This window comes from Populus euphratica, unplaced genomic scaffold (assembly GCF_000495115.2).
Source record: "Populus euphratica unplaced genomic scaffold, PopEup_1.0 scaffold53.1, whole genome shotgun sequence".
Taxonomy (NCBI): domain Eukaryota; kingdom Viridiplantae; phylum Streptophyta; class Magnoliopsida; order Malpighiales; family Salicaceae; genus Populus; species Populus euphratica.
In genome coordinates this window covers 644,098-705,543 of record NW_011499934.1, presented here as the reverse complement: position 1 = coordinate 705,543, position 61,446 = coordinate 644,098, and the positions used below count along the sequence as shown (strand labels likewise).

The following is a 61,446-nucleotide window of genomic DNA, read 5'->3' as shown; positions in this document are numbered from 1 at the left end:
TCTTTCCCTACCAGTTCTAGGTTTATAACAAACATAGCTACATGTTCTGTACTCGGTCAACTCTGTATTTTCAAGATAGTACAACATGTAGAAATTTCAACACATGTCAATTTTTTAGTATCATATGCCAAGGGGTTTCAATATAGATTTAGCAACATAAGAGTTCTTTTTCAGCTTATTCCCTTCAGATAAAATGTTTTTCTCGCATTTAATAAGTTTGTTATAACCGACCTCACTTAGCCTATGATTTCACTTGATGGTGAACATATGTATAACGATCGATAATTTATTATGATTTGTACACCCATCCTATAATGGTTCATCAAAGTCTTTCAAGAGATCAAAAAACTTAGTCATATCTACATTAAGTTCTTCATATACTATTGGACATTAAATGATATAACTCTAATTCATTGTAATTGCATTCATAACCATATTCTTATAAGGATTATGATTTTCATCTATAACTTCATGCACATTGCTAGAACTGTAAGTTGGCCCACTTATCCTTTTTGCTATGATCTTGTAAGGAACATATGGTTCTTCATGTGCAAACTAACATAGGTATCTCTTTATGAACTCTTTTTATAGAAGATGTATTATTTTAATATTTGGATCTAGAAACTTTTTATTTTTACATCTTTTATATGGACATCTAATACCACATCCACTAATATTTTTTGGATTAGATAAGGCATAATTAATAAAAACTTGAACTTCATTATAATAATTCATCTTACACAATCTTTTAGGTGAATATTGATATATTCATTACTTATGTCAAACCTATATAGAATATGATGACAACATATATTAATTAATAACATAAGTTAAATAAACAACAGAACATTAGTTTAACTCAACTTATTCAAACTATTTTAATAGTATACCTAATTCATTATCAATTATCAATATAAATTCAAATTTCCATACATTTACCAAAAATCTCAACTCAATAATAAAATTGACAAAATATAAAACAAACTCATTAAATAAGCTATTATTTATTTCATCAAAAAACACTTAAGTCACAAATTCAAATTAAATTTTATTAATTTATAAACAAATACAATTTTATAAAATCTCAAACAAACCCTAACACATACAAATCATGCATTCATACAACAAATTTCTATAAAAAAAAAAAGCTATAAAACAAGTAAACAAAATACATATACTACAAAAATAAAATTAACACTTTAAAATTGAGTTCAAATAAAAAATAGATAATTTTGCTTACTTAAAATAGGGAGTCTTTAATAAAATTTGAATCAGAATAGGAATACTGGCAAACTAAGTGTTAGGGTGACTGGATTTTATAGTGGAAGGTTGATTTATGATAAAATTGAGAAAGTTGTGGTGTTTGTTGCTGAGAAAAATGAAGGAAGAAGAAGAAATGAAGAAGGAGAGAGAAAGGTCACTTATCAGGTCATAATTTAAATATTACAGATGGATTTACTGATGGATTTAATTGACGGATTTAAATCTGTCAATAATTATATCTGTAAAAATGACATATCATTGTACTTTTTGATTTTTTTTATTCTTTTTATTCCCACTTTAATTATATTAGTATATACAGAAAGAATACTTATATCGGTGTTTACTGATAAATTCACTGCAATTTACCGATAAAAATATTTTATCGGTATGTTTATTTGTATTTGTTTTTTTTTTGTAGAGGCACAATAAAAAAAAATATAATTCTATTCAGAGTAAAAGTTCTTAATAAAATAACTATCAAAAGTTAAATATTATTAGGTTAAGATTCATATATAGATAGAATAAGAATTTAGCCTTTATTAGGATTTAATAAATTTTTTATCTGATACTAATATTTATATATTATTAAAATTACTTATATAAATAGGGTGTATTATGTGTATTATAAATGATGGTGAGTCCCACATTTTTCTGGCAAATTTGTTTATCGTCTCTTTCCCCTGAAGGGTTTAATTGCTCTTTTTATTTATTTTATCTTTATTGCTTTCTTTACTTAAAAGTCTTTTTGCAAACTTATTCTTCCTTGAAAATTGCTTGACACGGTGGCTCTTGTATAATATTTTACTCTTATGATAACTCTCTCTCTACTCGCCGGTCTTTTTCAACAGGCGGCCTGTTAGGGACATGTGGCAAATGAAGAGAGGGGAAGTGTGTTTATCTGTTAGCTTTGAGAATGAGATTACAACCCTAGCATAAAAGGTCTTAAGGATGTTTTACGTGAAAGCGATATATTCTTTAGTGAAATAAGAATTTCTTCAGATAAAAATTGATTTTTATAGACTAAACAATGTTAAAAAAAATTTATTATATCCAATCCATCTTTATCTTTCTAAGCACTTCCTTAATGGACTGCTCCCTCTTTAGGAACCATGAAGATCAATTTTGGTGGCGCTTACTCCTCTTGCGAATCTGGTGCAGCCGGCATTGAGGCTAGAGATCATTACGGTGCTGTTTGTGTAGCTAAGAGCAGGTACTTCCCCTTCGCTTTAGATGCCCAAAATGTGGAAGCTTTTGCTTTAAAGGATGCTAGTTGTCACCTTGGCCAGTAAATTTCAACAGCCGGTTCTCATTGAAGGTGATGCTAAATTCCTCGTTGAAGCTGTGAGACTGGTTCAGAAACATTTCATGTGCACAATGGAAGATCCAGACTCCATATACTCCTCCTTGGATATCCACATCTGCAATGGAACCCACCATGAGAAGTTAAACATGAAATTACACCATGCATTTATAAGACCAATGAACTTCGCAGCAGAAGATTAACGCTACATCTCTGCTCTAATATGGAGATGAGGAGATTCATATGGACCTTAGTAATGGTGTCTAATAACTCAGATTGATTTGTCAGAAGGTACCTGCTGAAAGGTGCTTAAGGAACCCAAGATGGAGCCACCAATCCAAACACTGTACTTCCTTTCTGGTGGAGCAACCACTCGTACCCTCACACCAGGCGGCGCCAATGAGCTGACCTCTTTGGCCAACCTTTCAGCGAGGCCTGGTATCACAGTGGTACCCCCACTAAGCACCACATTCCCAAACATCTCTCTTCTGATGTCTACATCACACCTGCTGATTGACCTCACCACAATCTCATGCACACCACCTGAATCCATTCCTACTATACTCGGATCAAACAGAACTTCCGGGCACTTGAACTGCGCAGCTCCAATGGTTATGACTTGTCCATCCGGCAATTCATATTGTTTGTCTAGTGCTGCACTTTTCCTTGATGTTTTAAGCTCTCTTTCAAAATCCATTGCCACGTAGGAAATTCGCTCTTTGATGTCTCTAGCAATTTCTTTCTCAGCTGTAGAGGTGAAAATGTAGCCGTCTTCAGCTAGGATTTTGGTGAGGTAGTCCGTAATGTCCTTTCCTGCCAAGTCAAGTCTATGGATGGCGTGTGGCAGCGCATAGCCCTCGTATATCGGAACTACATGCGTCACACCTTCTCCAGAGTCCATAACAATACCTGAAACACATTTTGCAAGACAGCAATGAATCCCTCTCCACATGCATTTAAAATGTCATAGCATTTCATTGTATCTCTCTTGAGAGTTGAGAGCATTGCTTCCATCGTACCTGTAGTTCGGCCACTGGCATACAAGGATAAAACCGCCTGGATGGCTATATAGGTTGCAGGAATGTTAAAACCTTCAAACATGATCTCCACCATCTTTTCTCTGTTAATTTTGGGATTGAGTGGAGCCTCTGTTAAGAGAACAGGATGCTCCTCTATGGAGACTCGGAGCTCCTGAAAGGTATGCTCCCAAACGCTTTCAATTCCTTCCCAGCATCTCACAATTCCATGATGTATGGGGTAGCTTAAACTAAGAACTCCACGCCTTGCTTCTGCTTCGTCTCCAAAATACATATCCTTTTGTCCCATGCTGACCATTGCATGCTTGTTTCGTGGTCGGCCTATTAAATTGGGGAATACCACACATGGAACATCATCACCGGCAAAACCAGCCTGAAACGGAAAACTTTGATCAACAAACTTTATAATTTTGGAGGAAAAGAACACGGCATTTCTGATTCAATTACCTTCATTAAGCCTGATCCATTGTCGCAGACAATTGGCCTGCTTTCTAAGAAATCCATGCCTCTGCTATGAAAACTCGATCTAGATGATTGACAGAGAATATCTGTAGAAGGTAGAGAGTACACGGACATGAGTGATATTTAAGAAGAGGAAGCGGTGGAAGAGAACGGCGGTAAACTCTTTAACTTCAGGATGAATCTTAGAATCACCCACTTCCGGTTGCTTCCAGTGAATGTCAGCATATTTACAAGACGAGGTTGAAAGGCACCTTTTACGTACCCTTCGTCTCACATCGGAGGTGATTTTGCTTGATTTATGCTCACATCATCTTATTTTTTGGGCCATGGATAGATTGTGGACACGGTACAGAATATGTCAGGAAAGGGCGCTCCAAGAGTTAACTTGCTAAAATGTTTAATATTCAGTTGTAAGTATTAAGCCTTGACCGTATCATTCACCTCCTCGCCACATGCATGACCAAACCCAAAATAAAATAAACAAGAACTCTCGATCTCCTGAAAAGTAAGAGAAATCGAAGTCTGAACTGCGTTTTATTTCTGATTGATTTACTAATAATAGTTGCTTGAACAGCGAGCTTATAGTTTACTACCGTGTCTGTTGACTTCTTGGTTTCTCCAGCGGAGTTTCGTTAAATGCTGAGAGTACTGGAGATTTTGAGAGACTTCGCATTCCCAGGATAGTAAAGGGTTCTATGAACAGAGGTTCCAACATGATGAAGGGCCGAAACTTGTGAATAATGTGAGCTGATTTCTAATTTGTTGCTAAATTGTTCTGGCTCGAGGTTGGCTTAGATCTTCAAGAACATACGGTGTTCAAGTGCTAAATGCGGCAAGGATAGTGTGAGAAATTGGATCCGTAGACTACTGAGACCAAATGTTGAGGAGAAGACAGGTTTGACTTTGGGAAAAAGCAGAAAGCAGAAGGGAGCTTCTTCTTCTTCTTTTCCTTTTCCCCCCAAATCCATAATAGCCCATTCTTATATAACTGCAATGCCAATGTCAGAAGACTCAGAACCCTTCAGGAAGCGGTACACATACCGTAACTGTCTGACCTCAATCACATTCCAAACAGTCAGCTAATCAGATTGAACAAACTATCATCAGGATAAGTAAATTTCCAAGGTGCAATGTAAATATAAACGCGTGTCATTATCAATGAACAAAAATCATTGCTGCGAGGTAGTTGCTTATGAAGATGGAGAGAATTTATTTTCTGTAAGATCATTTTGATCTTTAACTTCTTATTGTTGAAAGGATAAATAATCAAATTCCTACAGGGCTGGAAATTCGCTACATGGTTGAGCTCGGACAGCAACCTCAGATATTAAGAGTAAAAATTGCAAAACCACTAAAGGTACTTCAACATCAAGACATCTTCTCCTAGTTTGAATCTCTCATCATAGGCGATAACATTACAAAGGGTAAGAAAGTGAAAAGGTGTGACATTGATACATTGTTCACCTCTGAAAAACTCTCCTCACAAATCCTTGGAAAGAATTCCCCATTCCAGCACCAACAGCTTCTGCCATATACATTGCCTGCAGTAAAGCAACCACATTACCTTACCCTCCCAAGAAAGGCCAAAATTCCCAAAATAACTTGATATAGAACACCATAGAAAACTAAAAGAGACTACCTCCTGAATGGTTTTCTTGAGATCAAAAGCATCTTTCACTCGATCATCTAGGAATGCCCATGTATCGCGAAAATCTGTCAGAAAAATTAAGGAAACCAAATAAACTATTATATATAAATCCATTTTGATATAAATAGCTGGAGTATCTTCCTCGATCAAAAACTCTTCTGATGGAAGGTAGATGAAGTGAGGGCTTCTAAAATGGAAAAGAAATGAAAGAGAGCAGTGCTATTTCTTCTACCTTCGGGCCAGGATTCTCACTAGCTTATTCTTAATTTGATCCGGGAAGAAAATTTCATCTCATATGAAGAAATATTACAGGACTCAACTAAAAAGCTATACCACTGCTCGTCACAGTTCTTTTGCAGAAAACATTCATAATGATCACAGTAGAATATACTTTACAAGCCCACTGGAAGAAGAAAGTCATTTTTATTTCAATTAATGCTAACAAAACAGGAAGAGGTGCACCCAAAGAACAAAACAAAAATGAAAATCTATTTCACAACGACATGTTAAGTGAGAGAAGTAAACCTGGTGAGCTATCAGTCAGCATGTAGATCTCTGTTGTTGAGTATATTCCTCCAAGGACAGTGCGCTTCACATACCAATCTATATCAGAGCCCTCATCACCAACAGCATGCCAGATCTCATCAACCAGCATTGCACGCTGCTTAAAACTTGTCGGAGCATTTGATGGGTATGCCTGCAAGCCATAAAATAGAGGTATTTCTGAATTAAGCTCCAACAAGTCATCTTAGCAGTACAGCAAGAAAGGGAAATTTTTTCATACTTGGATGCTAAGGACTTGGGGCCATTTCGATATATACGGAGATTGCATTTCAAGACGAATCTTGAGGAGCTTAGAGATGCGCTCACTAGGTACCAAGTTTTGTAACTCCTCTCCAGAGTCGATTCTATCAATAAGCTTTTGTAAGCACTCATCCATGAAAAACTGAACAGGGAAAAGTAAATACAAGTCAGCATCCCAATCTAATGCCTACAGTTGAGGAGTGACCATTAATTTAATTTCGAAACATAAATGCTATGCAACATATACCTAAAATTGAATAGGAAAAGAAGAAAAAAAATTACTAATCATCAAGTATAAGAAAAGGACCTCAACTAGAGCAGCCTCTTTTCTAGGAAATGATCCAACAATTGAAGGAGAAACGCCCACATCTCTTGCTCCAGCAATCATAGCTTCTTCACTCCATCCCAACCTTAACTGCATTGCCCATTTTTAAAAAAATTTGTTATACCAAAAAAAAATAAGTCACATTAATTAATTTTAAGGATCCGTACCACGTGGTGAAGGGAGGCTTCAAGAACTCGAGCTTGCTGTTCTTGGTACTCAATCCTCGGTCTCTGTCTCTCCTGCCGTTGTCGACCATCCTCAGCCGTTGATGATGTTGACCAGTTGGATGACGACGTTGATTCTGATTGATTAGGGAATTCTAGATTAGCACGTGGGGTTTGGTTTTGGTTGAAGATTGATTGAGGAAAACTATGATTGTTATTGACCGCTGTGCAATAGCGAGAGCCGATAACTGTAGTTCGGTGATTAAGATATCTGATACGGCTGTTGCTATTGTTACCAGCAGTGGCACCAGAAAGCAGGCGCCTTGCCAACGCCGCCGTCCTATACATTTTTGGTATGTGATCTGACTCAGATGGGGAGCGACTGGTGGTTTTGAAGAAGAGGAAGGGAACAAAAAACATATTTTTTTCTCCATTCCACGTAGCTGCTTAATGTGATTCCACGTGTTAACTTAGATGCCACTAAGAGAGTAATGATAGTTGTTTTGCCACCTGCCTAAGTTAAGCATTTGATTCGTTGCGAGCGCTCCGCGGGAATTAGACGTGAGAAAAAAAACTGAAAAATCAATTAAATGGAGAAAAGTATATGTATATAAAAAAAAACTATAGAAAATCAAAAAATAAAATAAATAATTAGAGAAAAAAATTAGGTCCTGCTTGGTTTTTATTTAAAATTTTTGAAATCAATTATATAAAGTCAAATCAGACTGGTTCAATTAAAACATTAAAAATTATGTTAACTTAAGAGAAGGGTATAAATAAATAAATAAAAATTGTTGAAATTCCAATGCAAACATAGCCTAAGTCCTAACTCTCTAATTTTAAAAGTTCTAGTTAATGACTTGATACCTGAAAAAATTTTAACAATTAAATACCCCATTTCCATTTAGTTATTATACTAAATTCAGGTTAAATTATTTTTTTATGTAAAAATAATATTTATATACAAAAAATATATTTTTTATATATATAAATGTGTGACTTAAGTCATAAATCTAACTAACTTGAATAATTTAGTTTTATTTTAATTAAACAAAAAAAATAGAAAATAATAGTAAGTTGATCAAATTTTTAAAGAAAAGTGATTAGGATAACCTGAGGAAAACAATTCTAAAAAAAACAAATATATGTCTCAATTCATAACCCATTAAATATGGAAGAATAAAATTGGATAAAAAAACATAAAAACCTAGATTTGATTAATTTGAGTTAGCATGACTAAACCTATAACTCTAATAATTAAAGTTAAGTCAATTTGGGATATCCTGTCAAAACCGCAACCTACATTATGGGATTGAAATAGCTCAACAAAAAATAAAAAAGAATTTTAAAGTCCTTTTAAAAAAATATGTGAACTTTTCAAATCAGTGATTTGGATAATTAGACTTGAAGCATTCTATTTTAAAAAAATCAGGAAATTCAATTCTCAATCAATCAAATATTAAAAGATAAAATTAATATATATATATATATATCAATTATACAAAAGGATTAGAAAAAATAGCAATTAAAATAATAAAGATCAAAATTAAATTAAAATAAAGCTTATATTTGATTGAAGAGTGAGATTGAAAAGAATAAGGATAAAAAATGATGTAAAAATAAAAATAATTTTTTTATTAAAAGGTAATATTGAAAATAAAAATAAATTTTACAAAAGGACCAAGAAAACAAATAAAAATAAAAACAATAAGGATCAAATTGAAAAACATAATACCATCAATTTGGATTAAATGATGAAATTAAAAACCATTAAAACTTTTACGAAAGGGCCAAAGAAAAAAATAAAAAGAATAAGGACCAAATTAAAAAATATAATATTTAGTAAATTAGGATTAAATGATTAAATTAAAAACAAATAAAACTTCTATAAAAGGACCAGAAACAAAAATTAAAAATTAAATAAATAAAGTTTTAAGTTGAAATATCAACAAGAAAAAAGTCAAAACTATAATTTTCAAGAATTGAGAAAGAAAAAAAAAAAGATCCGCCAATGAAACACTAGACCTCTAAAACTTACATGCATCACTTTATATGAAAGAAGATATAGCAACGCTTTTAACACCATGGTAAAAAAATATTTTTAGATGCTAGGAGTAATAATATGTGTCCATCCTCTTTATATATATATAGTTAAATATCAAATTACTCATGTAATAACAAAAAAAAAATATTGTGAAAAAACAAAAAAGTCTCTTAACTTCAATTTTTATTTTTTTGCTTTTAAAGTCATTTTGATCATTACATTGTAATTTTTAATTATTTATTATTTTTTATATTTGGTTAAATAACAAATTATTACTTAGTTAACATTATAATAATGAAAAACTATTGTAAAAATATAAAAATATCCCTTCATGCTAGTTTTAAGTTTTTTTGTTGTCAAAAATATTTTATTTGTTTCATTGTGCAATTAGAATGAGAAAAAACTTATTTAATCCCAGTTAATTTAGTAATGATTAATGAGTCTTGTGAATATTTTTTAATATATTTGATTATAAGTGTTAAGTTTATAAGATGAAAAGGTGAAACTATTATTACACTATTCAATAACCAGTATAAATAAGTCTACAGTTGGATTGTTTTTCAAAAGCAAATTAGTTGTTTTTAATAAATAAAAATGTGTATAAATACTATAATTTAAAAAAAAATTATGAAGAAGAGGTTTGAACTTGTAAGTAATTGGCATTGCATTTTCTTTTATTGAAAGGGTATCAAGAATTTCTTTTTTTAATTAAAAAAAACTATGAGTTTAGGCTGAACCCAAAAAACATTATAGGATAGAATTAATTTCTAAAACTATAGTGAGATTTTTAAAATCGTGGGTAATGCACGTTCGGGGTGATGCCTAGTATGTTCTAAAACCAAACTCGCAACTTAAAACTTTATCAACTCGAGGAAAAGAAATTACAAAATTGAACCATGTTGGTGAACAGAAAGGAATTCTTGCAGATATTGCCGTGCATTGTCAAATCCTACACGAGACATGAGATTAAGAAGAAAAAACATGATATTAACATCGCAGGAAAACTGCCTAAAAAACCAACAGAAATGTACATCATAGAGAACACAATTTTTACTGCAAATTTCGACCTCCTAGAAAGTCTCCCACCCGTCCTTGTGAAGAAGGAACTCGGTATACCTTTCTGAGATGGTGGCTGCCATGCCACAAGGCTTTGCCCAAGTATGAGGTGTTCTCCGCAAGAGCTTTCATTTGGTGGAATGGCTAGCAAAGGTATATCATATCCCCTTTTAAGAGAATCCGAGCACTAGTGATAAGAGCGAAGGCTATTACCATTTTCATTACGATCATGACTTTTAAAGCGTGCATAGTTGCAGTGTTCGACCATAAAACGGAGCATGGACTCGGACGCCGGCAACCTCTCCTAGGACTTCTTCTTTGGCCTAAAGCAATGTCTCAGACTAGTATTTGTTCTATTCTCCTAATCGCTTCCCTCGTGTCTAACCGCTGCACTGGACTACTTTCGATGCAAGTTGCCCCAATTCGAAGTAACTGCACCATTTGGTCAATTGAACTAGTGCTGTTCGCAATCTCAGGATCGATCAAGTCTTGCTCTCTCTGTTCAGAACTTGCTTGTAAGACCCACTGGACCACATCAGTCCCTCCCTTGCCATTGGCAAGATACTGAGAAGGGAACTTCCCTGTAATGATTTCAAGAATTATGATACCTAGACAATAGACATCAGACTTCGGAGAAATTTGCTGGTGTTGGATATATTCCGGGGACTTGTAAGCAAACATCGCTTGTGCAGCATGGTTGGGATTGGTTAGTGGGTCCAGGGCATAGTCAATGATTAGCGGCTCGTAGTTTTCACTTAGAAGAACATTGCTGGACTTGAGATTTCCATGTGGAAGGTCATAAGTTGCGTACTCTGAATGGAGAAAACCTAATGCACTTGAGATTCCCTTGATTATCTTCAGACGTGTGGCCCAATTGAGGTCGGCATGACATGTTCCACGGTCACCTGAAGAACAATGAACTTCAGATCAGACATCGATTGGGGGGGGGGGGGAGCAGGGAAAATATTAAGAATGCTGGTTTTGCTGATCCAATAAAAAGAAAGCGTTGTTCTACTCCACAAAATTTAGAACAGAGGCCACTTGACAAGATTGAAGGAATAAATTTGAAAGCATTCAAAACTATCAGCAACACAATCCTAGTAATTTGGAATTGAAGCTGGAGCATATTTTCCATTATCACGCACAAATCACTGTCAGCCTATTGGATGGCATGCTTTATTCAGCAAGATTTTGATGAACGGCATGAGATTGTTAGGGAGGGCGGTTCAAGCAATGCCTCCTCATATCTTCCAATTCCCTCCAAAACAATCCGTATTCTTGCTTTTGTTGATAAGCATGTGATCATAATCAGTCGAGTTAATGATTATCACAGGTTTTCAATTACACAGTGTTTAGCATGGCAAGAGTGACAATCACATAGACAGATGAAAAAAGTAGGTAAAAATATAATGGAAAAAACTTCCTGAGGATCTCATACCATGCAAGACATACAACAAGCTGCCTTTGGGCACATACTCTGATACCAACAGCTTCTCCTCTTTCCTGTAATGGTATGCCAATGGTGCCAAAATATTTTTGTGCTTTATCCTTCCAAACCGTCTCATCTCAGCATCAAACCCATCTCTCCCTAACTTATTCATCTCCCTCATCCTCTTCACCACCACTGACAATCCATTTGTCATCACAGCCTTGTATGCAGACCCCAACCCTCCATTTCCCAACACTTCTGCTGCTGCCTTCATCAAATCAGGCAATCCAAAGGCACCCTTTTCATCGTTAATCATGATCAGATCACCCATACCATTCTTGCTTCCGTGAGAGGAACCCTTCCGTGAAGAGTCAAGGCCTCTCCGAGTACTCCCTTCAGCTGGCTTCTTAATAGAGCGTACGCGCACAGGAATCATCTCATTGGGTGTTTCTTTCTCCAAAATACTGAAATCATCGTCCTTATCCTTCTTCCTCCCAGTAAAGGCAGCGATAATTAAAATACCCATTACTACTAGAATTCCGATTCCAATTGCCAATTTGGTATGACCGTCTGAATTAGCGCTTTCTTTTTTTTCTTCAATGACAGGTTGAGGCAAAGATTCTGCAACCACTGAGGAGCAGTCCCTGTCAAGTTGTTTCCCACAGAGTCTGTCATTTCCTAGAAATGATTCGTTACTGAATTTGGAAAAGCTGTCGGGGATCTCTCCTTCAAGTTTGTTGTGTGAAAGGTCCAGGGAAGTTACCGTCGTGGGTTTTTTCAACGGAGGGATATGTCCAGAGAATTGGTTGCCTTCGAGATGCAGTTCCAATAGATGCGGTAAACTCATTAATGAAACAGGTATATTCCCTGTGAAATCATTATTAGACAGCCAAACTTTCTTTAAAGATGCCATGGAGGAAAAGAAATCATTTGGTATTTGGCCTGAAAACTTGTTGTGAGACAACAAGAGTAATTTCAGTGCACCCAATTTATTGAACTCTGGGATTTGACCGGAGAAAGAGTTGTTCTTTAAACTGAGGGTTCGAAGAGCACGGAGTTGTTGCAATGCCTCAATATCAATCGTTCCTGACAGACCAAAGTCTGAGAGATGGAGACCTGTGATGAGACCACCAAAACAAATGATACCAGCCCATCTCTTAACACAAGGAGAGGAGCGTGAATCCCAATCATCCAATGCCTCAGAGTTGGTGAAAGAGCTCTTGACCTTGAGGAGAGCCTCGTTTTCTGTCAAGGAAAATGCAAATTTGGAGAGGGAGAAGGAGAAGGTGAGAAGGGAAAGCACGAAGACGGTACGAATACGAACAGCAGCCATTGCCAAGCCGGAAATGTCAGAAAATCCCGGATAGAAACCTGCCACTGTTCGGAAGGATTTCGTGGGTCTCTAGATCTCTTTGGTCGCTTATTGTTTTCCTTTTGTTTAGCTTGGGTTTGAGAGGGTGTGTCATGTTGACTTTTCTGTGTGGCTTTGAGGGAATTGTTGATTAGGCTAGCAAGTATTGTTATTTAGATTCTAAGAATAGAATTCCAAATTAAAGAGGGACAGCCGTCTTATAGAGGAGAAATGATTCATGGTATCGAGAGAGATCTGCAACAATCGTTGACCCTGTCAATTACTTGATGAGCTGCCAAATTTATCAAGACCTTGTGCCGTTGATTTAGCATCACTGGTTTTGTATCTGCGCTCATTTTATGGTTGTCAAGAGCAGATTGTCGAACCAGTAATCGTGCTTAAAGTTTTCTGTTTAGATCCTTTTTTTAGTGGAACTATCTGCTTTCCATCAATGCAATCATACGAGTGCAGGGATTGCCCAAGCACATTACTTGTCATGTCATTAAATCAGCTTGAATACTTGCAAAATGAAAGATCGAAACACGATACAAGCTCAAGAAATAACTAACTCTTTGCATTCACAACTCTCATTACCAATCCTGGCTTTCTGTTCAACTGCATCAGAAAGTTTCTTTGCTTAACTAGCCCTTCCAAGCCCTTGCATTTAGTGAGATGTGAAAGCCTGCAGCCATGAATAATAATTAAATCATCTTCTTCAATGATGATAACCAATGGTTAATGAATATGAACAGGTATAGAGTATTACAGAAAATATGTTGCAGTGACCAGGATCTGCAATGTGAGCCATCAAATTATCAATAGGGCCTTCTCCAGTGTAAATGGCCTGGAACCAAAAGCCAACAAATGCTAGCATAGCAAGACGCCCGTTCTTTATCTCTTTAGTCCTTATTGCCATTACAGGTTCCGGCGACCCTCTACCCCAATTCCAGGGATCAAACCATAAGCCACCGGGGTAGCCAATATCTGGCTTCGGTTTAGTTTTGTGTGGTAATTTAGGATCTATATCAACACACCCTGGCTTAATCATGTCAGCCCATCTTCTCCCCTCAACCCAACCCATCAGGATTAACTGCACTACAAACAAGGTTGTAGGATCTGCAAAGTATTCTCGAGTGCCAGCATCAAACCAATTGAAATTATCAATAAAGCCTAGTCTTTCTAGCCATTCTGGAATGAGAATTCCGGCTGCGGCTAGCATTGCCCACCTGCCATGTATTAGCTCAGCTTGTGCGAACCATTTAAGCAACTCTGGATCAGACCCTGAAATACATGATGCATGATGATGGCTATCAACAACTAATATAACTACTTCATGGAGTGTGGAACAAGATCAAAAAGCCTTGTAAAACTTTGGAAAAAAACAACTTGAACTTTCAGTCAACAGTTCTGGAAGATGCTTCAGTGAAATGTTCGGTTCCGCTTACCTAATCCAAGCGGGTCGAAGCCAAAATCTCCAGGAAGGCTTCATTTAACCCAAAGAAAGAGTTAATGTTTCAAAAATCACATTTCACTAATTATGAATACAGTTATCCAACACAAAAGAAAAGAAAGGAAAAAAGTCATCAACCGAACCGATATTTAGCAAACTGGTTTTGAAGACAGAGAAGTGCAGCGAGAAATGTGGCCGTACAAGATAGCATAAAATAAAGTAACGTTACCTTCCGTCTAGCCATTCAGGTGGTGAGCTACCAGGGAACCACAATGGCCTATCCGGAGGGAGCGGATCACATACACTTGAAACCCCTTTTGTTGCATTTACTCTAATTTTCACTGCCTGGCATTTTTCAATTTTCCCCAGCAAGGATTTTTGAGGTTTATCCCTGTTTACTCAAACAGAAAGCGCTGTAAATCAGTAAGCACTTTGAATCAAGTTTAGATATAAATTGATTAATGTCAGATATAATTAAGCATCCAATATTAAACAGCATGAAAGAAAATGGAGAAGAAATGATCGGTGATCACCTTGTCCTGGCTGGAAGGCTTGACAATGAAGAAGAGGCAAAGTTCAGAGCCATGGATGACCGACCAGACCAATCCAGAGCTGTGGTGCAGCTGGGAGCTGACTGTCTCTTGATTTAAGCAGGCTACCTCAGCTTATCCATCCTGTAAAAGATACATGGATGAGTCCGCTCCTTTGCATGCAAGTAAAGAACCAACTGTAACTTGACACGTGTGCAGGATAAATGACTCAAACGCTGCTCTTTCTAGGCCCTTTAGCCTGTCCTACAGTCCAAGACTTTTGTGTACTGACGCCTGACCCCGTTATTTTGGGCTTGGGCCCGTATGAGACTGAATGTAAATTATTATTATTATTATTATTATTATTATTATGTACTAAATAAAGATGTAGGCTTTTCACTCTGCATTCATAGTTCACCCACGCACATTTCTTGTTCGCTCCACTATTTAGGATATTTTTCTATTATAAGTCCCTAAAATTCTTATAGTTGTCCACTTCGGTCACTAAAACTTTTATCCTTTTAATTATGTTTTTTTCAGTTCTGTTTTATATATTTTTATGCACTTAGATCCTTTTCAATTTCTTTTACACCGCTTACCTTTGATATCTTAAAATATTAAAATATTATGCTATTAAATTAACAATCAATTCTATAAATTTGAATTTGATATTGTTTAAAAAAAATAGAAAGATGAAGGACAAGAATTAACATACAAAGCCCTTTGGCTTAGCGGGGCCAAAATTATATATAATCTTTAAAAATTTAAGTCTTTTTATGATCAGTTTTTGTCCTTAGTTTAGTGTGTTTAGATCCTCATCTTTATTTTTCGTGTTCATCCCTAAGTATTAAGAAATGAGAAAGAAAATAGTTTGTTAGCCACAATCGAACAATAAAAAAATTGATCCTAGTATTATTGAACTCCTCTTAGCAAGAAAGGTTTTATTAGGGGTTTTTTTTTCTTTACTTTTATTTTTATAAAAACAGTAGACTAAATCTCAAAAACAAAATTCATTCAATTAAATTTTTAGTTTTTTTGATTGATAGAAAAGTTATTTAATATTATAAATTAGTTCATTTAGATGTTTATGGTGTTTATCATATATATTTTTTTGAAAAAAAATATTTAAAATTAGATTTTTAATATTCTAAAACCTAGATATTAATTTTCTAGACACTCTATTAATAAGAATCTTTACCAACAACTGATATATCATTTTTTAGAAAAAAAAAAAAAAGTTATGTCATTTTTCTTTTCAAATAAAAAATAAATAAAAAAACTAATTACATGGGCTTAATCATGCAAGCCCACACACAACTAGGTTTTTTTTTATCTTGGGCTAATTGTGAGGGCTCAATTTTCAAGTATAACACATTTTACTTCTTTTTATCTTGCTTTTTAGGTTTTAATTTTTAAATATTTATTATAAAAAATAATTAGAATTATGTTTAAAATATTATTCCATTAACTAATATTCAATTTTTCATGTGTTTTCAAATAAAATTATAACATTTTTATGATATTAGTAATTATTATTTTTATTATTATATATGAATCTAATATGAAATTATTTTTAAATTTTTTATCAAAAATATTCAATAAAAATAAAATTTGTGATGGTGGTAATATTTATTATTCTTATTATAATTTTCTTATAAAAAATTTCAAAATTAATTATTTTTTCTTTTAATTGCATATAAAATATTGAGATAAACTTTAAGTATTTTCTAATTAGAATTTTCTTTTCGATCATGATAGATTTTTATTTTATTTAAAAAAAATACTTATAATGAAAAAAAAAATTGTTAAAAAAATGCATCAACAAGAAAATGTTGTTTAGGTTGATGAGATAGATTTTTTCCTATTTGTTTTATATTATTGAAATAAAAAAAGGAATAATTTTAATTGCATTTACTCTTGTTTAAAAAACTCGCTATTGATAACAAAAATGTTGCCATAGAGAAGGGATGAATAAGAGAAAAAATAACTTGTTTAGTTAAATATTTTTCTTTTTATAATTGTAAAAGACATAAATACAAATAGATTTCAAAAACTACCTTATGGATAAAATAAAAGAAATAAACGAGATACAATATTTACATGCACATTTATATTTTATTTTCTAGAAGGAAGATAAACTTACCGTTTTAGTCTTAAATTAGCATTTTCAGTTGGTTTTATTAAGAGCCATTGCACTCATTGTTCCCTTTACTCAAAACACTATGAATTACACTATTCATTTTATAATACATTGTTTTTCGGTCATGGAACTTTATTTTTGTGCAATCTCATCCTCCCAAGTTATATGAGATGGTTTTATATGTTGAGATTTTTTTCACCTCTCTCGTAAGCAAAATGTGGAGGAATTCCCAATGTCAAATTAAAGGTAAATTTCAAGCTACATTTCAAAAAATTAAATGAACAAGGACAATAATATAGATAGAGCCCAATGCTCAAAAGGCATGAAAAACTTAAGGCGAGATCTTGAAGTTCCAAACTATACATTATTTAATCCTTGATAATTTAGAATTACATGTTCAATTCTAAACTTTATTTATTTATTTATTTTATATTTCAGATCTTGAGTGTTGAGAGAATAGAGGAAAAAATAAATAAAAGAGAACCTTAATTATTTACAAAGCTATCTTAAACAAATTAAGTGTATACCAGCATTAGGTGTATACCAGCAGTTTGCTTGTCCATTAAAGGTACAACTATTTCCTTCTTTAATATATATATATATATATATATATATATATTAAGTAGTTGCAGTTATCTCACTATCTATTGATTATTCAGTATTTAGATATAGTGTAGTTATAATTATTTTTTAAAATTGTTTTATTTAAAAAAATATATATAATTTTTTATTGTTAAAATATTATTTTTAAAATCAACAAATCAAAATGATTTAAAAATATAAAAAAATATTAATTTAAAGTAAAAAAATTTAATTTCTTTTAAAATATTTTTGAAATACAATGTTAAACAGATACTAAATTATTTAATATTCATTTAAATCTAAAAAAAATATATTTATTATAAAAAAATCAATTTTCAATTACATCATTAGATAAATCTAAATTTATTTAGGATTTATATAAAAATTATTTAAAAATCACATATTTTTTTATAATTTTAAATAATTATTTAAAAATTAGATTATTACAAACTATAAAATATCAATTTATTTAGAATCCACGTGTAATACCTAACTTCATCTGATTGCAACTCTCCACCAGTAATACCTACCTAGCTGCACCTTGTACATGTCTCCTTGATGGTGATGCCTTTTTTCTGGGAAAAACAAAAGAAAAAAGAAAAGAAAAGAAAAGGGAATAAGAAAACAGCCATTGCATAAATCTTGAACCTTTCCCGGACAAAACGTGCAAATTAGCAAGGCATTAGGTGGTTAGATTCTCCAAAACACGTATATATTCAAGTGGAAATAATAAACTCAATATTTGGTAGGAATTTTAATTATCTCATAAATTTAAAATCATTTAGAATTTTTATATATATTATCTAAAAATCAAATATCTTTTATTATTTAAATAATTATTTAAAAACTGAGTTATCAAAAACCATAAAACATCCGGTAACCAATAATAATCCACGAAATTATCAATAAAAAATATTCAAAATATTTTTTAAAATTCCTGTAAGTATTGTTTCTGGTTCCAGCAATGATACCATGGACCATAGCAAAAGTGGAGTTTTGGTGTTCATAAATAAAAGTACAGAAATCGAACTTGTAACAAACACACTCCATAATTTATCACTCAACAAATCCACACCTGTCTCCGATATTAACATCTCACCCAATCCAATCTCTCCACTCTACAGCGCTCTCCCTCCCGCTCCCAAAGAACTCACACCAAAACCTCAAAAGAATTTAGATCCGTCCATGTACTACAAAAATCTCAGATTTCCAATTCCACACCTATAATTTCTCATTGATAATGGTAGAGACTATAGCGCCACCACCGAGCAGTCGTTTCAATTACAAAAGGCTTGAACTAAAACGCTGCGTTCCTGCTTTTTTGTCTTCTCACAAAACTCTCTTTGCTGTCCTCTGGATCGCCGCCTTCGCCTCCGTCTTTCTATGGAAACGCAATCCCGTTGGTGCTGGGGTAGCCGTTTTCTGGCGAGGACCCCTCCGCCCCATGCCTCAACTGCGTCCCGTGGCTTTCAATTTGACGGATTTTGGTGCCGTCGGTGATGGTTTTACTGTAAATACAGAGGCTTTTGAGAGGGCAGTTTCGGCAATCTCGAAATTGACGAAGAGGGGTGGTGGCCAACTTAATGTGCCTCCAGGGAGATGGTTAACGGCACCGTTTAATTTGACTAGTCATATGACTCTCTTTCTTGCCGAGGGTGCTGTTATACTTGGAATCCAGGTTTATTCACTAACTCTTTAATTGGTATAAATCACAGCCTTGATTTTTATCTTACATTAGTCGTAATTTTTTTCTTTTTCAAATGTGGAAAGTTATGTTGTTGTTGTTGGTGGTGGTTGGGCCGTCGGTCGGGGGGCTTCTTCTTCCTCTTGTTGTTAATAAAAAAAAGCTTTGGGATTCTAGCTAGCTAATTAGGCCTGTAAGTAAGGGATGATTATTTTTTTAATTTCAATAATTATCTAATGATTTAGATTCAAGAAAAAAAATATAAGGGAGTGTTAGGTGGCTGGGGTGGCCGAGTTTATTTAATGAACATATTTTCTAGTAGAATGTGCGTTACGTGTGATTTAATATATAATCCGTGATTATCGGCCTTTGGAGGGAGTATTTCAATATCTAGTTTAAATGGAATCTTATGGAGGACTGTGGATTAGTTTGACATGCTTCAGTTGAATACTTGGACTCTTGGAGGGGATTTTTTTTAAAAAAAATTTATTTATGGTCGTGTGTACAAAGAAATAATGGTTATATGCAGAATCTACTTGCTTATGGAATCTGCATAAGTGGAAAGATCCATGATGCACTTGAACTTGCAATAGGGTCACACAAACAATTACCAAGTTACCTACTTACTGTGTTTGAGGGAGGGCTTGTTATGCCTTGTTGTCTAAAGTAACTGTTTAGCTAGGGACAGGGAGAGTGAGTGAGAGTAGATTTAACAAGTTTTATAATTATTATCATGACAATGCAAAGACATGTCCCTAATTTAACTATTGAAGCTTATTGTCCTCGGGAACATGATATGTTGCAAGTATGGATATCAAGTTTATTTTTTTCAAAATTCAATTTCAACTGTGAACAAGTACTATGAAGTGATCGACCATATAAGCTTCTACTATATGGTCTGCGCTATTAATAAGACAGCTTAATAATTTTTGGTCTCCCAAATAGCTGGAAACTTTGGCAACCCTTCATAGTTTTTAACAGAAGTTGCTTATTCAACTAGGTTTCAATGATTCAATTTTTGAACTTTCAATCATTTTATTTTATTTGAAGTTATTGCTCATTTAAGACATGTCCCCTTGCCTGATATTCGTAGGATGAGAAGTATTGGCCTTTAATGCCTGCGTTGCCTTCATATGGGTATGGGAGAGAGCATCCTGGACCTCGATATGGAAGTTTAATCCATGGTCAAAACCTCAGAGATGTTGTTATAACTGGTTAGTCTATTCAACTTCCATCAAAAGTATGCTCAAACCTCAATTCTAGCTTTTAACTTTGTAAGTGTTTAACAAGTTGTAGACCCATCTTGAAGATCACTCGTGCAGTGAAGATCTATATGCAAATAGAAAGAGTGATCCTCAAGATGGGTTATAGAAAAAAACACAAGGAAGCAGTTTGAATAAAAAATGAAAAGTACAAAAATATATGATCAACCTGCCAGGTAAATCATTAACTGTTGTGGAGCTGACTATTGATCAATGGTAGTGTATTATTAATCATGAAGACTGCACATATGGAATCAAAGTGAAATTTTCTTTGCCATTTTGGGTCACATATTTAAGAGAAGATGATGTGTGGTATGACCATTTTTCTGCAACTTCAGGCTTCATCATGCAATATCATTGATTATGCTAAATTTGCATAGGTCTTCCATCCAGAAGTGTATTGTACAGAATAATAGTTGAGTTGTTCATTTCCTTACTGAAGCATTCACTGTAAGCTACAAGATTACTTGGAAAGGACAATTCCTTGAATGTTAGATATGTTTGTTTCCATTTATTCAATGCCTATGCTAGGTGCCTTAACAATCCCTCCGCAAAATAAAGTGCAGCAAATAAGGACCTTAACTTGCTTCCTTTGTAACTCTGCTTAATCACAATGGGCAATCAATGAAATTAATTAATTCTTACAATTCAAGCATTTTCGTCATATATTTTAATGAGATGTATATACGAAGCCCCGAATCAAACTGATGGCACCACTGTACAAACAGTTGATATGGTTGTTTGGTAGCCACCAGCTATATATGCATATCATTATTTCTAGTTTGAACTCTGTATAAGTTGATCCAGAAGTTAGTGGAATCTAGCTTTGGTTGTTTTTATGTTGAACATTGAGTTCATCAACATTCTGTATTTGCAAATGTTTATTCCTCGACTGGGAATGATCCTCGTTTAACATTTCTGTTGATCAACAGGACACAATGGTACCATAGATGGACAGGGTCAAACATGGTGGAAGAAGTATCGCCAAAAGCTACTCAACCACACTAGGGGCCCCCTTGTGCAGATAATGTGGTCTCGTGACATTGTGTTTACAAACATAACTCTGCGAGATTCCCCATTTTGGACACTTCATCCATATGACTGCAAGAATGTAACAATCAGGAATGTTACAATTCTGGCACCCATATTTGAAGCCCCAAATACTGATGGAATTGATCCTGGTAAATATTTCTGACAATTGAGTTTTCTGCTGATGAATTTATCTTGCAGAAACTGACTCTCTACCTTTGATGTTAACTTAACCTATAGAGTTGATCAGCCTACATATTGATCTGCCTGTAATTTTGCACCTTGGATGAGATGCACTGCTGAGTTTTAATTGGTCTTTGATTCTATGTCAATGAAAAGAAAAGGGCTAAACTTAACTTGAAAAAAGGGTTAGCAAACAATTTTAGGGCTAAGGTCGGATGTTGGGAAAATGGTTCATTGAAGAGGGTTTTTTTTCTTGTGTGTTTTAGTGTTTTTCAGCTCACTGATGAGCTGGTCTGGGATGATAATCAATAATGCATTCCAGATATCAAAGTAATGGTGAGATTGATTATGAGGAGAAAAATTTATTCAACTTTGATACTAAACTTTGGATCTTGTATCATTCTACATTTTCCTTTGAATTCTCTCAAACTGACTTCATTCTTGTATAATACCCTATTTACCATTGTACTAGTTAATTTTGTTTTTTCACTATCCTTCTATTTTAATGTAGGACCATGATATAATCCTGCATGTTAGTAACTAGTAATACTTTATCATATATTGGTTGGTTAAACTCCAAAGCCCTTGGCATCACATAGGATGTACCATCATAGCATTTTCAGCAATTTATTTATTTTGTTACTCTGAAATGCATTTTTGAAGTTTGTAAGCAATTTGTTCTTGCCATACTGAATAAGCTGAACTTTAATTTTTGGCATAAATAGATTCGTGTGAGGATATGGTAATCGAAGACTGTTACATAAGTGTGGGTGATGATGCAATTGCAATAAAGAGTGGCTGGGATCAGTATGGAATTGCATATGGACGACCTTCAACAAATATTCTCATCCGTAATCTTGTAGTTCGCTCTATGGTCAGGTAAAATATCTGATGTAATTTGCTTCCAATTTGGTGTATATTTTTTGCATTATTGTTCTGGTAATTTTGCTGGAGCTAGTTTTTTTTTTATTGTATCCTTTTGTGCCTTCTACATATCTTCATACCCAAGCATTATTGAATATTTCTTGTCTTTCTATAGGCATCTCCCCTTGCATGAATAAATTAAGCATTATTGCACATGGCCAATTTTATAGATGATATTTATTTATTTTTGATAATTTCAACCATTAGATTAGAAGTTTTTAGAGGAAATGTGCTCAAGTGGAAGCTCATGATTTATGCTAAACTGCACTTAATTTATTTACATGTACTATATGTATATCAGAAAATCTGCTTTTCTTCAGAACTTTACCACATAGGTACTTCAGTTTCTATCACAATTTTTTTTTTTCCTGCAAAGTCTGTTGGAAGGGAACCAAGAATTTTTTTTTTTGTTTCCAAGTAAAGATGGCAACAATGGTTATTCCTCAAAGTAAATTGCCTGCCTGGTAATCTTGATGAACTGTTGTGTGGCTTTCAGCCATGTTAGAACTTAACATAAGAAATTGTTTTAGCTGAAGCAGGGTAGCAAATCTCAATCGTTGTTGCTTGGCAATGTGCAGTGTGATCGGTTTTGGACTCTCAACTGATTTTTGCATTTAGGCTTTTATCAAACAATTACTTCTATTAGATTCACATTTTAGCTGTCTTGCCTTGTCATATATGCATTTATTTTTTTAGATGGCATCTAAGATCCACCCTGACTGAAATTCCCTGACTGGATTTTGTAACAGTGCCGGTATATCAATTGGCAGTGAGATGTCAGGTGGGGTATCAAATGTCACCGTGGAGAACCTCCTTGTGTGGAGCTCAAGGCGTGCGGTTCGGATCAAGACTGCTCCTGGAAGAGGGGGGTATGTTCGACATATAGCATACAGGAATCTGACATTTGACAACGTAAGAGTTGGAATTGTTATCAAGACGGATTACAATGAACACCCTGATGAAGGTTATGATCCAAAAGCTGTTCCAATACTTGGGGACATAAGCTTCACTGGAATCCATGGTCAAGGAGTTCGGGTGCCTGTTCGCATACATGGGAGCCAAGAAATTCCAGTTAGGAATGTGACTTTTTGGGATATGTCAGTGGGTTTAACTTACAAGAAGAAGCACATATTCCAGTGTGCCTATGTTCAAGGTCGTGTAATAGGGACTGTCTTCCCTGCCCCATGTGAAAACCTTGATCGGTATGACGAACAAGGAAAGCTAGTTAAGCGATCTGTCTCCCAAAACTTGACAGATATAGATTATGATTTTTGATGGGTCAACTCATCTTTCTGAAGGTCAATGACAATGTAGACAAGCCAGACAGACCACGTTGGAGCAGTTCAACTTGTTCTCATTCTCATGGTCTTCAAACGCCACCAATTTTATATCTTTCTCCACTTGTATATACCAGAAATTTTCAGCGGTTTATACTTTTGTGAGGTTCTTCGAATGCATGTCATTCCTTTTCCTTTTTACACACTGCAAATCCTCGTCTTGTATGAATGTGCCAAGAGCTAGCAAGCAGTTAAATTACTCTTGTAATTACTGTGAAATAATAACATCATAGTTCTGTCGGCATTCCCTTTATAGCGGTGCATTGAGTTGGGAAGTAAAGGCGGCCATCTTTTGCCAGTTAAAGATTCGCAGCTTTTCACCTGTTCTGATAACGCTACACCAATTAGATGCATGGCTTCTGCTGTCTGATTTCTGCCTTGGTGATCAGGGAACTCCTAATTCCCAAGTGAACAAAACATAATTCAAAAAAATTAAAATTTTTGAGGCTGTGTCAATGATATTTTTGTAATTTCTGTGGGAAAGTAATTTAAGCTTTTTTGGGGATATTTTTGTAATTTCAAGTGAGTTTTTTTTTCATAATAAGGTTAATAAAGGAGTAAATTAGTCTTTTATGATAATTAAAAAATATTTTAAAAAAACTTTCAAGCATATAAGAGGGTGTCACAACGCTTTAGCGTGCGTGCATAGTTATTTGCAATTATAAATTTTCTTTTATCATGTTATTGGATTTCTTATGGCATCTTTTTCATCTATAAGTGATTTGTGTTGAGTTTTACTGGATAAATTGTCACAAAAATCTTTTTTTTTTCTTTGTTTCTTGTCAAAATTCACACCTGATATTTAAAAGTTCATGACGATTCTCTTAGTTGGATATATTTGAGTTTGAGTAGTCCTCATTCTTTTGTCCTAATCTTTTTTGTAAGTTTTTTTTCCTTTTTATCAATAGCATCTTTTAATATAAATTTTTTATTTTTTAAATTTGATTATTATTCTTTTTTTTTTCTTTCCATAAACTTAATTATTTTCAATTTCATCCTTTAATCGCAATATTTAATTTGTTGGTTATATAAAATTTGATCCTCGTTTTCTTAGTGATTTTTTTAATTCATTTGTGAAATCGATTTTTCTTTTTAAATTTAGCCCTTCAATAAAAAATTATCCATCCTCTATTTTTTTCCAAATAATCCTTATTATTTTAATTATTATTTTCTTTTTTGAATTCTTTTTTGTGATTTTTTTTATTTCAACATTTCACATTTGATTGATTGAAATTTGAATTTCGTGTTTTATCTAGGTTTTGTGTTTCCAATCAAATGGCTCGGGTCATGGTTTCATATCATTTTTTTACTTATTTTTTTTTATCTCATTACTCAATGTTTTTTTTTTTAAATAGGCATGATGGTTTTCTTTGTTTTTATTTTTATAAAGTTATTCTAATATCATAACTTGACTTACGGGTTTGAAAAGTTAGCTCGAGTAAGCTTATAAATTTTGTTTTTAGCTTTTAATTATTGTTCTTTCTTTTGGTTGTTTTTGTTTGATTGATTTTTTTTCTTCCTTCAATATTTGATTTGTTAAGAATTGGCTTTCGTAGTTTTTTCATATTTGATTTTTTCAATCAAATGGCTTGACACATGGGTTTTTTAAGGCTAACAAGGGTTGACATTAATTTTTTTTATTTGTGTTTTTTCATCTCATAATTTGACATTGATCTTTTTAAAAATCAGGTTTCGTGTTTGTCTTTGTTTTCTTTTATGTCGGCTTATCTCTATCTCATAATTTGACCCGTGGATATGGCGCGTTAACCCAGGTAGGCTTAAGCCTTTTCTTTCCCCTATAATTGCTATTTTTTTAATCTTTTTGTATGTTTATTTTTTTTAATTTTATTCTTCAATATTTAATTAGTTAAAAACTAACGTCCAAGGTTTTTCTAAATTTGTTGTTTCTAGTAAAATGAATCAGGTTATAGACTTAAATAGGTTAAGACGGGTTGATATCATTTTTTTTGTTCTTATTTTATTTTTGGTTTTCAACATTCTTTTTTTTTTTTTGAAAACACACTTATGATGATTGAACATCATTTTTCTCTCAATTTTTTTTATACGAGTTGTGGCAGAGCATGGGTCATATAGTTAGTTATTATATATTATATGTTTTCTTTCACAAGTCCTCTTAAGAAATTCTTACTTTCATATATTTTTTTATATCCTATCTCATATGTCTTTTTTTGTCATTTTTAAACAAAAATATCCTACAACCCTAAAAGTAAAATTAATTTTGAAAATCCTTAAAAAATAAAAATTTTAATTTAAAAATATGAAAAATCCTATAAAAATAAAAAATTTAAAAATGGAAATTTAAAAAAAAAACCTAAAAAATGAGAATAACTTGTAAAATCCACAAAATAAAAAAAATTATATCATGAAACCTCGTTGTATTGAATTGTGAACAAGTTACCGAATTTGATATTTTATTTAAATTATTTTAATTTTCTATGAATGTGGGTTTGATTTAATGCAATTAAGGATTGCATACCAAATAGATTTGTATGAGTTTTGCTAATTAGGTTTTGGGTAATGCAATTGAGTTAAAATTACATTCAATTAACTAGAATTTGATTTTTTTTTAATTTTATCTTTACATAATATCTTATAACATATTTATATTATATCATTATGGTGGCATTATTGTTCTTGATATGAACAATAATATCACATATAATGGTAGGAGCAATTTGTTGTTAAATTATAATTTAGGCATGTCATATGCGAAAATGAAAGAAATTATTTGTCATGGACTTGGATGGAATTATAATGATATTGATGTTGAAATAACTTGGAGATGTCAAATTGATAAACATCAGTATTATCCTGTATTAATAATACTATGTTTGATAATTCATTTGTTGATCAATATAGATTTGGCTATTCTATACCTAGTAACAATAAATATGGTGAGATATATGACCCGAATGTGATTGTAAATTTCATAATGAGGTTGATGATGAAATAACCCTCATATTCTTGAATTTAGAGATATTTCTGAGTCTACTTTTGTTGTTTCTCCTTATTGGGAACTTAGTTATAAATATTTATCAAGAGGCTCTGATTTAGAGGTTGAACGAACATTCACCAATAAGAATGAATTGGTTAATGCAATTAAATGATGGCATATTACATATTCAATTGAATATTGAGTCCAACAATCAATCTTGATATTTATTCAATTATAATATGTGCAAGCACCTGAATGCAAGTAATATTTATGTGAGGGATATCATAAAAGGTTGGATTCATTTGAGATAACAAAATTAATAAGGGTCACATATATGTATTTCGACCTTAGTCCAAAAAAATCACCATAAGCTCGATGTAAATTTTATTACTAATACTATATCAACCCTTGTGATGAATAATCTTTTAATGTCAACTACAAGCATACCAGATGAAATAAAATTGCATTAAAATTATAAAATATAATGTGATGAAGCATGAGTTACAAAATAGAATGTGATGAACTATCTTTTTAATTCACATGAGGAGTCTTTTGAAAACTTATAAAGGTTGTTGTTAGTAATAAAAGAATCAAATCTTGAAATAAGTGTTGATTGCACGCATAAATAAAATCTAGATGATAGTATTATAGTTTTTGGAAGAGTTTTTTTGGTTATTTGGAGCTTTTATTGAAAGTTTCAAGTATTATATACCTCTCATAAGTATTGATGACATTTATTTATATAGGTGATATGATGAGAATTTATTGATTGCACTTGTTTTTATACAAATAATACAATATTTTCATTGGCCCTTGCAAATATTGATGAAAAAATAATTATAATTAGATATGGTTTTTTCGTTGCTTATAGAGATATGTTACCGGTTATTGAACAAGTATATGTATAATATTAGATAGACATACAAGCACAAAGAATGGAGTAACAAAAATTTGATATAAACCTATAGGATACCATCAATATTGTTCTTGATATTTTGTTAGTAATTTCAATCATAAATTTTTGACCTATTTATGAAAAAAGATTTGATGAGGATGCATTATAAACCTTTAAAGTGCAAATTTGATTTGTGTTATAAAAGAATATGCAAATTGAATCCAGTATATCAATAATGACTTGAACGAGAACTAAAAAAAAAGTGAATTATGTTATGATGGTCAGTATGGTAATATGACAACTAATCTTTCAAAATAATTTAATCATATTTTGAAAAATGTTCATGGAACACCTGTTTTAGCTTTAAAACAATTAACATTTTACAGGTATGATAGTTATTGGGTCAAGTGAAGATGTGAAACAAATGATTTTATTCAATATTTAATGATTCAGCTTCTATCAATTCAGGTTGAATTGACATTAAGCAAGGATAGATTAAGAAATCGTATTATAATGTTATTCAACTCTAAGCAACAGGTTTTCCAGGTCACCACCTTTATTAATAAGGTGTTTAGGAGTGTAGTAGCGATTGTTTTTCAAAGTATTTTTCGCTTTAAAATACATCAAAATAATATTTTTTTTTAATTTTTTAAAATATATTTTTAACATCAACAAATCAAAAAATTCTAAAAACACTAAAAATTAATTTGAAGCAATTTTTTTAAATTTTTTTTTGAAAAGCAAATTGAAATTCAAAGCCAAACACCCTTTAAACAGGGTGTTGTAAAAATTTTTGGATAGATAGTTAGATTGAATCATTATTGATATACATTTATTGTAAATGACAAACATCTCAATGCCCATATTCACATATTCTTGCATATTACATTAAGAATCACTTAGACTTTACATAGTTTATTGATTATCATTACATGGTTCAAAGTTACAAATCAACATATGGCATGTCATTTTATTCATTACCAGATGAGTTAGAATGAAGTGATTACATTGGATCTCTAGTTGAAGTAGACTTATCTAGATGGAAATTCGGGCGTGTTCGAAGAATGTCTACTCGTTTGCACAACAAAATGGGTGCAAAAGAGAGTCTTGCACATTATAGGCATGGCATATGCAATGAAATAAGCTATAATAGAAAAAAAATGTTCTAATCAACAAATATGTATGAAAAAACAAATATTTGTCAAAATATATTATAATATTTTTTTAAAGCATATTAAACTTATCTAATTTTATATTAAACACAAATACTCTTACATAAAATGCCGAACACATGAGGTGAAAGATCTTCTTCTCATGCTAAATGGTCATATTATAATGATGACATTCCCGAAGAGTATGAATATTTTCATAGAGAGTTTGAGTTACAGTGCATGCCTATTAAACGCACTGACACTTCTGTCCTGTGGATATTTTCACCTGGATTGTAAGAATACTTGATTTCAATAAATATTTTTATTACTTAACATTAAAAGTATTATATATTTATGTAATTATATTTTAAATTGTTATGCTAAATAAGACCATGATTTTTTGTCCAATACATAAGCGAATGAGACAATACGAGTAGGTTTAACCATATGTGTTCCAGGCTAGTATTTTATACATTAGTTGTCTAGAGCACATCAAGTTTGACCACGACATAATCCATGCACTGATTGAGTGATGGATATGTGAGACACACATATTCCATTTTAGGCATGGGGATATGACACCGACACTACAAGACATAGTAGTTTTGCTTAGACTGTTTATTGATAGACAAGCAATCACATCTACTGGTATGCGTAATCAAATTACATTATACAAGTATGTATTTAGATCGACATCACCTCCTTCTGAATTGAAGGGGGTGCTATATGTTTTAAATGGATTGAGAAGATATTTACCACATCAATAGATGATGTTAATAACGAGGTCTTGCAGAGGTATCTATTAAATTATAATTATTTGTTAAGTATATATGGATTAATATAATAATTTCAATGTGTTATGTAAGTATGCCAAAATATATATACCACATTTGATTGACAATCTATTATTCACAGACCTTATGAGGAGACATGTGCCTTTAATTTATCTAATGCTTCTGGATGATTTTGATGTCATTCTCACATATAACTGGGGATTTGCCATGTTGACATGCTTGTATAGACATATATGTCTTATATGCAAGAAGAGGACCAAATAAATTGAGAGATGTTTGCTACTTTTACATTTATGAATCGAAATTTTAGATAACTATTTACATTTTAAATGTTTATTATTAACATGAAATAAATAACTTATTTTTTATTAAAACAATTATGATATTAGGAGCATCTTTATATGGGTCAGTCTCAAATATACAAATTGCCACTTATTTTTGTCCAAACTATGAGGGTTATACTTCAACTCTCACAAGAATGCAAGTATTGCAATATTATTTTGTAATTATATGCATTTATATTGTTTAATTGTAACTTTAAAAATACAATTAAATTAACATATTTGTAATGTTAAATGGTGTGCTAGTAGAATATTTGATAATAATCCAATACATGTGTTATCATTTTATTAGAGCGAACTAGATAGACACAATCAATACTCAACTTGCTCAAAACATGACAGATTTTAAAGATACTCTTGCAAAATTAACATCTGCTCTCAGTTTCCAAGAGAAAGGTAAGTTTCCATCTCAAACACAACAAAATCCCAAAGGGCAATACAATGCAAATGCAAGTAGTTCCGGAAGCCAACACATGGATCAAGTCAAATCAGTCACTACTCTGCGCAGTGGTAAGGTTATTGAAAAACCCTCTCTTGAACCTTATGAGAAAGATGATGAGTCAATCTTTGAGGGTAAGGAAGGGGTTGAATCTGAAAATTGCAAAGAAACGACTGATTCACCGCCAGCACTTCCATTTCCTCAAGCCATGACCAAACAAAGGAAAGTCAATCACAATTCTGAAATTTATGAAATTTTCAAACAGGTAAGGATCAATATACCTTTGCTGGATGCTATTAAACAGGTTCCTTCCTATGCTAAATTTTTGAAAGATCTATGCACTGTGAAGAGGAAACTGAATGTGAAAAAGAAAGCCTTTCTAGCCGAACAAGTAAGTGCTATTCTTCAGAATAATAATGCTTTGAAATATAAAGACCCTGGTTGTCCTACAATTTCTTGCTTTATTGGAGAGCATAAAATTGAAAGAGCCTTACTTGATCTTGGTGCTAGTGTGAATTTACTTCCATATTCAGTTTTTCAGAGTCTCAATCTAGGTGAGTTAAAACCAACTTCTATATCTCTTTTACTTGCCGATAGATCTGTAAAAGTGCCTAGAGGAATAATTGAAGATGTGTTAGTACAAGTCGATAAATTCATTTATCCTGTGGATTTTATTGTCTTGGACACAGAACCTGTTGAAGCATGTAATTCATTTCCTGTTATTTTAGGACGTCCGTTTCTTGCAACCTCTAACGCATTGATTAATTGTAGGAATGGACTGATGAAGCTATCATTTGGAAACATGACATTGGAGATGAATATTTTCAACATTTGCAAGCAACCTGGAGATGATAATGATTTACAAGAAGTAGATCATATTGATGAATTAGTTTATGATCAACTTGAATCTACTTTAAGTAAAAATGAATTGGATGAAACTGAAGATTTGCAAATGGTTTATTCTGAGGAAGAAATCACGAATGAAACAAGCACCGAAAATGTTGATGCGAATCTTTTGTCAACAGTGACAACAGATTCGACATCTGACATCACACCAATCGATGATTACTTTCCTAACAAATCCTTACTTTCTCTTAGTTCAATGCCTTGGTATGATAAAAATATTAATTTTCTTGCTTTAGGAGATTTGCTAGCTGATTGGAGTACCCAAGACAAAGAAAAGTTTTTGAACGAAGTGAAGAGCTTTTATTGTGATGACCCTAACTTATTCAAATATTGTCCTGATCAAATATTTCAAAGATTCATTCCCGACAATGAGGTAAGTAGTGTCATTAAACTTTGTCATTCTGAAGCATGTGGAAGTTATTTCTCGTCAAAAAAGACTGCTGCAAAAATCTTTCAAAATGGATTTTATTGGCCCACCATGTTCAAGGACACACATGCATTCTGCAAAACTTGTGAAAATTGTCAAAAAATTGACACTGGTCAAAAAGTTTTGTTTTATGATTCTCAACTCTATGCATTCCCTAAAGAGCTAAGATTAAGATGGACCAATCCTTATGGGGCCTGTGATATTGAGAATTCAATGAATGACAATGATTTTAAGGAAAATGGACATCGTTTGAAAGCTTACTTTGATAATTTTCCTAGTGAAAATGAATCAGCTGGTTTGAATGATCTTGTAGATAAAGGTTGATTATTTTGTTTTTCTCACATTGTTTTTGTGTTTCTTTTTGAGTGATTTTTGCTAGTTTCTCTCACCCCGGTCAAATGGCGGATAACGGTACTCCGTGACTTAAGTCGGTTCTTTCAGTTTCCCACAATAACTGATATTTGTGTATATATTTGTGCAATTCTTTGAATCTCTCTTCTAATTCTCATTTGAAAATGGACACTAATCTTGAAAAATTGAAAAAGTATTTTCCCGCTCTGCCTCAGAATGCGATTACAAAAATTTACCGTGCTAGATGTGCAAGATTGAGATTGTTAATGAATCATGGAATTCCTGAAGATATTCGTTGGTTGATTGAAGCAAAGGTCCGATTATCAGGTGAGTCCTCTAATTTCTTTATTTCACACATGCCTGGAACAGGTAAAAGCACTTTTGCAAAGAAACGTCGTGCAAAACGACTAGAAGTCTGTCATCGATGTGCTAGATGGACTTGTAATACACAATGTCGTTCTTTAGGAATGGTATCTATAAACCGTGAAGATAAAATACAATTCATTAAGGATGGCCTGAGTAAGGAGTCTTTAGATAATCTTCTATTGACTCTTGAGACGCATCCTAGTGGAGATGTGCATCGTGCAATTCATGATTTATGGCCACTATTTCATAAAGAACATGATCGACTTAGTCTTGGGAATCTGACTAAAAAAGACCCTGTTTGCCAGTTTTTAAGAAAACTGGATGGGAAGCCTATCCCCGACCCATAGAGGGCGTTTAAGCCGTTCTTGGACGTAAAACCAAGGGAAGATGTGAGCCACAATCACAACTACCTGTACATACACATGTTTTTTTTCAAAAGTAAATAAATAAATAAAAAGAGAGAGAGAGTGTGTGAGACTCTAGCTGGCCTACATATAGATGTTATGATTGCCTTTCTAATTTCTCATCTATAAAACCCTCTTTTCCTTCCTTTCATTTCTACTCAACCCATACATTTAACAAATACAGAAGTGTGTAGAAATGGCAAGTTCCTCAGGTCATCAAATAAGAAATATTTGTGTTTTCGGTGGATCTAGTCCTGGGAAAGAAAAGGAGTTTTTAGAATCAGCAAATCATCTTGGTTAGGTGCTAGCTGAGAGAAAGATTCATTTAGTGTATGGGGGAGGCAGTCTTGGGTTAATGGGAGGTGTGTCAATAGCTGCATTTTTAGGAGGTAGTCAAGTTTTGGGGGTCGTCCCTGAAGCTTTGGCACAAGGGGACATCATTGGAAAAACAATTGGAGAGGAACTTCAGGTCTCCACAATGTCGGCTCGAATGAATGCAATGTTTAACCATGCTGATGCTTTCATTGCTTTACCAGGTGGTCTAGGCACATTGGAAGAGATCTTTCATATTTCCTCTTGGGCTCAATTGCACATTCACCATAAACCCATAGGTTTGTTAAATGTTAATGGTTATTATGATAAGTTGTTGTCTTTTCTTGATCATGCTGTGGAACAGGAATTTCTAACATCTTCTGCACGACAAATCATAATCTCTGCTGCTACTGCTGAACAGTTGATTGACCAACTACAATCTTTCATTCCTGTGATTGATCCTTCCATGAGTCGCATAAATTGGTCATCTACGGGAAGCCGTAAAAAGCTTAGATTGGATTTGAGCCTTCATTTGTGAATTTTTGTGTCTTTTGGTTTTATTATTGTGTTTTGTTATTTCTTATTTTTGTTTTAGTGTGTTTCAGGTTTTGTCAGTGTTCGTTATTTCAGGTGATATCTTTTATACTCTATCTTTCTACCTTAGAACATTGAGGACAATGTCTCGTTTTGGTTGGGGGGAGAGGGTAGTAGTTGATAAAAAAAAATTGTTTTTCATTTCATAAAGCATGTGCATAATTGTTGTTACTAGGATGGCAGAGTAAAGGAGTTCTTTTGTTAAAGTGACTCTTGAGACGCATCTTAGTAACCATTCTTAACAAGGTCTATTATAATACTTCCTGAAATATTCAGGTTTACAAACTCTCGTATTGTTACCACTTAATTCTGCTCATATACTTATTTAACATGTATTCTTAAACCTTAATTTACACACACACACTTTAACATATGATTGTGGGTTGCATATTGGATTATTACATTATTTATGTTCTTTTGTTAAAGGTAACAACTAAGGGAAAGGGATTGTATATAATTAAAAAAAAAACATGAAAAAAAAGAAAGAAAAAAAAAAGAAAAAAAAGAAGAAAAAAAAATGATGATAATAAAAATGTAGATAAGTTTGGTTTCGTAGCCTCCCTAACCTAAGCAATTAAGTCCGAAGGGGTGTTTTAACACCTAATACCCTAAAGTCAACTGACTTGGGAGCTATTGGCCCAACGCTTGTTACATGGGTTGAGGAGAAAAGCTTAAGGGAATCAAACATTGCACTATCTACATATCAGTATCTGCGACCCGAGTTACTAAGCTCGTAGGGGTGTCTTAACACCTAATGCCCTAAGACCAACTGGTCTGGGAGTCATTAGCTGAAAGCTCGTTACATGGGTTAAAGATGCATGATGTTTTTAAAGTATATGTATATAGAGTTAAAAAAAAAAAAGACAAAAATAGTAATCCCAACCCAAGGAAGTTAACCTTAAACATTAGAACAAAAATTTTGTTTTCTTCCAAGAAAAGCCCCATAATTATGTGTTGATACATTGAGCACAAAAGAAAGGTTTATTAATATCTTGTTAAGTGGTATTGAGCAGATATATAAATTTAATGAGAGTTTGTTTATCTGGATAGACTAATGGAAGTTAAATGATGAATACCTTGCTTTGTGGAATATACAAATTGTTTTTCTATTTTACGCTTTGATTACTAGGGACTAGTAATAAGCTGGTTGGGGGGTGTGATTAGTACTTAAAAGTGCATTTTTATCATGGTTTTATATCATCATTTTGCACTTGAAGTATCAATAACTCCTTAACTAAAATATGTTTTATAATAATGTATCTAATAATATAAGATACCTTTAATTTGTGGTAAATGTCTATTTTTAATGCAGGTCTATCACATAAATGAAAGGATTGATTGATGACTTGAAGAACTTAAATTGCATGGATAAAGAGATGGTCAAACTTAGAGAAGAGATGTCGGTGCAATCCAAACCGGAACACTGTTCGGTAATTGGGTCATATCTAGAGCTATATATCTCAGATTTAGGTCCAATTTATATGGATGGAAAGGTAAGACATAGGCCTACAACTTTCATATGGAGCCCAAGATCTAAAAAGGCCATTATCAAGTCCAAATTGTAGAAACAACAAAGAAGCCCGAATCTGTCTTCCAGCCCGAGCACTGTTCGGTATTTTGGCCATATCTGGAGTTCTAGAAGTCCAAATGAGCTGAATTTTTTACACAAGAAAGCTGAGACAATTGCCTACAACTTTCATGTTTGCACCTGGCTCCAGTTTTGACGTTATCAATGACGTTTTGGGCAGACAAGAGAAGATAAGGATTGTCACCAAGTCAAAAGTTGGCCACCCACTTATCAATTAGTCATCAAATCAATAGTTCTCAATTTTGGCCTATAAAAGGAGGCATTTGCCATGCATTTAGGCATCTTGGTTTCCAGATCAAGATCATTCTCTTCCTTTCTCTCTTTGTATTTTTTATGCTTTGTTTTCATTAATATTAAGTTTATGCCTTTCATTTCCTTTCCTTTACTTAGTTAACTTTTATGTTCTTATTTTGTTTATCTATTTTGCTTTCTTTCATTATGTCTAGCTAAGTTAGTTATGTCAAGGTGAAAAGGTTACACTAATGGTGTAAGAATAAGTATAGTGTAAACTTAATATGGACTTTAATGTTTGATACTAACATGTTTTATATTTGTTATCTTGTTCACTCTTTAATACTTTGCTTGTTAAATGATTAATCTTGATTTATGTTGTATAACACTTGGTACAACAAATGCTTGGCACTTTCATAGCCCATAATGTATGGTATAACCGACACCTGAGCTATGAAAGGAACTTGATTTGTTGTTAACATAAGTTATAATCATGAATGTTTGACGAGATTTACAAGTATTAGCATTAATTGAATAAGATGACTAATGTAATCATGTTAACAATATATAATCTGATTGGAACCTCCTTTGTGTGTGGTTTCCAATTCAATAATAAGAGTTTATACTATACTTGTTTGATATACCATTAGTGGAACCTCTAACCTTGACATTTGTTATTATTATTGTTTAATCCTTACATTAATATTTCATCTCTAAGTTCTCATCATCATCATCTTCTTCTTCTTCTCTTTCTTTATTATTATTATTATTATTATTATTACTACTACTACTGTTATTATTATTATTATAGTTATTATTGTTATTGTCATTGTTGTTATTATTGTTATTATTATTATTGTTGTTGTACTATTGTCGTTTATAATTTTTACAATTAACCTCCCTGTGGTTCGACCCCGGTCTTGCCGGGTTATTTATTACTTCGACACTCCTGCACTTGGGAGAAGATATCAATCTTTTCGTTGTGTCACTATTTATGTATTTTTTGAGTCATTTGTTAAAGAAAAAGCTTAATTTCATCAAATTATTGTTATTTAATATTTAAGAAACTTATCTTGTACAAGTTATACGAATGCTTTATTCATATGAAAGATAGGTGGTTGTTCTGGCTACTTGCACTAGCTGGATGAACATATGGATATTAGTGGTGTTGTTGATATTTTTTTTAGATGATTAAGCTACATTACCTAAATTAGGTAATGCAATAATTGATCTACAGACAACACATTCCAGTTAACATTAATACAAGTAATTCATTACATGCTATAGATTATCAGGAGAAAAATGATGATTATGTCTGGTTAAACCACTATGGAGCTTATATATCATAGTGAGATGCACAAATGAATGAGATATTTATAGAGATGCATTATGTGATTACAAATAAGAAATATATGATTTGGTACATGAGTATCACATATCAGAGCATTACACTATATCCCGAGTAAGGTCCTCTTCTTGCATACATATAATACAAGCAGCAAACCTAATAGTTTAAAATATCAGAAATAATCAAAATTTTGTAGAATTAATATACGTTAAATGTTGAATTTTATTTATTGATATTTTAATTTAATATTATTTTTTTTATTAATATTATATTAACTTATTGCTATGGGAAGGTCAAGAGGTTGCATATGTGCTTTGTAATATTGAAGAAAAAAAATGAAGGATTACACTCTTGGGTCTCAATAATTTAATGTTTATTGCAATGGACTTGATATTTAAAGAGAAATGTTAACTTTTGATGATACCATGACAAAGGACGAGACCACTTAAACAAGAGTAAAGGTAAGATCCGGTCATGCTATTAATGAACTCGAATCATCTAATAGATAACATGGATATATATAGATAAATAGATGGGTTATGTTGATATATTTTGGGAGTTTAATTACTAAAATATTATATTATTTAAGTATTTAAGATTTATTTTATATGTATATAAATGATTATTTTTTATATGAGAAAATATATAACTCCATTTGTTTGTTGGTTGAAACTTAAGTATGTTTTTTAGGAAGGAATTTTTTTAAAAAAAATTGATTTACCATGAAAGTTTTCAATATAATATTGGAAATATAATTTGAATCTATATATAAGTATAATAAAGGAGTTTTTTGTTTTTTTGTTTTTAATTCAAGATTGGTATAAATTGAGTTTGAAGAACTTGGTTAGTGGAATAATAGTCTGAATTCAAGATTTATTGATCTATTCAATCGTCTATTGTGAAATGAAGTTAAAGAATTATGCTTGTGAAATTGTACCGTGGATTATAACTTTATGGATGAAGTTAAAAGGTCAACAAAAATGGATGCGGAGAAGCTGTTATTGCCAAGTTATAAGTTGGATTTTAAATTTAACGGTGAATCCTTAATATTATAAGAAAATATTTTAGAATTATTTTTTACATCAACATATAAAAATAATTAAAAATATATAAAAAATTTATTTTTTAAAAAAAAACACGAATTTAATCATGTTACCAAACCATCATAAAATTGAAGATGCAGTTTTAATTCCGTTCAAAAAGTAGAAGAGAATATTGATTGTTTCGGGTGTCAATGAATTCTTAAAAGATGTTAGTGGTGTAGGTGATAGCCGGTCAAGTAATAAGTGCAAGAAAATTAAGTATTTTTTGCCCAACAAGAACAAGATAATGTGGTTTATTTCAAATGCAGCGGTCCACACCAAGGCACGCGAAGATAAAAGAATTAGTCTGATTATACAAAGATAATGATATCAGTTAGAGTTTAATTCTTGAATAAACCAAGACTTGATAAGCTTGCGGTTACTCTTATAGCCATGGCACCCTAAGAGGAAGGTATGATTGTATTCCCGAGGATAATATCAGTTATATTTTAGAGTATTTTTATTTAAAAATATTATAAAATTGTATTTTTTATTTTTTAAAATTATTTTTAATATTAAAATGATTTAAAAATATAAAAATAATTAATTTAACATAAAAAATAAAAAAACTTAAATGTTTTGAAAATTATTTTAAAAACAGAAAAACAAAGGAGGCGGCAGCACATGAAATGTTTGTGTTGCTTGGGGGAGGAGAGATGAGACGACAGGACAGCATGAGATAAATGGGAACACATGAAAACCTTGTGAAAGAGGGACGTGGTGATGTCCCATCCTCTTTTTTTAATCCATCACAAGTCTAGGATTTCCCACGGGCAATTACCTTCACCTATCGTTTCCCCCACGTGTCTCTTATTAGTTGGTGGAGGAAACGTTCAATGGCCGCTTTGTTTTGTTTTTTTGGAAAAAAAAAAGAAAAAAGAAGGAGAACCACTGGTATGGGGTGGTGCCCCACTCTTGGTCGTATTGTTTACCAGCAAGTCGGCACCGCACTTAACGCCGTTATTTTAAGCGCCGTCTATTAAGATTGTGGCGTTAAATAAAACGAGTCTTAATTAATTAATTAATTTGAGATGCCTTCAGGGGCCAGGAGAGGTATACAATTAAAGTATTCACGTGCATCAAATGCAATCAGTCAATAAAATATTTAATCTCTGTATACTTTAATTATAGAAATATTTATCTTAAAAAATATTAATTTTATATACTTTTAATGATTTTTAATTATTTAATAAGTTGATGTTAAAAATAAAAAAATTATTTTAATATAATTACGTATAAAGAGCCCTTTTCAGAACAGCTCATATCAATTAACAATTAGCTAGCAACCATAAGACGCGGAGGCAATTCCGTAAATAAAAACAAAAACGTGAGCAATATGATAATGGGAAGGCAGATAAAGATAATGAAGAAAAAGAGAAGGGAGGGAGTCGGAGGGAACGCAAACATCGCCGTTTAGAAATGCAAAGAAAACGTGTTTGAAATACACCAATAAATAAAACAAAAAGACGACTAATAATGGTAGTTCAAATTTATTACTCTACTTTAATGCTGTCTGCGAAACTGCAAGGAAACAGGCTTAAAATGCCCATATAATCCTCGTGCTTCTTTTAATTTCCAGTAGACCTCCATAAAGAGAACCCTCTCTCTCCCCTCTACGTTCCCTGTGCTGCTACACATACAGATTGCAAAGAGCTGATTCATTCTTCCACACATACGCACATCGGAGTCATTGTAGTTCTGTCGTTTGCTTCTTGAGATTCGGAAAACTACAGAAGATGTCTGGCTCGACGGAATTCGTTGAGAAGATGGGAAAGATGTGCGAGAAGCCTAGCTTCTCGCAAACTTGTAGTCTGTTGAGTCAATACCTGAAGGAGGGAGGTAGTTTCGGAGATCTTAATCTTGGCATGGCATCCAACAGCGAATCAACCCCGAATAAAAACGGTATGAATCCTCTCCTTTCTCTGTTTTAACCATTTCTTTTAGGAGTTCAGGAAGATTTATTTTTGTTAAAAAAAAATTGATTACGGTTACCCTTTATTCCATCCTCCCTCTCTCTTTTCTCTTTATAAATTGTTGTTTGCATTGATGAATGCCCTATCGATTCATTTTAGAGCTGAAGGGGATAATTTGTTGGCAGTAATTAAGGCTTTTAGATCTGCAAATCACTTTGAACACTTTAGGAAACTGTAGTGTTGATTTATCTTGAAGTATTTATCTTTACTTTAGATCCAAGAATATTTCTGATTTAATTTGACATGTTCCTGTTAATTATGGGTCAGAGAACGTGCCCTTTTTTTCCGCCGCTCCTCGGAATACACATATTCAGTTTTTTTTTTTTTTTTTTATGCATGTGTCTAATTTAATTATAAGTCTGTTTAAATGTTCAAAATTCTGTTGAGATTATTTCTGTTTCGGTTAGAAAGAAACTCGGTCCAGATTTCTCTTCTGCCTCATTATGAACAAGCCACTGCTTGCTTTTACATGTCTGTCTTTAGAGTCAACATTAGTAGCTATAAAAGTTAGAGAAACAGGAGAAAGAGATCTGATGTTTAGTTTGTTGTATCGTGGTGTTGCAGGTCCGTCTGAGATGCTGCGTCGCTCCCCGTCTACCATGAATCTGTTTCCAGTGAGCGAGAAACCAGGTCACATTTCCTGCCAAAACATGGGGGCTCCTCGGAATTTCACTTCAATGGATTTGTTCCCTCAACAAGCTGGATTTGCTCCCAAGGAAGATGTCCCAAAGAAACTTGACTCAAGGTGGGTGTGGATTTACTACCGCTTTTATCCATGGACTTGATTGGCATGTGAATCCGTTTTCTTAACATGTGAGATGTGGAAAAGTGGACACACAAGTGTGATCTAAATCAATTTATTGAGGATGTGTCGGTGAATTTACTGCACTTGAAGTTCCACATCTATGTGGTAACTCGTTTTCTGTACTTGGAATTCTGCTTTTACTGATTAATATTTTGAACCTTGTTCAGCAAGTCTGCCACCGCAGAACCCCAAACTGCGCAAATGACTATATTCTATGCCGGAAGAGTTATTGTCTTCAACGATTTCCCGGCTGACAAGGCTAAGGAAGTGATGCTCTTAGCCAGCAAGGGAAGCTCCCAGATCCAGAATGCCTTTCCTTCTATTCCAGCCAACAGTCACCCTGCCCTCGCTCCTAATATATCAAAAACTCCAATTGAGTCCAACGTTTCAATTCCGTCTAGCTCAAATGCCCTTCCTAACTTTGGCAATAACCTGATTCAAGATTGCATGCAACCAGCCCCTCAACCTATAGCTAATGGTAAATTCTTTCCCATGATTTCCTTATTTCCCATGATTAGGGGGAGTGACTAGATTTTTTGACACCATGTTTCTAATAGAGGGTTTTCTCTTTTAACTTCAGATCTTCCAATTGCAAGGAGAGCTTCCCTCCACCGGTTTTTGGAGAAGAGAAAAGACAGGTAGGAGACCGTGCCAAAGAACATGAAAATCATTTGCCATTTGCTGCGGATTATGCACAAGATTCAAATCATGTTGATTAATGTAAATAGAAAATAAAATGTACGGCTTTGTTGATTATATGTTTCATTTGATTGATCGTGCTGTTTACTTGTGTCCTTCGCTCAGGATCATCGCAAAGGCTCCATACCAAATAAATCCTGCAGCAACTCCGTCTAAGCCAGTTGAAGGCGAGTTCTCGTGGCTCGGCTTGGCTGCTCCATCTACACACTAGTCCATTGATAATTCATAATTGTTTTCATTCTAGGCGTATTTACAATTTAGGCCTTGCTAGGCTGCTACCGTATTTGGTTTTTTCGGTGGGGTTGGATCCTGCTATTTTTCACCCCCTTTTTTTGAGCTCTCCTACGTGATTGCTTTAAGCTTAGGCTTTAATGATTCTATCTGTAGATCATTTAACTCTATCAATCTCACTATTAGTTCATGTAATTAAGCTTTATTGATGGATGATTTCTTTTTTTTAATGGAACTCTCATCTGCAATTATTATCAAATTTCGTGTTCCTTTCGGTGGAATATTTGGAAATGGTAAAAAACAAAATACCTTGGATATGGTTGTTTTGGCATGTAATGATGAATAGAGCTACCTCGAGCACACGCTAGGTTTTGAATACAGTAATCTCTTCTCCTTGTAAGAAATGTGAAAGGTGGGGTTGACAAATTTCTTTTCTTTATTATTTTTTTACTTTTTTTTTTTTTTCTGTCTAAAGGCTCGAACACCAAGAGTTCTCTTGCCTGGTCATGCTCCTGCAATGACCGTCATGTTTGATATTTATTTTCTCCTCATCTTCCACTTTAAAATCAAATCACGCGTATTTGAAACTTGAACGCGGAATGGCCTCCAGTAAGATCGAATATCGAAGGACCAAGACGAGTTTTGAGAGGAAAAAAAATTAAAAATTAAAAAGTCGTCATCCAACAACATTTTATTCTAGATGAAACATATATCTTTTGTTTTCATGTTGAATTATCTAGCTTGTTAGGTATTAAAAAAAAAAATATAGATGAAGAATTGAATAAAAACAGTGGTTCAATCCTCCACCGAATTGAAAATTATGGTTTTACTCGAAACTAAAACAAAATAAATAATTAAATAAAAAACAAATCAAAACTAAAAAAATACACAAAAATATAAATTTTTTTAACAAACATAGATCAAATGCTAAAAACATAAAGAACATTTAAATCAAAACCTAGAAAACACATATTACAAATCAAACAAGTTTTTTATGCAATTAAGAATAAGGTTTTGTTTTTAGTTGTGCATAAATAAATACTCATGCATCTATTTTCTTTGATCATCGTTCAAAAGTTACAATTTAATCAAAATATGTTTGGATAGTCAAACAAGAATTTAAATGCATGAATACATATTATTGATATATTTTAACCCTAAATTATCTGTAAAAAATAACAAGCTAACATGTTTGTTCCAAGAATTAACCCAAAACAACTAAAAAACAAGAAGTTAAGGCAAAGTTCATGAGAATGAACATGACCTTAAAATTTAAAAAAATTTCAAAAATTACAGAACTAATATTAAAACTTAGATTTGCCTTTTAAGCTTCTAAATACACTACTTTTAGTCCTTACAAATCATTTTATCAATATCAAGTATAATTGAATCCGAAAAACTAACAAAAAACATCAAATCATTACAAAAATACATTAAATTCTAACTTCGTAACTACAGTTTCAATTATAACAAATAAAAATATCAAATTTCGATTTAAAACTAATTATTTGAATACTTGGAATCTAAACCATGCTTAAAAATTAAGAAAATACACTAACAAAATAGAAAAAACATCAAACACCCATTATTTTTTTTTTTTAAATTCAAAACTACTGTGTTTTATCAAAATTAATCACACATGTAGAAACACAATGAATAAAAAAATAATCCATACCAGATTAAAAATAATTTGAAAAAGAAATCCACACGTGTCTAGTGAAATAAATCACATTTGTTTAAAAATATATGAAAACTCTAACTGCAATGAATGGAGAGATAATCTGTCTTGGATTGAAAACTATTTTGAAAAATCCACACATGCGGAGTGGAATGAATCACGTTGAATTAAAGAGAACATTTTGAAAAATCCACACGCTTTGAGGAGAACAAAGTACCATGAATAGTGCCTCATAGAATTAAAATTTATTTTAATAAATTCACATGCATTAAGAAGAATTAACATTATAGATTTAAGAATATTTAAAAACTTAAACGCAACAAATTGAGAAATAATTCACATCATATTAACAGTTATTTAAAATAAAATTATGTAAAAATAAAATAATCAAATCCAAAATATACTAAAAATATTTTTTAAAATTACTATGAAATAATCAAATGATATGAACTCTGAATGGAATAAAAATTAAATTTAAAATCAAATCAAAGTAAGCTCATAATATATTAAATAAATCCAAAATAAAATTGAAATAAATTCAAAATTCAAATTCACAACTAACAAAAGTTCGACTTTGACTAACTTCAAGAAAATCACAAGAGAAATGAAATATCAACGTGCTCCCGTTCCTTATCGCTGATGACTACTCCAATGGCTCATATAGCGCGTGAGAAGCGTATCATGTAGCTAACAATCTCGTCAACCTATCACTAAAGGCCAGGTAAGTCACAACCACTAGAGAGGGAGATTGTGACTTGGAAAACTCGTGCTTATTTAATAAATTAAATTTTTATATTAAATTATTTTTTAATATAACATTAAAATTTTGATAACCAAAGAAATCATATTTATTTTAATTAATTAAATTAATATAAAAAAAATCTTCAAATTTAAGAAATCCAAGAGAAAAGACAATTTGGCTTTGAGTTTTCCAACGACCCTACAAGATCTGAGGAGGATGGTGGGTCGCCTGTGGAGTTCAGTCATGGATGGCAACCACTTTGGTGGCTGTTTTAACATCAAAACCCGATGGTTTTTGGTGGGGAAGATGAGAAGAGAAAGAGGTGAAGGAGTTTTTTTTTTCCAATATTTTTTCTTTTTCATTTCTTTTGTGTTTGTTCCTTTTACTTTTTTGTTTAACTCTATTTATACGTATGGGTGAGATGTGCATGTAGATATTTTGTTCATGTTTATCGATAAAAAGACGGTATTTTGTTCAAATAATAAGGCCTATCTTCATCACATGATTGAATTGACCCTTGAAAATTTGGGTAATATAAATATAAAATGGGGATAATTAAGATATCCAACTTACTTATCAAAATTTCTTTTTTTATTTTTTCCTTAAAACTTTTATATTTATCGATTTTTCCTCTATTTCTTTTTCTCAATTTTCTTCTTCTAATTTTTTCTATTGAAGTTTTTACTCTTATATTTTTTTTTTTGACGTGATCTCTCTCCCTCTCCCTCTCTTGTTTTATATACTTATACATAAAAAAATAAAAAAAATAAAAAACTTTTAAAATGATTAAAATTTTAAAAAACATATGAAGTTTTATGAAAAACTTGTGTATTTTTTGTGGGATTTTGTAAGGATGTTTTTTTTATATAGAAAAACTGGAGGTAAAAATTAAGTGTTGATGTAGTTTGTAAATAAATAAATAAAAAGATATTTATCTCTTATTAAAAAGAAACACTCCCTTTTAATATTTTTAAGTGTGAGTTTTTATTATATAGTCAATTAAAATTATGGTGGATAAACTTCTCTATTTGACTTTTTAATTTTATTATATGAATATTTATAATATCAAAAGATATTATTTGAAATTTAAAACTTAAAATTTAATATAAACAATTATATTATTTCATAAATGATTATATTGTTTAATAAATAATTATAATATTTTATCAATAATCATATTATTTGATAAACAATTATATTATTTCATCATTATATTTCAAGTTTATAAATACATGTATTTTTTTTTAGTTTTATCTTTTTAATTTTTTTAAAGATTTTAAGAGCTTATATGAAGGTGTTGTCTTTGTACTGTTTTATCTTTTTAATTTTTTTAAAGATTTCAAGAGCTTAGTTATATGAAGGTGTTGTCTTTGCGCACGAGAGGAATAAATACCTTAAAAATAATATTTTTATACTTATAAACTAACACTATATTTATTTGTACCCTAAGTATTCCTATCACTAAGTTATGAAAATAACAATTGAATGACAGATGTTATTTATTTTTGGTATATAGTTGAGAATATTAATTAGCATGTAGCGGTCAAGTCAGGTTCAGCAAAGGTGAGGAGGCATTACGCGTGAACCTTTCAGAACCTATCCACGAGTCCAAGTAAAATAACCTATGATAAGCCATCTAGGTGGTGGCCAAGTGATAAGGACTTGGGATCAAGAGATTTGCTTCTTCTGGTCTCAGGTTCGAGTTCTTGGTTGCTTATATGATAACCACTAGAGGCTTACATGGTCGTTAACTTCAGGGCCCATGGGATTAGTCGTGGTGCGCGCAAGCTGACTCGGACACCCACGTTAATTAAAAAAAAAATAACCTATGATATTTCCACGTTGTTCATGTCTCACCACATTGATGTTACATATAAAATTAAAATTATTCAAAAAGCAAGAAGAGAGAGGCAGCCATGTGCGGTGGCTGTGGCTGCCGACGATAAATAAATAATACATTAAAGAATATTTGTTATCGGCAAGCAATGTTACAAAGTGGGAGCGGTCGGCTTCATTTGACCTGTTCAACAGATTTTATTTTTTTTAAATAACATTGATATTTAGCTAATTTTATATATATTTTAATTAATTTTATAAATTTTTAATAGTTTTAAGATTTGTAGAACTTAGACTAATAATTTCTAAAAAATAAATTAAAATTACACTTTAAAGTTAATTTTACTTGCATCTCTCCTATATATATATATATATATATATATATATATAAAAGGGGGTTAATTTTGCTTTCAAGGGAATACACGCTTTGCTTTTTCCATATCTACAAGGCACTTATTTTATGCCCACGACTTTGGTGCGGGATGCTCCTCCTTTTCTGCCCACTTGTGTTCTGCTGCAATTATTATTATTTTTTATACAGTATAAAAATGTGTTATGGATTGTTTTTAAAGTATATTTTTTAAAAAATATTAAACTAATATTTTTTTACAACATTATTTTTAATATTAATACATTAAAATAATTTAAAAATATAAAATAATAATAATAATAATAATTCAAAGTAAAACAATAAAAACATTTTAAATTTTTTTAAAAATACTTTTAGAAAACAAAAACAAATAGGCTCTAATTATTTTTAAAATAGTGTTGTAATAATGTTTTTTAGAATTTAGAAAACAAAAACAAATAGGCTCTAATTATCTTTAAAATAGTGTTGTAATAATTGTTTTTAGAATTTTTTTATTTTTATTTTTTTAAATTATTTTTATAGTAGTATATTTAAACGTTTTAAAAATATAAAAAATTTAATTTTAAACAAAAATAATTTTAATTTCTTATGAAACCCCATTTGCGACGTAATTTTAAACTGCTGCCAAGTGGAAGAACAATTACGGTAGTGCGGTGGTAATGGTATCAGATAATCAAATATTCGTGCGTGTGCCCTGTGGTACAAGAATACAACACTTTTGATTGCATATATAACCAATTACTTAGTAATTTGATTAGTGGTGCTGATATTATTAATAATATTATCGTAGTTATTATAATTATAATTATTTATATTTTTAAACATTGGGTTTAAACTACACCTCATACCCATTAGAAATTAATGCTTAACTCATGCTTAATATGATTTTTATGGTATATTATTTTTTAAATAGATATTAATGTTTTATTTATTTATTGATTGAAACGAAATTAAAAATATTTCCATCTTAAAACTAAAATAAAAAATAATAATATATTTTTTAAAATATATAGAGTATAATTGAAGTTTATGATATGAGCTTTCAACTGGTTTCACTAAAAATAATTTATAAGAAACTCATGCTAATAAATTGTAAATGAAAATCTTTTAGTAAATATTTTCTATTTTTCAACTAGATATTAATAATTAAAATCTTCTTCTTTCATTGGTTTTTACGGTATAAGAGATCCAATCTATATGTATTTATGGAGTGAATTATTATTAATAATAAAAAAGACACATATGGAGTGTATATTAATGAGTAATGTAATTATTAGCCTTGCATATGATAAAAGAAAGAAAATATGATTTTTTATTTATATAAAAAATTATTTTAAGAAAACTTGAATTTACCTTTTCTTTATATATATATATATATATAAAAGAACTGTGTGTGTATTTCATGGATTATCAAAATATCAAAACAAAATGTAATGACTCATTATTTTTATAACTCAATTTCACATCAATTACATTACAATTACAAAGAAACTAAAGGTTTGGTGATTCCACTGTTCATCAAGTGGAAAAATAGCGGATTGAATAATGTTCCCTAGCTTTTTTTTCTTCTTGTCCCCTAATATTTTTCTTTTTGATTTGTTCTTTGAATTTATATTTATTTGAGATTAGGCTTGTTGATTTATTTTAAATATTTAAGTTATGAGATCTCGGGGTGTCAAGAAAAAATTCTAATGCCCAATTAATACTTACTTTGATATAATTAAATAAAACTTTTGTTGATTTAAACGACGGTATTTAAACAAAACAAATATTCAATCTTTTTTTAATTTTTTTGATGAATCAAGAATTGCATTGCACATACAAGGAAAAGATTAGTCTTTTTTTTTTTTTTAATTTGATCATTTTATATCAAATTTACTCAGAATTGAACTTGATAATGTTTTTTGATTGTCTAGATATGACGATCCCGATATTGAAGAAAAATTTTAACATGCAATTGATGCGTAATTTTACAATATAAAATAAAATTTATTGATTTTAAACAATTAAGGCTTCAAAGGATCAAATCTTAAAATAAAAAATAAAAAATAAAAGCTAAAGTCAACAAATAGTAGAAAGAGATTGGAGTGTGTGAAGAAATTTTAGAATAATCCAAGAGTATCATCAATTCTTACTCCACCAGAGAGAGAGATAGACATAAAAAGAGAGATAAATGAGAGAGAGAGATCAAATAAAAAAAAATGATCATAGATAAAAATACTTTTATTACTTTTGGTTGGCTTAAATTTGATTTTTCTTTTATTATATACCCCTTCAAAATGAGTTGGGGTAAGTATTAGCATGTTTAAACACTTTAAAATTTTTCAAGTTTTAAGGTAAATGTGCACAATCAAATATATTTATTTTCATATATTTATTTCTATTTATTACAATATTTTTATTTTTATTGTAGCATTTATTATTGTATCTAATTAAATTTTCTCAAAGTATCATAAGGTATAAAAAAAGTATACATGTGATAGTAAAGTTGTTTTCTAGTAGTTCAACATAGAAGAAACATTGGTTATTACAAATTAATAAACTATTCAACCATTAATTTGATTTCATAAGGAAGCCTTTTTATGATTTTTTATGCACAATTAGAATTTGAATAATCTATACATAGATCTAAAGATTTTTTTCATACTTTTTTTCCCAGCAATGGAAGTCTAACAATCATTATGAAATCTTAAGGAAATATTGTAAGGTCAAAGTTTGTAAATATATATATTAGACTTATAAACAATGATGTTTAATTTATCATAATAAGGTTTGCTAAATATAAGAAAGTATTACAAAAAAATCTAGAGTTCATGCAAGTTTAATTTCGTAGACATGCAAAACAATAACTCATAAAAAACATGTTTTTAACATAAATATAATAATAAAATACTAGCATATAAATTAAGCATATGTCCAAACTTACAATTGATATTAATTCAAAGTTCTAACATGTATACTAATAATAAAAATGTATGTTTAAAATAAAATAGTGGAGAGTATTTGTTGAAACACTTTAAAGTAATGATATTTTTATCGTTGTTAAGAATAAATCATTTGTCCTTAAGATTTTATTGCTTTTTATTTGTATATATAGAATATTTGTAATATGTGCTTTAAGATTATACCTCTACCACATTGATTAAGATGGACTTCTAAACAAGATCTTTGAACTAAAGATTATGCAATTTAAATATCTCTCAACAAGATAAATCTAAACTATAGATTATGAAGGAAAATCAAAGCATAAAAAAAAAAGGAAGAAAAACTCCAAAAATGATGTGAGATAAATTGTGTAAAATATGAAAAAAAATCAAGTTTAAAATTCTTTTTTTATAGCAAATTTTGGAAGCTAAATTTTGAAAAATTAATAAGAATTAATTTCCATCATTATCAATCTTTAATTAGCCATTATAAATTAAGAATTAAATATAAAAAAATCAAGGGTTATTTGAGTAGGAAAATCAAAGGTTCTTAAAGATGAATTTCTCTTATCCACCCATAATTTTTTTAAGTAAATCAAAATTTTAACAATCCCCCACATGAATGGAAATTATCTCACTAGTTTAAAAGTTACTTAAAGATTTGTTGAAATATACTAATTTAGTAGATTACTATATTATGATAGATAACTCGTGGTTTTGAACTTTGTGAAATGCTATCGGATTTACTTGGCTAAACAGTAAACATGATGTCTTGAACTGTTCAACCTTTTTATATAACCTAAGACAATAGTACTCACATAGCTCTAAACTTAAAGACTTTATTAGATTGTCACGATTGTGTTCATATTAGCTAGAAACAACTCTTGGATTCATAAGTATCTTATAGAATTCAACCTTTATCAAAATTTCTAAAGAGACAAAAATATTTCTCACTTATATAAGTGATTTTTTTATTAGTACTTAAAAGTATATTTTTAACAATGTTTTATATTAGCATTTTGCACTTGAAGTAACAATAACTCTTTAACTAAAGCATGTTTTATAATACTAAGTTTGATACTATAAGATATCTTTAATATATGGTAAATATTCATCTTAAATGCAGGCCTATCACATAAATCAAAGAATTGATTGATGAGTTCAACTACTAAAATTAATAAAGCTTAGAAAATAGATGTTAGTTCAGTCCAAACTAGAACATTGTTCAGTTATTGAGTCATATCTGAAGCTGTAGATCTTGAATTTTAATTTGACTTATATAGCTAGAAAGCTAAGACATGGCCTAAAATATTCATGAGGAATACAAGACTCAATTCTACTGTTTAGAAGTTCAAATCTTAACAATAACAGAAAAGTTGGAATATGTCCTGCAACTCAGACATTGTTTAGTTTTTAGCCCATATCTCGAGTTATAGAAGTTTAAATGCACCGAATTGTTTTTTTATTAGAAAACTGAGACAATTTTCTAGAACTGTCATGGAAAAGTTTGTTCAAATTTTAACATTAGCAATGATGTTTTGTTCAAACAAGAATATAAGAATTGTCACCAAGTCAAGATATGATCATCCACTCAACAATTAGTTATCAAATCAATAGTTCCAAATTTTGACTTATAAAATAAGACATTTTCCATGTATTTAGGAATCTTGGTTTTCAAACCAAGATTATGTTGCTTTTTTTTTTTTATTGTAATGCTTAAGTTTTGCTTATATTAATCTCTTGTTTATACTTTTCATTTCCTTTTCTTTACTTAGTTAACTTATATCTTATTTATGTTCTTATCTTGTTTATCTATATTTCTTTTCTTTATTATATTTAGCTAAGTTTATAATGTCAAGGTGAAAGGGTACATGAATAGTGTAAGAATAAGTATAATATAATCTCAACATGGACTTTAATGTTTGATACTAATATGTTTTTTATTTTTTTAGAAGAATGACACTTACTTGTTCAACTAAAAATATTTTTTTCACATTTATTTTTTTATTTTCAGTGCACAGATTTTTTTTTAAATTTAGCATAAGAAAGTACTTGTTTAATAGTATCCAAAAAAGGTATATTGATCCTTGTTTGAAAGTTTCTAAGATTTCAAATTTGTGATTGACTTTTCTTTGTTTGATCATAACATGAGAAAATAGTAATGCTAGCGGGGAATCAGTCTTTTCTTCACAATGTTTAGATTCAACCCATTCCTTACCCTCAGAGATTAACTCATCATCTTTTTTCACAAGGTTCAAAAGTGAGTTTTTCAATAACTTTACCATTACGAAGAATGATGACTGGTTTGACTTAATTCATATATTGGTTTCCAGAACTACTTGCATTTGCATTGTATTGCCCTTTGAGATTTTGCTGTGGTTGACATAAAAACTTACCTTTCTCTTGAAAACTAAGAGCTGATGTGAATTTTTGAAGAGCATCTTTTAGATCTGCCATGTTTTGAGCATTTTAAGTATTGATTGTCTCTTGCTTTTCAATGAATACATGTAATATTTCCTTAAAATTTCTTTTAAAAGATAGAGCATAAGGAGGTGCATATCCATAAGAATTTTAAAAATTATGGTGTGCTTAAAAGGGTGGCTATGAAGTTTGTGCATTATTGTTATCACTCTTCCAACTAAAATTTAAGTGATTTCTTCAACCAGGGTTGTATATTTGGAAGTATAGATTATGATTGAGCCTTTAGAAACTATTTAAAGCATGAGTTTGTTTATTGAGACATTCCTTGAAAGAAGGTAAAGTTGGACATTTATTGGTTGAGTGTTCATTGATTTTAACAGATTTGACACACAATATCTTGAATAGATTTTAGTTGACCACTCTTTGTTAATTCTAGTGCCTTGATTTTTCTAACTAAAGATACAAATTTGGCTCGGAGGTCATGATCTTCTCTAAGGTTGTACATTCCTCCACTAGATATACGAGGTTGAGTTTACCCAGTGCCTTATAAGTACATGTAGTGCTTCAATTTTGAGCATTTTCAGCTAGTAAGTCTAGGCACTCCATTACTTCATCAGGGTCTTTATTTTCAAAAAATTCATTACACGTCAATTCTATAATTTGTCTATCTTTAGGTGTTGATCCTTTATAAAAATATGAAAATAATCTTCTTGTTTCAAAACCATGATGAGGGCAAGTATTAAGTAAGTCTCGATACTATCCGAACATTGGTAAAATCTTTCTCCTGGTTTTTGAGTGAAAGTGGTGATTTGAAAGAGTTTGTTCTATGAGACGGAAAAAACTTCTTTAAAAATTGTTATTGTATTTTATCCCAACACGAATAGACTCTAACCTAAGATTTTATATCCATGTTTTAGCTTTATCTTTTAATGAAAAAGGAAAAAAGTTTTAATCTAATGGTGTTTATACTACAATTTAAGTCATTATATGTATTACAAACTTCTTCAAAATCTCTCAAATGCAAGTGATTAGTACTTAAAAGTGCATTTTTATCAAGGTTTTATATCATCATTTTGCACTTGAAATATCAATAACTCCTTAACTAAAACATGTTTTTATAATAACACATCTAATAATATAAGATACTTTTAATTTGTGGTAAATATTCATTTTAAATGCAGGCCTATCACATAAATGAAAGGATTGATTGATGAGTTTAAGAATTAAAATCGAAAGGACAAAGAGATGACCAAACTTAGAAAAGAGATGTTGGTGCAGTCCAAACCAGAACACTGTTCGGTAATTGGGTCATATCTAAAGCTGTAGGTCTCGAATTTAGGTCTTCTTTATATGGATGGAAAGATAAGACATAGGCCTATAAATTTTATATGGAGTCCAAGATTTAAAAAGGTCATTTTCAAGTCCAAATTATAGCAACAACAAAAAAGTCTGAATCTGTCCTACAACCCGAATACTGTTTAGCATTTGGCCCATATCTAGAGTTATAGAAATCCAAATGACCTTCATTTTTTTCCTAAAAAGTTGAGATAATTTCCTATAATTTCATATTTCAAGTGGTTCCAATTCTGATGTTATCAATGACGTTTTGGGCAGACAAAAGAAGATAAAGATTGTCACTAAGTCAAGAGTTGGCCACCTACTCCTCAATTAGCCATTAAATCAATAGTTCTCAATTTTGGCCTATAAAAGGAGGCATTTTTCATGCATTTAGGCTTCTTGGTCTCTAGATCAAGATCATGCTCTTGCTTTCTTTCTTTGTATTTTTGTAATGTTTAAGTTTTATTTTCACTAATATCTTGTTCATGCGTTTCATTTTCCTTTATTTACTTAGTTAACTTTTATCTTATTTATGTTCTTATCTTGTTTATTTATTTTTTTTCTTTCATTATATTTAGTTAAATTTATTATGTCAAGGTGAAAAGGTTACACTAATAGTGTAAGAAGAAGTATAGTGTAAACTTAACATGGACTTTAATGTTTGATACCAACATGTTTTGTATTTGTTATCTTATTCACTCTTTAATACTTTCCTTGTTAAATGACTAATCTAGATTTATGTTGTATAACACTTGGTTCAAAAAATGCTTGACACTTTCATAGCCCATATTGTATGGTATAACCGACATCTGATCTATAAGAGGAACTTGGTTTGTTGTTAATATAAGTTATAATCATGAATGCCTAATTACAAGCATTAGCATTATTTGAATAAGATAACTAATGCAATCATGTTAACAATTCATAATTTGATTGGAACCTCCTTTGTGTGTGGTTTCCAATTAAATAATAAGAGTTTATACCATACTTGTTTGACATACCATTAGTGGATCCTCTAACCTTGATATTTGTTGTTATCATTATTTAAATCCTTACGTTAATATTTCATATCAAAGTTCTCATTAACTTCTTCTTCTTCTTGTTCTTTTTTTTTTTTTTATTAGTAGTAGTAGTAGTAGTAGTAGTACTATTATTATTATTATTATTATTATTATTATTATTATTATTGTTATTGTTGTTGTTGTTGTTGTTGTTGTTGTTGTTATTGGTATTATTGTTATTTATAATTTGTACAATTAACCTCTTTGTGGTTCAATTCTGGTCTTGTTGGGTTATTTATTACTTTGACACTCCTGCACTTAGGAGAATACATCAATCTTTTGGTCGTGTCAAGTTTTTGGCGCCATTACCGGGAAGGTAAATTTTTGTATAGATTATATTATTTGTTTTATTTTCTCTTTTCTTTTTTCTTGTATATAACTTTGTTTCTTTTGTTTTGTTTCTCCTTCTTTTATTTTCTTCTTCCTTTTATTCTATTCTCTCATGTGCATGAGAGTGTGGTCACGTATATTAAGTGATAGACTTTGTAGGGTATCCTCATTGTTTTCAAAAAATATAGCCGAAGTAGATAATCAATCACTTCATAATGAGAATAATGTGAATAACCGTGTTAAAAGACTTAGAAACCACATGAATCCCATAAGAACAAGTGTACCATCATGTATAGTTTTTCTTCTGATGCATCTCATTTTAATTTTAATCCAAGCATTATTTAACTTTTACCTTCTTTTCATGACTTAGATTTAGAAAATTCACACTTGCATTTAAGGGAATTTGAGGAGGTTTGCAACACGTATAATTACTCAAATTGTAGCATAAATACTATCAGATTAAAGTTTTTTCCTTTTTCATTAAAAGATAAAGCTAAAACATGGTTATAAAATTTGAGACCTGGATCCATTTATGTTTAGGATGAAATGCAACAACAATTTTTAAAGAAGTTTTTCCCATCTCATAGAACAAACTCCTTCAAAAGATAAATCACCACTTTCACTCAAAAACCAGGAGAAACATTTTACCAATGTTGGGATAAATATCGAAATTTGCTTAATACTTGCCCTCATCATGGTTTTGAAACATGAAGATTGGTTTCATATTTTTATGAAGGGTTAACATATAGAGATAGGCAAATGGTTGAATTGATATGCAATGAAACTTTTAAAGATAAAGACCCTGATGAAGCAATCGAGTACTTACACTTATTAGCTGAAAATGCTCAAAATTGGGACACCGCGGGTACTTATAAGGCACCAAGTAAAACTCAACCTCATACATTTAGTGGAGGTATGTACAACTTTAGAGAAGATCATGACCTTCAAGCCATGTTTGCATCTTTAACTAGAAAATTTGAGGCACTAGAATTGAAAAGGAGTGGTCAATTAAAATCTGTTCAAAATATTATGTGTCAAATATGTGAAATAAATGAACACTCAACCAATGACTGTCCAACTTTGCTTTTTTTTAAGGAATGTCTCCATGAACAAACCCATGTTTTAAACATTTTCTAAAAGGCCAACCACAACCCATACTTGCAAAATACAACCCGGGTTAGAGAAATCACCTAAATTTCAGTTGGAAGAGTGAAAATAACAATATACAAACTTCACAACCATCATTTCAAGCACACCATAATTTTTAAAATTCTCATGGATATGCACCTCCTTATGCTCCACCTCCTAGAAGAAATTTTGAGAAAATATTGCATGCATTCATTGAAAAGCAAAAGACAATCAATACTCAACTTGCTCAAAACATGATAGATTTTAAAGATGCTCTTGCAAAATTGACATCTGCTCTTAGTTTTCAAGAGAAAGGTAAGTTTCCATCTTAACCACAACAAAATCACAAGGGGCAATACAATACAAATGCAAGTAGTTCTGGAAGCCAACACATGGATCAAGTCAAATCAATCACTACTCTTTGTAGTGGTAAGGTTATTAAAAAGTCTACTTTTGAACCTTGTGAGAAAGATGATGAGTCAATCTTTAAGGGTAAGGAAGGGGTTGAATCTGAAAATTACAAAGAAAAGACTGATTTTCCACTAGCACTTCCATTTTCTTATGTCATGACCAAACAAAGGAAAGTCAATCACAACTCTGAAATCTTTGAAACTTTCAAACAGGTAAAGATCAAAATACCTTTGCTAAATGCTATTAAATAGGTTCTTTCCTATGCTAAATTTTTAAAAGATTTATGATTGTTAAGAGAAAACTGAATGAGAAAAAAAAAAGCCTTTTTAGTCGAACAAGTAAGTGTCATTCTTCAGAACACTAATGCTTTGAAATATAAAGACCCTGGTTGTCTTACAATTTCTTGCGTTATTGGAGAACATAAATTTGAAAGAGCCTTGCTTGATCTTGGAGCTAGTGTGAATTTACTTTCATATTTAGTTTTTTAGAGTCTCAATCTAGGTGAGTTAAAACCAATTTCTATAACTCTTTTACTTACCAATAGATCTGTAAAAGTGCCTAGAGGAAAATTAAAGATGTGTTAGTACAAGTTGATAAATTCATTTATCTTGTGGATTTCATTGTCTTGGACACATAACTTGTTGAAGCATGTAATTCATTTCCTATTATTTTAGGATGTCCATTTCTTGCAACTTCTAATGCATTGATTAATTGTAGGAATGGACTGATGGAGCTATCATTTGGAAACATGACATTGGAGATGAATATTTTCAACATTTGAAAGCAACCTAGAATGATAATGAATTACAAGAAGTAGATCATATTAAGGAATTAGTTTATGATCATCTTGAATCTACTTTAAGTAAAAATAAGTTGAATGAATTTGAAGATTTGTAAATGATTTATTTTCAAGAAAAAATCATAAATGAAAAAGGCACAAAAAATATTGATGCGGATCTTTTGTTAAGAGTGACAACATATTCGACATCCAACATCACACCAATCAATGATTAATTTCCTAATGAATCCTTACTTTCTCTTAGTTCAATGCCTTGGTTTGATATAAATAACATTTTTCTTGCTTCAGCTGATTTGCCAGCTCATTAGAGTATCCAAGACAAAATAAATTTTTTAAGCGACGTGCAAAACTTTTATTGGGATGACCCTTACTTATTCAAATATTATCCTGATCAAATATTTCAAAGATTCATTCCCGATAATGAGGTAAATAGTTTCATTAAACCTTGTCATTCTAAAGCATATAAGAGTTATTTCTCATAAAAAAAAAACAGCTACAAAAATCTTTCAAAATGGATTTTATTAGCCCACTATGTTCAAGGACTTACATGCATTCTGCAAAGCTTGTGAAAATTATCAAAAGTCAGGATTCATTTCAAAATATATGAAATCTTTAGATAATCTTTTATTGACTTTTGAGACATATCCTGGTGGAGATATGCATTATGCATCTCATAATTTATGACCCCATTTCCATAAAGAACATGATTGACTTAGTCTTGGGAATCTGACTAAAAAAAGATCGTGTTTACTAGTTTTTAAGAAGACTAGATAAGAAGCCTATCCCCGACCCATAGAGGGTGTTTAAGCCTTTTTCGGACATAAAACCAAGAGAAGATGTGAGCCACAATAATAACTACCTGTACATACACATGTTTTTTTTAAATAAATAAATAAATAAAAAGAGAGATAAAGTGTGTGTGAGACTCCAGCTAGCCTACATATAGGTGGTATGATTGCCTTTTCAATTTGTCATCTATAAAATCCTCTCTTTCTTCTTTTCATTTCTACTCAACCTATACATTCAACAAATATATAAGTGTGTAAAAATGACAAATTTCTTAGGTCATCACATAAGAAATGTTTGTGTTTTCAGTGGATCTAGTCTTAGAAAAGAAAAAGATTTTTTAGAATCAGCAAATCATCTTGGTCAGGTGCTAACTGAGACAAAGATTCATTTAGAGTATGGGGGAGGTAGCCTTAGGTTAATGGGAGGTGTGTCAATAGCTGTATTTTTAGGAGGTGGTGAAGTTTTCGGGGTCGTCCCCAAAGCTTTAGGACAGGGGACATCATTGGAAAAACAATTGGAGAGGAACTACAGGTCTCCATAATGTCTGCTCAAATAAAAACAATGTTTAACCATGTTGATGCCTTTATTGCCTTTACCAGGTGGCCTGGGCACATAGGAAGAGATCTTTCAAATTTCCTCTCGAGCTAAACTGCACATTCATCATAAACCCATAGGTATTGTCATAACCCAATTCTGGGTTATTCCCTAAAATTCACTTTTTTTTTCAAAATAAAAATCAAAAAATAAAATAAAGGCTGGCAATGTGAAGAAAACTGATCTAGAAAGACATCAAAAATAGGCAAAAATCAATCTGTAATTTTCTGAGGACATTCAAGACTTATTAACGCCCCATTGTGCCTAAAACTGGAGAAAAAAAAGACAAATTCAAGGTAGAATTAAATGATTATTGGACAAATTTGCATAAAAATTAAGTCCAATAACATAATTAAATTTTTAATAGGCCATTTTGATTTAATCATGGGCGAAATTAAATTTTAATTATGTTTAAGAATTAATTTAGGTCGAAATAAAGGATTTAATTAAGTGCAAGGACTTAATTATACTTTAAATGGGTCAAATTAATTTTATTTGGAGCTTAATTGGTGAAAAAATTAAGTTTGGGAGCCTAATTTGGGCTTAATTGAGAAGATTGGAATTTTAAGAGACCAAATTTAATTTTTACCAAGTTAATTGATTGAAATCAGGGAAATTGAAAGAAAATTGAAGTTTTGGGGCCAATTAGGGGTCAAATTGACAAAATCCAAAGCCAAGGACCAATCTGCAAAAGGGGTCGAACTATAGGGGTCTAATTGACAAAATCCGGGGGTCAAATTGAAGAAATTGAAATTTTAATGGATAATTAGGGACGAAACTGCATAAATCCAAGACCAAGAACCATATTGCAAAAGGTAAAAATCTGGGGCTGAAGTTGAAGTTAAGTCGGGACCAAATTGCATTAAATCCAAAATTTTGGGTCAATTAGGGAATTATATTAAAAGAAATTGAAAGCTGGAGGACTAAATTGAAAATCAGTAAAATCCCTAATTTTTTATTCAAAACGACGTTATTTTTGTGTTTTTTTTTTAAAAAAGGGAATGGACCAGGCGACGTGTTGCCTGGTTAATGTTCATCTTCCTCCTCGCAAAGCTACCTGAGTAGCAGCTTTCCAGACGCATTTTCTACCTCGTTTGGCCACCAAATCCGACAACGCGTGCGCCAACATGTCCACCTGAAACCTCTCTATCCCTGAGAGTGGTCCAGTCGGGTCGACAAACTTTGAAACGACTTCGTTTATTGGCCCAAAGTGGCCACCTCCTGTAGTCTGTAGCCTTGGATTGCCAAATTTGGCAGTTCGAGGTGCACATTTTGAACTAACGGCTTGGATTCCTCGAGTTAAATCAAGAACTGAGAATTTTTCCCCATTGAAGACAAGATTACCCTTGAGCAGCTCCCTCTGCAGTCGCACCAACAGTTCGAGCCGTGAGCTTTCCTTCTCTTCGCTGTGAGTTTTTCTTCTTCTTCTTTCTTCCTCCGCCGGTCTCCACCATTGCAGCAACCGGTACCACGCCGTCATCCTCCGCCAGACCGCTAGCTCTCCAATGCCAGGTAAGCCTCCTCCCTACTTAATTCTCTTATTCCTCCGATCGTCTCCCCCCTCCCCCCGGTATCGTAGCTGCTATATGCAAATTCTGCATGCAGCAGCTAATTAACTAGCTGTGGGTCGGGCTAGTCACAACCCAGATCTTAAGTTTTTCGAATGACCCTTACAAAGTGTACTTCTGATAAAGAATTGAGAATACAGCTACAGCAGTTGCCAAACTTCTACATTTGGATCAAGTTGATGAGTACAAGATATCCAATGGAGGTTTCAAGTGGAAGATGATCGAGAGTAAATTGAAGACATATAAGGAAGAAGGGAAGTTAGGTGAAGAAAGATATCAGATAATTTCCTTTTCTATCTTTGGGTTGGTTCTGTTTCCTTCAGAAGCCACCAGAAGTATTAGCATTGAAGCTGCTAACGCCTTCCTTGAATTTGAAGAGGTAAGGAATAACCCTACTTCAACTATCTTAGCTGAAACCTTCCTATCTCTAAACCATTGTAGATTATATGGAAAAAGGGGCGATGTGATGTTGTATCCCTCTCTTATTCATATGGATAGTAAGCCATCTAGATGTATCAAAAGAAGTCTTCAATAATTTCTGATGGTTTAACATGAGGCCTCTTGAGCTGGTGCTGACTAAAGAATGGAATGGTTTGGATGAAAAGGCGTGGGTAGAGAAATACCGAGAACTTCCCCAAACTAATTTCAAATGGAAAGCTCTTTGGGTAAGTAGTTCATCTTACCTCATGAGTTGTGGCGACAAGGCATGGGTTCCATTGATTGGCTTAACTAGATATATCAATTACTTACCCTCATTAGTGGCCAGACAGTTTGGAGGAATACAACACGTGCCAAGAACTCGGGTGATAGTCGAATATACCGGTATGTTTAAAGAAGCTAGCTCTTTAGATATGTTAGATGCCATTAGAAATGACTGGAAACAACCTGTTTTGGTCTATAAGGAAGAGCATCAAAAAGAGTTCTCAGTTAGCCCTACATATTCAATATGGAGGAGTGGCAGTTCATCTAAGATACTTCAAGAGGTCAAAGAGTAAAGAAGAGCCCAATATAAGTTTTATGTGACGTTGGAGCTGAAAAGAAAAAGGGTCAATAATGAGGAAGATCTTCGAGAAGAGTTGGATAAGCTGAGGATTGAGCTCGGTAATAGCAAAAATCATCAAAATTTCCTAGAAAACCAACTTTTGAAAGAAGAAGAGATGAAGGTGTCTCTGGATTAGCAATTGAAGGAAAGAGATGAGCAAATTGTTAAGTTAAAGAAGAACCAGCATGAAGCAAATGAGCAACTGAAGGAGGGGAAGGCCAAAAATGACGAGTTGGTAAAAAAGCATGTAATAGTGGAGCACAAATGGGTGAGTCTAAAAAGGGCCTCAGAAAGTAGAAAGTCTGCCGACAAAGAGACAATAGCTTCTCTAAAGAAAGAAAGGGACCAATATAAATTAAAATGGGAAGCTGAAAAAAAGAAGAGCAGATTAGCTGATCTCACCATTGAAGAAGAAAGAAGATTAAGAACTCGATGTCAGATGCAGGCTGAAGATGAGAGAGAAGCAAGGAGGGTAGCTTAGTCAGACATGAAGGAATACTTGGACAAGATAAATGGTA

General features: G+C 31.8%; 6 protein-coding genes across 7 annotated transcripts; 2 read left to right on the top strand and 4 right to left on the bottom strand.

The window, feature by feature from the left end:
* Positions 1-2,143: 2,143 nt before the first annotated feature.
* Positions 2,144-5,017, bottom strand: LOC105136354 (actin-like). 2 transcript variants are annotated; one of them, XM_011041660.1, is made up of 5 exons: positions 4,325-5,017; positions 4,048-4,148; positions 3,583-3,973; positions 2,859-3,472; positions 2,144-2,681 (listed from the first exon to the last, which is right to left on the bottom strand). In XM_011041660.1, exons 2-5 carry the CDS (start codon positions 4,102-4,104, stop codon positions 2,616-2,618), a joined length of 1,128 nt encoding a protein of 375 aa, XP_011039962.1. In that variant the 5' UTR covers positions 4,105-4,148; positions 4,325-5,017; the 3' UTR covers positions 2,144-2,615. The 2 variants fall into 2 exon arrangements, with proteins under 2 accessions (XP_011039962.1, XP_011039960.1); XM_011041658.1 differs by having other exon boundaries at positions 4,048-5,017.
* Positions 5,018-5,248: 231 nt separating this feature from the next.
* LOC105136353 (ubiquinone biosynthesis COQ9-like protein) lies at positions 5,249-7,414 on the bottom strand. The gene is made up of 6 exons (XM_011041657.1): positions 7,007-7,414; positions 6,822-6,929; positions 6,495-6,656; positions 6,236-6,407; positions 5,702-5,775; positions 5,249-5,603 (listed from the first exon to the last, which is right to left on the bottom strand). The coding sequence occupies exons 1-6, from the start codon at positions 7,349-7,351 to the stop codon at positions 5,523-5,525; spliced, it is 942 nt and encodes a 313-aa protein (XP_011039959.1). The 5' UTR covers positions 7,352-7,414; the 3' UTR covers positions 5,249-5,522.
* A 2,483-nt stretch (positions 7,415-9,897) lies between these two features.
* On the bottom strand, positions 9,898-13,225 carry LOC105136352 (probable inactive leucine-rich repeat receptor-like protein kinase At5g20690). The gene is made up of 2 exons (XM_011041656.1): positions 11,542-13,225; positions 9,898-11,008 (listed from the first exon to the last, which is right to left on the bottom strand). Exons 1-2 carry the CDS (start codon positions 12,863-12,865, stop codon positions 10,440-10,442), a joined length of 1,893 nt encoding a protein of 630 aa, XP_011039958.1. The 5' UTR covers positions 12,866-13,225; the 3' UTR covers positions 9,898-10,439.
* Positions 13,226-13,325: 100 nt separating this feature from the next.
* On the bottom strand, positions 13,326-15,017 carry LHCA6 (PSI type II chlorophyll a/b-binding protein (Lhca2*1)). Its single transcript, XM_011041655.1, has 5 exons — positions 14,867-15,017; positions 14,563-14,724; positions 14,329-14,366; positions 13,650-14,164; positions 13,326-13,565 (listed from the first exon to the last, which is right to left on the bottom strand). The coding sequence occupies exons 1-5, from the start codon at positions 14,917-14,919 to the stop codon at positions 13,548-13,550; spliced, it is 786 nt and encodes a 261-aa protein (XP_011039957.1). The 5' UTR covers positions 14,920-15,017; the 3' UTR covers positions 13,326-13,547.
* Positions 15,018-18,558: 3,541 nt separating this feature from the next.
* Positions 18,559-24,257, top strand: LOC105136350 (Pectin lyase-like superfamily protein). The gene is made up of 5 exons (XM_011041654.1): positions 18,559-19,263; positions 20,363-20,483; positions 21,464-21,712; positions 22,469-22,622; positions 23,417-24,257. The coding sequence occupies exons 1-5, from the start codon at positions 18,826-18,828 to the stop codon at positions 23,940-23,942; spliced, it is 1,488 nt and encodes a 495-aa protein (XP_011039956.1). The 5' UTR covers positions 18,559-18,825; the 3' UTR covers positions 23,943-24,257.
* A 15,426-nt stretch (positions 24,258-39,683) lies between these two features.
* On the top strand, positions 39,684-42,153 carry JAZ1 (jasmonate-zim-domain protein 1). Its single transcript, XM_011041653.1, has 5 exons — positions 39,684-40,091; positions 40,727-40,907; positions 41,135-41,445; positions 41,548-41,605; positions 41,772-42,153. Exons 1-5 carry the CDS (start codon positions 39,926-39,928, stop codon positions 41,875-41,877), a joined length of 822 nt encoding a protein of 273 aa, XP_011039955.1. The 5' UTR covers positions 39,684-39,925; the 3' UTR covers positions 41,878-42,153.
* The last annotated feature ends 19,293 nt before the right edge of the window (positions 42,154-61,446 follow it).

Excerpts from the sequence above, each read along its gene's own strand:
- JAZ1 (XM_011041653.1), top strand. The coding sequence starts at position 39,926 with ATGTCTGGCTCGACGGAATTCGTTGAGAAGATGGGAAAGATGTGCGAG. Across the intron at positions 41,446-41,547 it reads CCCTCAACCTATAGCTAATG|ATCTTCCAATTGCAAGGAGA; the intron begins GTAAATTCTTTC and ends TTTTAACTTCAG. Across the intron at positions 41,606-41,771 it reads TTGGAGAAGAGAAAAGACAG|GATCATCGCAAAGGCTCCAT; the intron begins GTAGGAGACCGT and ends TCCTTCGCTCAG.
- LOC105136350 (XM_011041654.1), top strand. The coding sequence starts at position 18,826 with ATGGTAGAGACTATAGCGCCACCACCGAGCAGTCGTTTCAATTACAAA. Across the intron at positions 19,264-20,362 it reads CTGTTATACTTGGAATCCAG|GATGAGAAGTATTGGCCTTT; the intron begins GTTTATTCACTA and ends TGATATTCGTAG. Across the intron at positions 22,623-23,416 it reads GTAGTTCGCTCTATGGTCAG|TGCCGGTATATCAATTGGCA; the intron begins GTAAAATATCTG and ends ATTTTGTAACAG.
- LOC105136352 (XM_011041656.1), bottom strand. The coding sequence starts at position 12,865 with ATGGCTGCTGTTCGTATTCGTACCGTCTTCGTGCTTTCCCTTCTCACC. Across the intron at positions 11,009-11,541 it reads CTTGTTGTATGTCTTGCATG|GTGACCGTGGAACATGTCAT; the intron begins GTATGAGATCCT and ends ATTGTTCTTCAG.
- LOC105136353 (XM_011041657.1), bottom strand. The coding sequence starts at position 7,351 with ATGTATAGGACGGCGGCGTTGGCAAGGCGCCTGCTTTCTGGTGCCACT. Across the intron at positions 6,657-6,821 it reads AAGAGGCTGCTCTAGTTGAG|TTTTTCATGGATGAGTGCTT; the intron begins GTCCTTTTCTTA and ends TTCCCTGTTCAG. Across the intron at positions 5,776-6,235 it reads GCTGACTGATAGCTCACCAG|ATTTTCGCGATACATGGGCA; the intron begins GTTTACTTCTCT and ends TTTTTCTGACAG.
- LOC105136354 (XM_011041658.1), bottom strand. The coding sequence starts at position 4,176 with ATGTCCGTGTACTCTCTACCTTCTACAGATATTCTCTGTCAATCATCT. Across the intron at positions 3,473-3,582 it reads TGCCAGTGGCCGAACTACAG|GTATTGTTATGGACTCTGGA; the intron begins GTACGATGGAAG and ends AATGTGTTTCAG. Across the intron at positions 2,682-2,858 it reads CCTTAAGCACCTTTCAGCAG|ATGTGGATATCCAAGGAGGA; the intron begins GTACCTTCTGAC and ends GTTCCATTGCAG.
- LHCA6 (XM_011041655.1), bottom strand. The coding sequence starts at position 14,919 with ATGGCTCTGAACTTTGCCTCTTCTTCATTGTCAAGCCTTCCAGCCAGG. Across the intron at positions 14,725-14,866 it reads AGCCTTCCAGCCAGGACAAG|GGATAAACCTCAAAAATCCT; the intron begins GTGATCACCGAT and ends TTGAGTAAACAG. Across the intron at positions 14,165-14,328 it reads CTTCGACCCGCTTGGATTAG|GGTCTGATCCAGAGTTGCTT; the intron begins GTAAGCGGAACC and ends CATGTATTTCAG.